We start from the raw sequence: 72,089 nt of genomic DNA on the forward strand, positions 1-72,089 counted from the left end.
ACAATTTCTGTGTTGACGTTCCTGATCCACGTGCGTGAGACACGGCAAATTGCCACCAGTGAAAGCAACTCCCAGCACGTGTTCCTAAAATTTTATCTGAGAAACCACTTAATAAAACTCTTTGACGATCCCAACAGAAGATCGTTGTACAAGATACAAAGAGTTGATACAAACGGATCCGGATTATGTATTTACGTTTTACGTATCATCTCCATATATTCAAACATCTGTGTTGTGGTTTTCTCTGGTTAACTGTACTGAATGCTATGTTATATATTTCCTACTTGTTTATGCGTGAATACAACAGCCTATTAATTATACTACAAATTTATTTTCTCTTTTCCTTCGTCTTCTTTTCCTTCTTCTATTCTCTATATTATAAATTGAACTTCTCTACATACTTCTGTCTAATCTCTGTAACTACAGTATGGATTTTCATCAGCTTTTGACTAATAGATACATTGACGTACGTGTGTATACTTTACAAATATTCCGTGGAAGCAGACTGAACTACCATCAATTACCTTGAAGAAAATAGGGACCAACAGACTTAATTTTATTTAATAACTTTATTTAGCTACCAGATTCCATGCCTCAGTCATCCCGTCATTTGTGTTATTATAGGGACCACTAAATCCAACTGGTTTCCGTGGACTTCTCAAAAGTTCTGTTTCGTTAGATTGGATTTAAATTGGAAGATATACAGGGTAATTATAATTGAAGTTAAACTTTCAAAACTTTCAAAACACTCTAGAAATAACATCACTGGTCAGAATGTCGCCAAATTGCAACGGAATATTATCGGAGAATGAGGAAAACGTAAGGCAGAAGAAAAAAATTTATCAACGGGTGGCATTGTATGTATCAGAATATGTAAATGAAATCACCTGTCATGCGCACGACCAATTTAAGTTGGTATAAAGACGCCGGGTACACGGCTTTTCCTCGTTTCGCGTCCGCAACGTTCCCGGTGACTGTCTCAATGCAGGATCGTTCTCTGCTTGTAAAGCTGTATTACAAGAATGATGGCAGTGTACACATCTCTCTGCAGAATTTCGGAGCACTAAAGGATTTGAAAAACGGCTTTGGTCCCATTATAGTAGTAGGCCTGGAGAAAATGATTCGGGAATTCGAAAAGACGGTTTCTTTTGGGTGTAACCTCATAGACAGAGGAAACGAATTTGTTCGACGTTAGTGGAAGTAGTTGCCACAGCAGTGCAGGAGGAGACGAGTGGTGGTGTGCAAACGTGTAGTGCACGGAGAATTGCCCTAAGATTGGACACACCCGTGTGCACGGTGCGTAAAATCTTACGAAACACCCTTCTTTGCTATCCATTCAGAATAAACAATTTGCACGAGTCGCTTCCAGTTGACCTGCCAGTGAGAGAAACCTTTGATTTAGAATTTCTTTCTCGCATGAAAGTGGACAATAAATGGCCGTGGAAGCCCACTTCCTTCTGACAGGACGGGTCATTACAAAGAATTGTCGAATATGGCCAACGGGATATCCACATGCAAACCAGTTCCACTTCATTCTGAAAAGGTCACTGTGTGGTGAGCGTTTACGACATTGTTTAACATAGGGTCACATTTTTTCGAAGAGACAGGTACTTCCTATCCTGTTATCTGTACCGTCACTGGTAAGTGAATAAGTGATATGAGTGTCGTTTCTGCAGTCAAGACATTCCAGTTCTCCAACAGCGTAGATGTATGGATGGGATAATCTTTATGCGTATTGCAAATCCAGTTAAGAAAATGCTGAAGCGCCATTTCGGAAATGTTAGCTAGCATTATCAGCCGCCATTTCCTTACAGCCTGGCCGTCAAGATCACTTGATCTTAATCCGTGTGATTTCTGTGGGGCTATCTCAAAGATGTTAAATTCAGTGTTCCGACTGCTAACGTAGCTGCACTGTAGGCAAGCATTGACCCCGAAAACACTTCGATCAGATGTGGAACGTGCTGTCTCTCAAACTGAATTCAACTTTTGGCAGAAAACGGTGGACAGCATATTGAACATGTTTTGCGGAAGTCACACGGAAACTAATAATTTGATTTCATTTTGATTGATGCATTTCGTACGGTTTTTGGCCTCAGTACAATTAAAAACCGATGTCATTGCTGCTTTTTATGCGGTTACTGACCCCATGACTATCAAAAACAGATTTTTCCTAGCCGATGTAATACGAACTCGCCGAGGTGGGTGGGCTTACGTAACAAACAGTATCACACCTTGTAATGGTACTTGAATTACGTAACCATTACGGCAGCTCAACTCAACCTCTTGATACCAGAAATATTCTACTGTGTTTCTGTAAAGTAGTTGACATATTTCTGAAACAACAGTCAGATTTGATTTCATTAATGTAGAGGTACTTTGATACAGCGATGTGTTTATATTGCAATGATATTATTCGTATGTGTACTCTTTCTTTTGTTACTATGATCTTTGACGGACTTGTAACTCTGATTTTTGGGTGCGTAAGCAGTTAGTTAGAGAGTCGGTACTTGAGAAAGTCAAGTCTTGGAGGACATGTTGGAAAGAAGCATATTGTAGTCAGCTTATAAAATGTGAACTTTAACAGTGATGAAGATGTTTTCAAATATGTTTTGTATTGTGAAGTGATATTTTGTGGGTTACGTGATATTGCAACAAAAGCAATAAAAAGGAAGTGTATCTTAAATTCGGAGTGCTGGTTATTTTTTTTTTTTACATCTCCATTGTGATAACTTTGAAAGGTTTAATCTTCAAGAATGGTTTGTGAAACACATCTACAAAACTTCTGAATCTAGCAGAATAAAACCTAGATCTCTTTGCATCCGCGCTTGGAATCATCACCACCTAGAGTTTCGACGATTGAGCCATGAGTTTACAACGAGACCAGCGTCGGTAACACGAAAAGATGAGTGCCTAGTTTATGCATTATTACATGAAATGACTTTATTATCTGTGTTCTAATGACACCTGCCACATAATAACTATGTTGTTTCCCGAAAATGCAGTATTTAGCAGCGTGAGCAACACCACAATCATTACTAAATTTTGAGCTTTGTTGTGTTAGGGTTGTTAGAACGTTAAGTTACACTTCTTTTTTATTACCTTAGCTGCAATATCACGTAACACACAAAACATCACTACACAATACTAAACATACTTGAAAACTTCTTCCTCACTGTTAAAGTTCACATTTTATAAGCTGACTACAATGTGCGTCTTTCGAACATGACGTCCAAGACTTGACTTTCTCAAGGTCCGTCTCTCTAACTAACTGCTTACGCACCTAAAAATCAGTGTTATAAGACCGTCAAAGATCATAGTGACAAAAGAAAGAATACACATACGAATAATATCGTTGCAATATAAACACATCGATGTATCAAAGTACTTCCACATTAATGAAATCAAATCTGACAGTTGTTTCAGAAATATGTCAACTACTTTACAGAAACACAGTCGAATATTTCTGGTATCGAGAGATTGAGTTGAGCTGCTGTAATGGTTACGTAATTCAAGTACCATTACAACCTGTACAACCATGCACACTGAGTAGTACAGTTTGTTTAACGTCAAACGTACAACTTCGGCATTGTTGTATGAATCATTTGTCATTTGTAGTCGACCATTATTATATTATGATGCTTATAGCGCCATATATTGCTGCATTTTGTAACTATTTAATTGTCTTTTGCCATACGTTTTCCCCTTCTCCAGCCTTGCGGGGTAGCTGCGCGCTGTAGGGCCTTGTCACGGTCCGTGCAGCTTCCGTCGTCGGAGGTTCGAGTTCTCCCTCGGACATGGGTGTGTATGTTGTCCATAGCGAAAGTTAGATTAAGTAGTGTGTAGGTTTAGTGACCGATGACCTCTGCAGTATGCTCCCATAAGACCTTACCCCAAAAGTTTCCAAATTTTTCCGTCTCCGATAATGTTTAATTGGAATTTGATGTCATTATGGCCAGTAGTGTTATTTCTACAGCTGTTTGAAAGTTTAACTTTAATTATAATCACCCGGAGCAGGATTCGAACCTGTGACCGTAGCGGTCGGGCGGTTCCAGACTGAAGCGCCTAGAACCGCTCGGCCACTTCGGCAGGCTCTATTTATTTTATTCCTAAGAGATTTCTATCTCTGTATTCCTGAATTTCTTTGAATATTTTTGTACTTTCTTCTCTCGCCAATCAGATAAGGTATTTCTTATGTTAGCCATCGTTTCCTCGCAGTTGCCTTCCTTGTACCTACGTTCTTCTTTTTAATTTCTGTGAATCCTGTTTTTTTTTTCAATATTTCCACTTCTCTTGAACTGAACTGCGTACTGAGCCATTCATTGCTGCAGTGTTTACAGCCTCAGAAAACTTCAGGCGTATCTCTTCATACCTTAGCGTTTCCGTATTCCACGTCTTTGGACACTGGTTTCTCCTCGCTAGCCTCTTTAGTGTACTTATCATTGCTAACTGTGATCTGAATCTATATCTGCTGGTGGGTATGATTTACAAGCCTTTATCTGATTTCCAAGTATACCTTCTCCTCTTGTAATTCTTAAACAAAATATTCGCTATTATGGTAGAAATTTGTTGCAAAACTCAGTCTTTCTCCTTTCTCATTCCTACTATCAAGCCTATGTTCTCCCGCAACTCTTTCTTCTACTCCTCCTAAAACCACTTCCCAACCCCCATGATTATTAGGTTTTCTCTTTACAAACTGAATGACCTGTTCAATATCGCCTTACACTTTCTCTATTTCTTCATCTTCTGCTTGCACCGTTGACTTGTATATATGAAATATTGTTGTCGGTGTTAGTTTGATATCGACTCAGATGATAACAACCCAGTTACTGAACTGTTCACAGTAATTCACTATCTGCCTTACCTTTCTATTCAGAACGATTCCTACTCCCATTATACCATTTTCTGCTGCTGTTAATATTACGCTTACTCATCTGACTGGGAATCCTTGCCTTCTTTCACTTTCACTTCACTGACTTTTGCTATATGTAGATTGAGCCTCTGCATTTCGGGTTTTAGATTTTCTGGCTGTTCTACAACTTTCAAACTTTATTATTTCACTCTCCGAATCGTTGAATGTTACACTTCCGTTGGTTATTCAATCTTTTCCTCGTCGTCACCTCCCCTATGGCAGTCCGCTCCCGGCGATCCGACTGGGAGACTAGTCCGGCCTCTTTTTGCCAATGGAGAGATTGTCAGGACTCATGTCTTATGGATAGACTATACTCCTCTTGAGTGTTTTGCTTTGCCCACTGTATACTCATGCTGTTGATTATTGCTGATTCCTCCTCCTTTTAGGGCTAATTCCCCTCCCCAAGGGCCAGAGGGTGCCATCATCTTCAGTGTGTTGCTCCACCCCCTTTGACAAGGCCCTTGGCAGAATGAGGGTAACTTCTATACCGCCTTTACTGATAATTTTTATTCAACACCCTGGATCAAGGACGTTTTTATTACTAGTCAAAGACGTCACTCCTAGACCACAGGTGTAACTTTGATTATATTGGCACCCTCTAAAACGTTTCCACATAAGTAATACAGGTTTTAGATGCAACGTGTTAGTTCCTTTTTTGCAAGAAATGTATTGTTTCCATACAGATCCGCATTCTTGTTACGATAATCGGGTACTGCTGCCCACAAATTTAAGAATATTGAGTAAGGTAGGGTACGTCACGGTCCTATTAATCAATTAATTATGCTCAGAGCTCGTTGGGATGAAATAAGAAATCTGATGCACTACGTAAATATTATTAGAATGTTCTTCTAAACGATAAAAATATTTCACGTAACCTCTTAAACTATACCTAATTACGATACACTCAGTACTTCACACTGATGTTAAATTCAAGACAAAGAGACTTGTCGTACAACACTGAACCCTTAATGCGTTTCTTCTGTCCTCTGTCCATTGCCATATAACTGATATTCCGTAGTTGTGAGTACGGAACATGACAAATGGCACGCTGCCAGAAAGAATGCTGACCAGTGACAGTTCGACAAGAGGAGTTTCAAACCGAGTGCCCGATCGTTTTTAGTTGGAATATCAGTTACGCTGACTGAGAGTTCAAAAAGTGTCAGAAATCGATTTCCGGGACAGTGAACAACACAAAAGGGAACGTCGAGTACGCACTTTCACTCCAACGTGGACAAGATTCTGAGCTTTCTTTCGGGCTTCTTAGGCGTGCAATTTAAGCTGGTCCAAAAAAGACATATGCCACAAGTGTTCTGTGCATTCGCTAACCTTACTCTGTCGCCATTTAGTTGAAGATAAAAAGCTGCTAGGGAAAGTTATTGTGCGCTGATCCACTGACATACAAAACAGCGCAGCGAAGTGTCTTTACTGTTTTGAAACTTTTGCTGTTTCATTGGAAGAACTGCATAACTTGAAAGGTACTTTGATTTGCCCGAGAGTGCAGCCATAGCTTAAAGTAATGCTGATCTACCACACAGAAGGATGTTTTATAAAAGTTTGGTATCTACGTTCTGGAAAGGTCCCAAATAATGGCTTTTGTAATACCTTATGACGAACGTTATGCCCCATCAACATATTAATTTTTGCGTTTAATGTTAAATTATTTATTTCCTGGATTCTGAAATATTTTTAAACCAAAATCTACTGATTGAAGAGACTACTGAGTAAACGATATAACACTTTTAAAAGTTTCTACTATATCAGATCAGTAATCATTTACGAGTACAGCGATAGTATTTTTGATTTGTTTTTATAAGTGCGATCAAAAAGTTTCCATTGGAAGACCGTACAGTACACAATCGGTATGCCAACCAGGCAAAATCAACTTGACTACCCGGACGGGGTGGCCGAGCGGTTCTAGGCTCTACAGTTTGGAACCGTGCGACCGCTACGGTCGCAGATTCGAACCCTGCCTCGGGCATGAATGTGTGTGATGTCCTTAGGTTAGTTAGGTTTAAGTATTTCTAATTTCTAGGGGACTGATGACCTCAGAATTTAATTCCCATAGTGTTCAGAGCCATTTGAACCACCTTGAGCACCGAGGCTATCATCCCACCGACGCCCCAGGTAGGACATACCCGTTTAGTAAAACACCGAGACTGCTGCTTGAAGAAGTCCATAACTGCATGCTGCATATCCTCGATCACAGGAACCGTTCATCCTTCAAGGCCTTTTTAAGGAAGTGAAGGCGTGATAATCGCATAGGGACAGATCAGGACTATAGACGAGTGCTAGAGTGTCTGCCACTTGCGTTGGCTTAACTTCTGTATTACATTTACGATATCGAGACCTACCTTATCATGACGCAGTAGGACCCTCAGCGATCTATTCGGCAATGATGGTTTTCGACATACATACTGTCGCCTACACATTCGTCCTCTGCGATGGATGTCAATGCAGTTTGTCCTTCGGCAACCAAGAAAAGAATAACAGTGCGTTGGTACGATTTGGACGCATTTGATAATAACCATATTTCACAATTCTACATTTACCACACGCACATAAGAAATACAGAACGCCACACTAATCCTTTGCTTCCTGTCGGTACATATACATTGGTATCGGAGTCGCGCTGTGATGCATTTAGGCCCCACCTGCGCCCTCAATCTGAAATTATTTGATCGCCCCTTATAATAAGTAAGTGCTTCTAAAACTGCTACTTAAGCTCTGTAAATTCTAAAGATTTCGAAAGTTTGACGTGTTTTCATGTTACATATAAGGAAAATTAGTTAGGGGTGATGAACTGTATGTTTGCGTGTGACGTTTTACTTTGTCTTGTTATGATACTGATGCATATTAAAAGCTAGAATTCTCTATTTCATTTATATTGGTAATTATTATGGACAATAAAAGTCTTACGACATTTTATTGCTCAGATGCCAAGAATGCGCAAAAAATATAGATCGATCTATACTGCTAGGTCAGTGACAAGAACGTTCGCCCCCGATAGCTGAATGGGAGCAGTTCGGCGCTAGCGGCCGTGCGGAGCGGAGGTCCGATACTTCCGCCTGTGCGGCGTGTGCGAGTGTTCGTTTACTTGTGGACTTAGTCTGCGCGCGGGCTAATAACAACGATCATGGCGAACAAGTACAGAAAAACTACATTACGATTCAATTTCTGCAAAGACTACGAAAGACCAAAGGCTTTAGCAGTGGAACGATTCATACGTGAGGACGTCAAGATACCGCCAAACGATATTGTCGGAATTCACCTGTCCATCGTTAGTCCCACGGTGTATGTTAAGATGGTAAATGACTCGGCGTGTGAGAGAATTCTACAGGCGACAAAAGCAGGTCTCCGATTTTGCCATAGTGACGGGAATGTCGGCACGGTAACTGTAGAACATGCTGGTCTGGGTGTACGGACAATACGTGTTTTTGAGCTGCCATTTGAGCTCCCGGCTGACGAAGTTATTGAGGCTTTTAAGCCATACGGCACGGTACATAGTCACACAGCAGAACGCTGGACACAATTCGCCACGTACCCCGTGCTTAACGGAGTGAGACAGATCACTATTGATCTTCAGAAGCATGTACCGTCCTATCTGACAATTGGTGGTTGTAGGGCGGTGGTGATCTACGATGGGCAACCACGTACATGTTCTGGCTGTGGCCAGGAGGGACACCTCAGGTCGAACTGTATGCAACGGCGGATTACGCAACTGCCTTCAGATGTGCGGGAGCCGTCGCCAGAGATGACAGTACTACCGATCACCTATGCCAAAGCCCTCACTGCATCCGCTGATGACCGAAAGGACACAGCCCCGGTGGAAGTTCCCGATGGCACTCTCCGAAACCTTGTAGCAGACGTCGGGATGACAGAGGATGCTGCTCCATCGAGCATACAATCTACGGCGACAACATCAGTTGACACCGAACTCCTACCAAGCACACCGATAGTACACGAAGCAGTTCCAGCCACTACGAATGCTGTTCCGTCTGGAACGCACTCTGTGACGACAACATCAGTTTCGACCGAACTCCCGCCAACTACAACGATGGGACTCGAAACACTTCCAGTTCCTACGGATGCTTTTCTGTCGGGCACCCGTGATACCCTAAAATCTGAGGACACGGAAGGAAGATCACGCAAACAACGTTCCCCGAAAAGGAGGAAACGGCGTCGTCGCACGACATCTCCTAGGGATGACTCCCCTTGCCCCGACGACGATGCGCCTGTGGAGCAAGACGACACAACAGCCTCTACGAAGCAGGATGAGGCAATGGAAACTGTTCGATCAGACCCGCAGCCGTCTGTCACATTGACGGTAGCGGGACGTGGTGATGCTGAAGAGGAACCACAACCAGTTGGCTCTCCAGACGCAGATGCTGTGGCTATGGACACGAATATATCACTGCCTGCAAAGATGTGGTATGACGATATTGAGGAGGCGCCGGACGTCATACAGAGGCAGCCAGCACTCACAAAGACGGCCTAGTAATTGCTGAAGGTGAAGAGAGAGGGGCGAGAGAACGTCTTCTAACTCAGCCCCCAGCGCCGATGCAGGGAGATATTGTTGCGCCTCGACAGAGTGGGATTCAACGCCATGCGAACCGTATTACGACATTAAATATAAACGACGTGCGTTCACCAACCAAAATACACCTACTGAAGGAAACGATTTGGGCATCCGATGCGGATATTGCTTTGCTGCAGGAAGTCCACATAGCTGCACTCCCACACATCGCAGGCTACCAATCCTATTCGTCACATGGAGATCACAATGGGAGTGGGGTGGCAGTTTACGTGCGAGATGGCTTCCCCGTGGAAAACGTGTGTTACCTTCCGTCGGCCAGGGGAATGGCTTTCACGACGTTTGGGACACGCATCATCAATCTTTATGCACCGTCGGGAAACAATCGGCGGCGGGAAAGGGCGCGATTTTATGCAGAAGATATTGCACCACTTTTCCATGGACGTAATGAATGTGTAATAATTGGTGGAGATTTCAACTGTGTTCTCAGCCAGAAAGACCAATGGCCGCAAGCAAACATCAGCCAGGAGTTGCGAATCGTTGTCAGCGACCTTGTACTTAGTGACACGTGGGAATTACGACATGGAGATGCACCGGGATACACCTATGTGACAAGTCATTCGGCGAGCAGATTAGATCGCATTTATATCTCACGGGCTCATACAAATGATGTCCAGGACGCGGAACGCTGGCCATTGGTATTTTCCGATCACAGCGCTTACATCTGTACGGTGCTTCTTCCCCGTAGAGAGGCGTGGAACAGCAAGGCCCCGTGGAAATTAAACATTCAACATCTACATGATCCCGAATGTAGTCAACGGATCCTTGAGACATGGACGATGTGCGAGCGAAAGGTTGGAAGGTATGCGACGAAGCTTGATTGGTGGCTGACTTGTGCTAAACCGGCGCTTCGCCGTACGTTCATCTCATATAGCAGGGAGATGGCCGAATGGCGCCGCCGTACGACCGACTTTTATTTTGCAGCGCTGCGCGACCTGGACGATGGTCCCCCGGGACCGGACGTCTGGATCGAACGCAAAAGGATAAAAGCTAAACTAGTGGCTTTAGCTCGGAAACATCTTCAGGGAACCATGGTGCGCGCCAGATGTCACGATACGATAAGACACGAGATTCCTTCCATGCACCACGTCGTGAATGAACGAAAGCACCGACGACGCGTTTTGGTACGGGAGTTAATTACCCGCGAAGACCGAAGAGTGACGCGTCAAGCGGACATTGTCTCTGCATTCGTCGACCATTACCAACACATCTATCGGGAGGAAGCAGCCCGTGTTGACGACCTCGCACGTATAGCCACATACGTCTCCCGTACACTAACGGTGGAAGACGCTGGAACCTTACTGGAAGCTATTAGCTCTGAGGAAGTACATGATGCGATCGCAAAGGGTGCTTTGAATCGCTCCCCAGGCATTGATGGACTTCCTGCTGAATTTTATCGAGAATTTCGTAACTAAATGGCACCGCGATGGACGGAAATGTACAACGAGTTGTTAAATTCCGATGCGCCTATTCCACCGGCTTTTATGGAAGGCCTCTTGGTGCCAGTGCATAAACCGAAGCCAGGAATTACGGTCACACATTATCGCCCCATCACCCTGCTTAATGCAGACTATAAGATCTTTGCACGGATGCTAGCGTCCCGATGTCGTATGTTAATTCGTAGCGTTCTCTCCCCAGAACAGACGACACCGGGTGGATCGGTGAATGTGCAAACAGCTACTGGCGAATGCCGTGATGTAATAGCGCTGGCGGAGGAGTGCCGGCTTAAAGCGGCGATGGTGGCGGTTGATTTTGACAGTGCTTTTGATAAGGTGCGCCACAACTATCTGTACGCTGTACTGGAACAAATGGGATTTCCAGACTGTTTTACTGGTCTCATTAGAAGGATTTATGGGAGCGCACAATCCTTGGTACACGTTAATGGGCGTATAGCAGGGCCCATTCAGATTCGACGTTCCATTCGCCAGGGCTGCCCTCTTTCGATGCTGCTGTTCGCGATAGCGTTGGAACCATTAATTGGGAGGCTAACAAATTCTCTTTCTGGGGTGGAACTGCGGGGCTACACCTTCAAATGTCGTGCTTATGCGGACGACCTCCTGCTGCTCGTTCGTTCTGAGGAAGAGGTGAAGACGGTTCTTGAACTGTTGTTGGACCACAGTGTGACGGCGGGTAGTGCAGTGAACATGAACAAATCGGCAGCAATGCCGGTTGGAAGGGGCCTTACGCCGGAAGAAATCAGTCCGTTTCCTTATGTGCAACGATTCCGCTATCTCGGCATAGACTTTACCTCATCTGTGAAACATACTGCGGCGTATTTTACAGACAACACGTACCATGGTCCGCCAACATCTCCTACGACGCCTTGATCCTTTGCAGCGAGTCGAATATCTGAACACTTATGTGGTTTCTCGAATGGTGCATATTTCGCAGATCCTGCCCCTACCACTCACGCTCGGGCATCGACTTCAATCAGCACTAGGCTATTTTGTGATGATTGGGTCGCCCCTCAAGGTGCGATACGCAACGCTCACGCTCCCTACGGACAAGGGGGGGACTCGGACTTACGAATGTTCGCTGCCGAGCGACGGCGCTCCTTCTAGCCACGATGTACAAGCAATGGCGTAGCGGGCGTGATTCCCTTACATCCCGCCTACTGGATCTCCTAGTCCCAGCGTCCCTCACACCTCCGGTGGCGGTGGGCAACATTACGCCACATTTTGCGCATGTATCAACATTTATCGTGGAACTTAGTTATATCAGAGACGAGCTTCCGCGCACGAGACCACCATGCGCGAAGGATTTTTATGTTTGGCTGCTACGACGGATAAGTCGTAATGTCATTGAACTGAAACACCCCACGTTGCATTGGCCGAAGATTTGGAGACATATGCACCAAAAATTCTTTCCTACCTTCGTTCGGGCACTGTGGTTCTCTGTCACCTGTGGCAAGTTCAACACCAACCAACGACTCCATGCAATTGGACTAGTGGACACTCCACTGTGCCCGAAATGTCGCCAAGTGGATGACGACCATCACCGCTTAACTTGTATCGCGGTGGAGGACGTATGGCTCCTAGGACGACAGATAGTGGCTTGCTACCTCCGTGTGACCCCGCAACATATTACACCTGCTTCCTTCTTACATCCGGAGAGTGACTACTTTCCGGCGACTAAATCACAGTCGATCATCTGGGTCAAAGGTTGGACGATCGCGTACCTCTATGGGGATGCTGCCAAGTCGCGACTCGACTTTTGGTATTTCTTACAGCAAGCCCACTATGAGGTTCATAGATGGTCACACTATCGGAAAACCTTTGCCAACTATCTTCAGGCAGTCTTCCTCGACCCCCCCCGCAGTTGGGATGTGCCGGGTGCAGTCGGTGTGCACATTTGACAGCTGATAATGAACCTCACGCTTCTCTCAACGCTCCATATGTAATGCACATACTATACCATGAAATGATCTACATGATCTACATGTTCCTTTTAACAGGGTGATTGTGGAAAATAAATAAATATAATAAATAAAAACAACATCCCTTTATCCCTGTTCCTTTACATTTTGTGATTTGTTGTAAAAAAAAATGGAAAAAAATGGTCAGCGCGACAGAATGTTAATTCTAAAGGCTGGGGTTTGATTCCCGGAGGGGCCAGAGATTTTCTCCGCTCAGGGACTGAGTGCTGTGTTGTCCTAATCAGCATCATTTCATCCGCATTGACGCGCAAGTCGCCGAAGTGACGTCAAATCGAAAGACTTTCACCCGGCGAACGGTCTACCCGACGGGACGCAATAGTCACACATTTACATTTGTTTTAGTGAAAAGAACTAGTTATTAACTGCCAGTTAGGTACTGTGTGAAATATATGCCTCTGATTCAATGTTTGGTGGTAATTTTTTTGTGGTCATGTCTTCTGAATGGTTTGATGCAGCGTGCCACGAATTCGTCTCCTGTGCTGACCTCTTCATCTCAGCGTAGCACTAGCAACCTATGTCCTCAATTATTTGCTGGATGTATTCCAATCTCTGTCTTCCACTACAGTTTTTGCCCTCTACAGCTCCTTCTAGTACCATGGAAGTCATTCCCTCATGTCTTAACATATCTCCTATCATCGTGTCCCTTATCCTTATCAGTAATTTTTCCATATAATCTTTTCCTCTCCAATTGTGAGCAGAATCTTCTCATTCCTTTCCTTATAGGCGCACCTAATTTTCAACATTCGTCTGTAGCACCACATCTCAAATGCTTCGATTCTCTTCTGTTCCGGTTTTCCCACAGTCCATGTTTCACTAGCGTACATTGCTGTATTGAAGACGTACATTTTCAGAAATTTCTTTCTCAAATTAAGGCCGATATTTGACCTCAGTATACTTCTCTTGGCCAGGAATGCCCTTTTTGGCATTGCTAATCTGATTTTGATGTCCTTCTTGCTCCGTCCGTCATTGTTTATTTTACTGCCGAGGTTGTAGAATTGCTGAACTTCATCTACTTCGGAACAATCAAACCTGATATTAAGTTTCTCACTGTACTCGCTTTTACTACTTCCCATGACCTTTGTCTTTCTTCTATTGATTCTCAATCATTACTCTGTACTCATTAGACTGTTCATTCCTTTCAGAAGATCATGTGATTCTTCCTCACTTTCACTCAGGATAGCAAAAGTCATCAGGGAATCATATCATTGATAGCCTTTAACTCCTGAAACTTACATTTATTTCCATCATTGCTCCCTCGACGTACGGATTGAACAGTAGGGGCGAAAGGCTACATTCTTGTCTTACACCCTTTTTAATTGGATCATTTCGTTCTCTGTCGTCAGCTCTTATCATTTCCTCTTCACTGTTGTATATATTGTATATGACCCGTCTCTCCAGCCGGCCGAAGTGGCTGAGCGGTTCTAGGCGCTTCACTCTGGAACCGAGCGACCACTACGCTCGCAGGTTCGAATCCTGCTTCGGGGATGGATGTGTGTGATGTCCTTAGGGTAGTTAGGTTTCAGTAGTTTTAAGTTCTAGGGGGCTAATGACCTCAGATGTTAAGTCCCATAGTGCTCAGAGCCATTTGAACCATTTTTGAACCCGTCTCTCTCTATAGCTTAACCCTACATTTCCAGAATTGCGAACATCTTGCGCCACTTTATATTGTCGAACGGTTTTTCCAGGTCGACAAGTTCTATAAACGTATCTTGATTTTTATTTAGTCTTCTTTCCATTATTAAACGCAACGTCAGAATTGCACTCTCGTGCCTTGACCTTTCCTAAAGCCAAACTGCTCTTCATCTAGCGCTATTTCATTGCCATAGTTCTGTATATTATTCTTGTAAGCAAGTTCGATGCGTGATCTGTTAAGCTGATTGTGCGGTAATTCTCTCACTGGTCAGCTCTAGCCATTTTCGGAATTGTGTGGACGATGCTTTTCCGAAAGTCAGAAGGTATGTGCCAGACTCATATATTCTACACACCAACGTGAATAGTCGTTTTGTTGCCACCTCCCCTAATGATTTTAGAAATTCTGATGGAATGTTATCTATCCCTTCTGCGTTATTTGACCGTAAGTCCTCCAAAGCTCTTTTAAATTCTGAATCTAATACTGGATCCTCTACCTCTTCCTAATCTACTCCTGTTTCTTCTTCTGTCACATCAGACAAATCTTCCCCTCATAGAAGCTTTCAATCTATTCTTTCCACCTACCTGCTCTATCCTCTACATTTCAGAGTGGGATTCCCGTTGCACTCTTTAACGTTATCACACTTGCTTTCAGTATCACCGAAGGTTGTTTCGACCTTCCTGTATGCTGAATCTGTACTTCCGCCAATCATTTCCCTTCGATGACTTCACATTTTTCTTGCAGCCATTTCGTCTTAGCATCCCTGCACTTCATATTTATTTCATTGCTCATAGACTTGTATTTCTCTATGCCTGAGTTTCCCAGAACATTTTTGTACTTCCTCCTTTCATCGTTCAATTGAAGTATTTCATCTGTTAGTCATGGCTTCTTCGCTGTTACCTTCTTTGTTCTTACGTATTCTTTACCTACTTCTATGACGGCCATTTTTAGAGACGTCCATTCTCCCTCAACTGTGCTGCCTACTGAGCTATTCCTTATTGCTGTACCTGTAGCCTTAGAGAACTTCAACCGTATCTCGTCATTCCTTAGTTTATCCGTATCGAACTTCTTTGCATGTTGATTCTTCCTAAACTTCAGCCTACTCTTCACCACTACTATATTGTGACCTGAGTCAATGTCTGCTCCTGGGTATGCCTTACAATCCCGTATGTGATTCGGAATGTCTGCCTGACCATGATGTAATCTAACTGAATTCTTCCGCTATCACCCTGCTTTCTCCAAGTATACCTGCTCCTCTTGTGTTTCTGGAATAAAGTGTTCGCTATTACTAGCTGAAACTTCTTGAAGAACTCAGTTTCTCTTCCTCCTCTCTCATTCCTTGTCCTAATCCCAAATTGTCCGTATCTCGTGGTCGTGCGGTAGCGTTCTCACTCCCCACGCCCTGGTTCCCGGGTTAGATTCCCGGCGGGGACAGGGATTTTCTCTGCCTCGTGATGGCTGGGTGTTGTGTGATGTCCTTAGGTTAGTTAGGTTTAAGTAGTTCTAAGTTCTAGGGGACTGATGACCATCGATGTTAAAAGTTCCATAGTGCTCAGAGCCATTTGAATCCCATATTCTCCTGTAACATTTTCTTCTGCTCATTCATCTACAGATGCATTACAGTCCCCCATGACTAGATGAAGATCTTCATCTCCCTTTACGTACCTTATTACCCTTTCAATATCTTCACATCTCTGTCCCTTTATCTTCAGCTTGTGACTTCGGTATGTATACCTGAGCTATCGTTGTCGGTGTTATTTGCTGCCGATTCTAATAAGAACAACGTTATCACTGAACTGTTCACAGTAACAAATTCTCTGCCCTACCTTCCTATTCAAAACGAATCTTACTCCTGTTATACCATTCTCCGCTGCTGTTGATATTACCCTATATTCATCTGACCAGAAATACTTGTCTTCTTTCCAGTGTACTTCACTGACCCCTACTATATTTAAACTGAGCAGTTGCAAATTCGAGTTTCAGATTTTCTAGTTTCCCCACCACTTCCAAACTCCTGACATTCCACGCCCTGCCTTTTAGAACGTTATACTTCCGTTGATTATTCAATCTTTTTCCACAGTAACCTCCCACTTGGCAGTCCCCTCCCAGAGATCCGAAATGGGGGACTATACCGGAATCTTTTGCCAATGGAGAGATCATCATGACCCTTCTTCAATCACAGGCCACATCTGCTATTGGTACACGTTACATGTCTTTAACGCAGTGGTTTTCATTGCCTTCTGCATCCTCATTCCGTTGATCATTGCTGATTCTTCCGCCTTTAGGGGCAGTTTCCCACCCCTAGGACAAGAGTGTGTCCTGCAAGTCTGTCCTCTCATCCACCCTCCTTGACAAGGCCGTTGGCAGAATGAAAGGTGACTTCTTATGCCGAAAGTCTTCGCCGCCAGTGCTGATTATTAGTCCTGTGGTCTTAGCGACGGGCATGTAATCAGCATGCGTCATGTATCTGACGATAATCACTGCCGTATCTGGAGCGGTTACACCACTGTCAAATGTTCGTGTGATTTTGTAGCTAAAAAATAAAAAAATAGGTAATATTAATAGAATGGTATTGTGTTTGTCGTACAGAAGTAGGAGTGCTAGTTAAATCTGAAAGATTACATTTCAGTTAATACTGATGTAAGGAACCATAAAGCTAGATGGAAGCTATATTCGCTGAGGCTTTACAATTTACATGTCTCAGCACACTGTGTACTGTACTGAGTTGATTGTGAATTTTTCCGTGTGTCAGAAAGTTCCCTCGACAGATAACAGTTTTTAAATATTGACATGACATATATCTACGAGGCAAGAGTAATAATTATAATAGCTTTTCGAATGTGTAGCTAAACGTTGCGGCTGTCACTAGGAAACCAACCTATTCAATGGTTTTTATTGTGCATTAAGATAACTGGGACTAGAGAACTTCTTTTTTTAAATATGGGAATAATGAATCTGAATTTTACTTAAAAGTAACAAATTCGAGTCTGTTGATTCTGTCTAGATTTGTACGAGTTCGATTATGATATGTCGCGCTGTATTATTCAGTGGAACACTGCTGTATGTATGCCACATTGGGGTTCCTTTCTATCAGAATTTGCACTGATTCAGATAATTTCACGTCTGCAAGTAGGTCGTTTGTGGAAAAGATGTGCATTCTACAATACAGACATTAATCAGTTTTAGTACAACGTTAAGTACTTTAAAACCAGTACGTATCACTGAAAATAACTAAAAACCATCTGATTAGAAGAAATATCAACACGAAGAGAAATGGGAAACGTTATTTTATTACTGTGACAATCAGTGTCACTTTCTGCGGAATACCGCTGCCTACCTCACGTAGCTAAGGTTTAATTATCTATTGTCTTGCAGTCCAAAATGAAGTGAATGCGTTGCATAACACAACAGTTTTATGTATAAATAATCTAAGAACTTCACAAACAGTACATAACACTGAAAATAAAAAAAAATCACCTGATAGCTAGAAATTTCAACATCAAGGAAAATGGAAAAAGCTTTTTTGTGGCAGATGACAAATAACAAAATGTGACAATTTTGACGCAGTACTGCAACTTGTTTCACACAGTCTCTGTGTTGATAAGTTTTGTTCTCTTTTTTTCGCAAATTAGAAAACTAGGCCTGATTGAATCTACCAACTATGAAAACAGTCGTATAAAACTGAGTAGCTATGCTTCCGGACGTAATTTTCATTCACATTTTGTAAATAACTGTCCTTCCGAGTGCAGTTTTGCTATAATTAAATTAGGTATGGAATTTTGGTTCAGGTTGTGTCAGTAGCGAACTGGTGTTTGCATTGGATAATCACATAAATCGTTCATTAATTTATAAATCACATAAAAACATTCGTAGCAGTTGCTACAGCTGACGAGATGATACGTATGATATCTGCACCAGCGAATTAAAGAGTAAATTTTTCAATTATGAGATCGCTTCGTTTTGCTACTGAATTGCCTCTCATGCCTTACCATGGTTTTTGGTCTTTTCAGTGGTAGTGAATATATATATTTGTCTTAGTAAACGGTAAAAATATTTTACAGAAGATTGTGTACAAATCTTAACTTATTTAATATAAGAAGGATTTCAAGAAGAGACCATTTCCTTATTTGTCTATTGAGTATCCTAATTCGTTTATTGGTTATGCATTTAGTGCCTATAATAATTATCCTACATCAGTTATACGTAATCGATGTTTTTAGAACTGATGTTCGAATTACAGTGACTAAATGACAAAAAATTAAGAAGAAGCTCAGCACTGTTTCAGAGTCCCACTTACAGATACGACGCAAAGCTACGAAATGACATGTAAATCAGGAAATGCTCCACTTGCTGACCCACTATTCCGGTTCCATCTGAAATATGCTGCTTCTTATTCAGTGGCAGTTACAGCTGTTCACACAGTAATGTCCTCAAAGCAAGTCAGTTACTAGGACGCCGTCACACGCAATGTCCTGCTTTACTTACAACGTATAGTGCAGTAGGCGGTACAGCTTGTGCGTCTATGACTCCGTGACTCAGTGGTAATTACTAGACTACCAACTCCAGGTCATGGTTCTGTTCCCTGTCTGTCACCTCTCATTTCTTCCATCTATGGTAATCTTTCTTTTCTTTCTTTTGCTTGTGACTTTTTGCCGCAATGCCGCAGGGTAGGCATGATTAATCGGATCATGCAAGGTAAATTTAAGGGGTGGCCAATTAGACTTCCTGCTGCTACCCCATACCCCCCGGGACGGAATTACTTTACCCCAACTGTCTTTGTCTAGTGTAACCCATGGAATAGTGTGAATGTGTTCAAATATCTGCGGGCCATGTAACTGAGGCGGGACGTGGGGACCAGCCCAGTATTCACCTAGTGGGATGTGGGAAACCGCCTGAAAACCACATCCAGGCTGGCAGGCACACGGCCTCCGTCGTTAGGCCGCCAGCCTGATTCGATCCGGGGCCGGCGCGCCTATCCGAGTTCAGAAAGCAGCGAACCTGGCGGGTTTCTTTCATCTATGGCAATATTTTTTGTTAATGTGGAAACTGTCAAGCTACACTGTGATTAAATTGTGATACGTAAGTAAGTCAGTTCTAAGGTAGCATTAAGGCAACGGCGTACCTTATTCAATAGGACTAAGCATAGTAAATAACTTTGGTCTTCGAATGAGACTTCGGGGTGATGATAATTCTACCTGTAGTTTTATTATTACTAATTTTTTTAGTGTATTATTTCCAGAGTTCTCTCACATGTTCCATAGCTGGCGAAGGTGGTATCAATCAAAGGTCGGACCATGTCGAGTGCACCGTAGTAAAATGGCTTTCGTCATAGATTCTTGGCTAAAATATCTTAGCTCATATCATATAGTGCGCATCTCGGCTTATATCATGGATCGCTAGCGACTGTAGTTGTATTACATAACGTAAGTGACTTTACGTAATTTGGCTTATTGAAATTTGGTTGCTTCTGAAAACCAAACTAATAACCAATTGAAAGCATTTTTATTTTATTTCTTGCGTTGGTTCTTAATCAGGATGCATGAACCACAGCGAGTCACATCAGGATCGAGTGCTCAAGCTAGAAGTAGTACAGTTCTCTGCCCAGGAAGTTAAACCTCTCCGTATTTCGTTACCTGATCATATATGCCTGATGGAGAAAAGCTGCATAAAACGACTTAAACTGCAAGGAACCTGCGTTAACTATAGGGTATATCACAGGATGAATTTGTGTAATCAAAAGTATCATCCAAACACCGGTGAATGATCTGAGATTACACATCGTAAGAAGTTTATTTTTGTGCTCGTGGCTATATAAACTAATTTTGGAGTGAAATAAAGAAAGCTACTAATTGCCACGAGCACGGCTCCCACGGTAGCGTCGATTTCCCCGATCCGAGGGCTGTTGCTTAATATCTCGGCTGCCTGATCCGTAAACGAGATGTAGCAACATCAACCGCGGAAAGAGCCGAGCATGTCAGAGTCACCGTGACAAGACACTTTCAGCAGGCGGTAAACGTGACCAGCCGTCCAGGTGAACCGACCAACCGCGTCAGTTGATTTCTCTGCACAGTTCCAAGTGGAGAACATCCAAAACTCCTTGCTCTTAGCGGCCCTCGGTGGAGAGCTAAGCACTGTACTGTATATGCTACGAAGCTACCAACTAATGCGAAGACAATGGTAGAAAAGGACCTATCCATTGTTGCGGGTGATTACGCTACTATATCAGCATAACAGTACAAGGTAACTGAGATATTGGCTTCTTCTATTATACCCATCCATCTGCAGACGTTCCTTAGTAAGCATTCTGAATACGATTATCTACTTGATTTTCGTTACTGTCATTTGGGAGCGTCTTCTGAACTTCATAGAACGCATACCACCGCGATAAACCACAGTATTATGGAGTTGGCTGCCTGGGCAGAAAGCTAGACGCTTATTAAACACTTCATAGAGTTCCTGACAAACACTCAGTAACGTCCCTAATTAGATAGGATCCATTAGTTTGTGGAATTTAAACAGTAAAAATGAAGTACTGAAAGATTATTTTCAGTAGAACAGTAGAGAACCTGTAGCATTTTGTAACTTCACTGAACATTATGAAAGTACAATTTCAAAACTTCATCGCTATAAAGAGCATCGTCTTGAATTATGGGTAGTTAGCTAATTTCTGCACATTGTTCGAGAGTGAGAGTGCAGTTCCTTCAATATATGTTCTTACCATTTCGATTTATTAGTTTTGCTTACTTTTTGCTACAATGGAATAGAGAAATTCGCTGTAATTTCAAACACCAAGTAAAAATATTATTTGGAGTGGGATGTAGGTATAAGGCCTTGTGTGTGGTAGACATGTTGTGCAACAACGGAAGTTCTCGTTATACCGAGTATGACTATGTGATCTTGTTATTGAACCAAAAGGTTTCTTTCTATGCACCACTGCCAAATTTATAACCCTTCTTTCACTAAAAATAGAAGAATTGTTAGAGTTGATGGATTTTAATCAGTCTAAATGTTACACACGATCGCTGGGAATCTGTCAGTCGTCTTGTCTTTGTTGTGTCTTTCAAGCCGAAATTATACATTATATTGTAGGTATAAAAATTATACAGCGTAAGAAAAAGGTTTTGGCTTAGTACCTTGCATAAGATACCTTTGTCGAAGGATTTCAATGTAAATGAGTTCACACTTGGATGGAAGAATAAATTCTACAACGAAACCCGCCATAATACCTATTTAAGTGAAGGAAAAGTGTAAACATTTCTTTTATGTCTAGTGAGTAGCGAAGCATAGTAGACTTTCCTACTAAGCTACTATATTGAGGTGAAGGATTCGTAATAAAGTAAAAGACAAAACTGTTTTAGTATAATGTGTTTTATATTCCAGTCTATTGACAAGAAATACAAACAATATTTTTATGCAATAAACGGAAAACGAAAACAAAACGAGTCAACAAAAAATAAATAACAAATCACTGCGAGATCATCTTCCCGTTAGTTGACGTCAGCACGTTTGGAAGTATGGAAGGTAGATGATATGTGACGCTGTTGCTGATCAACACAAGGCAGACGTATGTTGCTACACAGGAAACAACTGCTGACAAGCACTCACACACTGATGTGACAGCTGCTGTGTGCAGGGAGTTAGTGGTGTCCGTGACCACCGCCGCCGCCGCCGCCGCCGTGTCCGCCGTGACCGCCTCCGCCGCCTCCGCCGCCCCCGCTGCCGCTGCTGAAGCCGTAGTGCTTGCCATCAGAGTGACCGCCCTTCTTTCCGTAGTCTTCGTGGTGGGCGTGATGAGACTCGTGGCCGTGGTGGCCCTTGTGGCCGTGGTGGTCGTCGTGATAGTGGCCCTTGTCGTGGTGGCCCTTCTTGCCGTAGTGGTCGTCATGGTAACCGGAGTGGTGGTGTCCGCCCTTCTTGTGACCGCCGTGCTTCTTGTCGTGGTGTTCGTGGAAGTCACCGTACTTGCTGTGGTGTCCGCCCTTGTGGTGGTCGTCGTAGAACTTGTGTTCCTTGTGGTACTCGTCCTTGTGCGCCTTGTGGTGGTAGCCGTGGGTCTTGTGGCCCTTCTTGTGGCCACCCTTCTCCCCGAAATGGGCGCCCTTGTGGCCCTTCTCGCCCTTGTGGTGCTCGCCGTAGTGGCCGGCCTCGTCGTGGTGGCTCTTCTTGTGGCCGCCGTGCTCGGCGTAATGGCCACCGTGGTGCTCCTTACCGTAGTCGCCGTGGTCGCCGTGGTCGTGGTGGTGGTGGCTCTTGTAGCCCTTGTCGCCCTTGCCGCCGTGCTCGGAGTGGTGCTCCGAGTGGTGCTTGTGGCCGCCGCCCTTCTCGTGGTGGTGGCCGTGGTGGCTGGCGGCAGCCTCCAGGTCGGAGGCGGCCACAGCCTGGTCCTCGTCCTTACCGTCGCCGGCGGCGCGCAAGTCGCGGGCCTGGCACACTACGAGCACGGCGCCCAGCAGCGCCAGTGCTGCCAACAGCCGCCATGACGTCATGGCGATCGGACTGTGTCTCTTCCCTTTCGCGCTCACTAACTCGCGGTCGCTGTCGCTGCTCCTCCTCCTTGCTCCACAACCTCTCGAGAGTGAGATCGGAAGTGAACTGACTTGCCACTGGTCCGGCTGGCGGTATTTATATGCGCCGGTTGCTCTGGAGGGTGGGCGAGGCGATTCGAAGGGAGCCCGTCGAGGAAGAGGGCTCTTTTTTTCCCGCGTGTCGAAGCCGGCCGCGCGCCGACAGACTGGGAGAGCCGGAGGCGGCGCCGCTGGGCCGGAAAGATCCGGCGGCTCGGCGGCTGGCGGCGGCCCGCACTAAGCCGCTGCGTCACGCCGGCCGGGCTGCGGCCGCACGGGACACCACAGGCAGCGGCGTGGCGTCTCTGCTGTAATCACGGATCCGAATCTGTCTAGGTATCACCCTTACGACGTTACATCGTCTGTCGACGTACATCGATTAATCCTTACGTGGTAGAGGGGCTACTTATCTCCCAGTAAACTAACACGCAGTCTTCAGAGTTGGGATGTCAACAGGGCGTTTCACATTTCATGCTGCACAATTCTGGAGGTTGCAGAGGGGACGTAGTAGATAAGTTTAGATCAAGTTTTACACAGGAATCCACGTCATCCAACGTCGCTACAGAGCGTCAAAATTACAGGTGCCAGTTGCTGTAAATGTACGTGTATGCATTGTGACGTAACAAACTTTCTAGGATGATAGAAAAGGATCGATGTATCAATTAGAGGTAAAGGTGCTTGTACTGGAATCGCCCGAGTCTGCAGTTGGATACGTGTACTGTTGCTGTTATTGCTAACATTGTAGGGTAGGCAACTTTCAGCGGTGGTAATATGGACTAAAGCAAAAAAAAAAAATAACTCTCTCTAGTAATCATGAACCGTATAATACATACCTTAACAGCCACGACTACTTGGTCAATAGAGGAGATATGGTTCACACTGGCGAAGATGAATAATTGCTCTTGGATCCTCAGGTATGTATTTTAGAGCCCAAGTTTAACGGACATTTTTTTCCGGTCTTGGTCCCTACTACCACTTATGAAAGTTGCGTACCTAAGTTCTTACGGACACTACCGATACTTGAATTCCAATATCAGAGATAACAGAATGATTTTCTCTTGTAGATCGTTCGTTTCCACTACATGGATTCTTACCTAAATCCCACGGAATCTGTCTGTATATGCATTTACAGGGCCGGCGCCTATAACTTGGACGCTGTGTAGCGTCGTAGGATGACGTCTCCGCTCATGGGCTCCTATGCAAAGTTTGATTTACGAACTTCCCTCTACAAACGCTACAAGTGTGTGACATGAATTGTGAAACACCCTGTATGTCCCACTAAACTAAAACACAGTTTTCAGCGCTGTACTTCTGTATAACAAATATACTGCTAGAAGGTAGTGAGGCGGCTTCTAAACTCGGAGAAAAGTACTCCTACTGCAGACACGGGGTGGACATATAAAAGGCAGTGAGAGAACAAATTTGGCGGCATGCCACAGTGCGTCTGTTTCACGAAATTCAGACCAAGTCACCATCTTCTACATACTGGGTGTCTCCGTAAGAGCATGCGAAAGTGTAACATGGCATAGAGATTGCTCCACTGAACAGATTGAGGTAGGGAACCTGGGATTGAAGAAGCCGTCTTAAGGAGATATGGAAGAAAATTTGTCTACTGCATTGTCTTGCACACTGTTTTCCAGTTTATTTACAACTAACACGCTTCTAAGTTTACAAGTACAGTGCTTTTTATTTACATGTACATTATTTATTTCCTGCAAGGAACAAGGAGAACGAGCCTGATTACTTGGAAGTCATGATGCAGGTTTTGTTTACTAGGGGTTCGTGGAAAGGGTTCCAGCTGAGTTGTTGGAGAACGTTCTATTGGCTGTTCGTGAGAGGATGTTGATACTACATAACGGTGCTACGCCTCACTTCAGTGTGATGACCGAAACTGTCTGAATTATGTATTTTGTGCTCGCTGAATGGCAAGGGGAGGCCTGTGAGGTCACCTCAATCCCCTTGATTATTTTCTATGGGGATATCTAAAGCCACTTGCGAATGAGACCCCAGGGGATGCGGAGATGGACTTAATTGCCAGAACCATAGCTGACGATGATGTAATTCGAAGCACACAGGGTATATTTGTCAGGGTGCGTCACAATCTTGTTCGCCGATCTCATGCTTGCAATGTGATTGATGGTCATCATTTACACACATTTTGTAAGATGGAATACAAATATTACGTTTATTTTGTTGTTGACGCCATTTGAAGTTGCCTAATGTAAATATGAAACCAATGTAATTTTATTTTATTCCTATTATCACCTCAGATTCCATATCTCAGACTGTTCAGTGTAGCAACCTCCATGCCCTGTTAAATTATTGCACACTCTTGCGGCAACACCCTGTATACATATACATGATTACTCTGCATAGGCAAAGGCTTCATCGAACCACCTTTAACCTACTTCTCTACCGTTCCACTCTCCAAAAGCGCGCGGGAACCACCTTCACAATAATTCTCTGATGTTCCACTCTCGAACAGCTAGGGAACAAAACGAACATCTAAATCTTTCCGTGCGACCTCAGATTTCTGTTATATTATTATTATGGCCATTACTTCCTACTAGGTGGGCGTCAGCAAAATACCTTCATACTCTGAGGAGAAAGTTGTTGATTGATATTTCATGAGAAGGTCTTGTGGGAGCCAAAGGCTCCTTAGTTTTCATGACCGTCATCCCAATTCGTGTATAATATCCGAGGCAGTCTCATTCCTATTTCGCAATAACGCAAGACGAGCTGCCCTTTTATTCGATGTCCTCCGTCAGTCCTATCTAATGTGGATCCGACAACTCACAGCAGCACTCCAGGAGTTGTTTCATTACCTAAGTGTTCTGCCACTAAATCAGTCTTTGGATTGCTTTTCCCACAACATTATCAATGTGATCTTTCCAGGTTTAGATTTGTGTGATTTATCGTGAAGCTGAAACTTTGAGAATTCTTTTTAGTGCTCATGTGGATGACTTCACACTTCTCGTGATTTAGTCAATTGCCACTTTTCGCTGTATTTCGATATCTTGTCTAAGTCATTGTGCAGTTGATTTTGATCATTTCATGACTACATGACAGTAAATAGGAGATTCTCTGCAAACAATCTAAAAGGACTGTTGAGATTGTCTGCTAAATCGTTTATGTAGATCAAGAGCAACAGAGGACCTATAACACTTTCTTGGGGAACGCCAGAATTTACTACTGTTTTACTCCATGACTTTCCTTCAGTAATTACGCATCTGTGACCTTTGCGACAGAAAAGTGCTAAATACATGCTGGACTCCATTTCAAAATAGGGACCTATTCACAGAAATCAACATCAACAAAAACAATTGTTTTAGGAAACCCATTTTATAGAATTACTTGAAAAGTGCACATTTATGATGTCTTACAAAATTATGTTTCACAAAAAAATACTTGACACATAAGACAACCGAGGAACACATTTTTCCTAGCTTTCATATGAAAATAAAAAAATGTAATAAAATAAAAAAAGATAGTCACGTCGATTTTCCAAAATCGAACATCTACAGGTTAGTTATTTTCTACCAGTTTTTCTGACGTTTTTACAAACTCGTACATTTAAAAATTAGTTATTTTCTGGCAGTAACGTTCTAGTTTACTTTAACCTATTGAACCCATAATAATTTAATAAACTAGTTCATAGAGTTGCTGTACATCATTACTTTTATTGTATATTCTTTGCAACATTCTAGGACCTTTCCATAGAACTCTGGCGCTTCTTCTAATTTATATCATAAAAATAGCTTTAGTTTCCGTACATCGTTGCTTTTATGATACATAGTTTAAAGGTTTTATTACAGCTAACTTATAAATAAACTTGGAACTATCTATGTTAGATTTCTAAATAAGAACTCTAGCTTCAGGCATTTTAAATTGCAGCTTTTCCTGTTAGCAGTGATCTTGAAATCAAACACAAGGCAGTTCTAGTCCAAAACAAAAGGGTGTTCGGAAATTCCCATCACAGACGTCTAGGACATTAAGAGGAGGATGAGTACATAATGTTTTGAATACGAACCCTTGTCCGCATACATCCCATTTCCGTTCTACAACGGCTTCACTTTAGGTGTCTAAATTATCAACTTCCGCCTGAGCAGTTGAATGAAGCATGGCGCAGTAAAATTGTTACGCAACAGTTCGAAAGGAGACATAACTAAACACTCTTTATCACTTAAGCTCGTTACATGTTTAAATTGCTCCAAACAAACAAAAAATCCCCAACATACTGTGCGTTCCGAACAGTACTGATGCATTACAACAGAGGCTTGATTTGGCAACTACCAACGTTGTTACAGAAATTGTTACTACGAAGCATATTCTGGTTCACACTCTCCAACCTCTCTGGTGTCTCTTCAGTTTCCAGTATAGCGGCCAGAACTCATGCCAGCAGATCTTTCTCCGTCTCTAGAAGAGTCTCGTAAATTAAACTTTGTATACGGTAGCACAGTAAGTGGTCCATAGGAGTTAAATCCGGCGATTGCTGCGACGACGTGTTTGGACCACCTTGGCTTATCCATCTTTCACCATATCGTCTGTTGACACGATTCCAAACCGCAAGTGAGAACTGACATGGTGCCCCATCATGCTAAATCCACATTTCCTGACGCACATTCAGCGCCACAGCTGCCAGTAACGGGTCCAGAATGCTTTTCATGAAGATGAAATTTGCAGGGCCAGTTAATTTAATTGGAAGGACTTATGGCCATGTCACATGATCTCCCAGAACACCTGTCCTGTAGCATATTTCAGTACAGAATACCAAACAAGTGCCGAAATCTCTGATAATGCACGGAACGAAGGTTTTTGTCTACCAATACAAGACAATTTCGTGAACTGAGAGCACATTCCGTAGTGAATTTACGTTCATCTGTGTACAGAACTTGACATGATAACAGGGGTGTGTCGATGCAGCGGTGCAGGAACGACGTGCATCTGGCAACGTGCTGTGGATAATCTGATGGACTCATGGTGTCTACCCTTTGTAAATGGTACGGATGTAACTGTTACCCACGCAGAACGTCCCAGACGATACTGTGACTCTCACCCCTTGCATACGCAACTGTACAAGTATTCACTGACAGGTTCTCTTCAACGCGGTGCAGAACATCTTCTTTAAATTCGGCCGTGTGGGGTTGCCGTGGAACCGCACGGCGTTGCCTCCTAGCTTTGAAGGTACCTGTTTCTCGGAGTAGCTGTGTAACTTGGGCACAACGTTTACGCGATGAGATGCTATGTTGCAGAAAACGTTCGTCATTCAGCCGACTAGCGGGTTCCGTCACTTCGAGATTCGCCATACAGAAGGAGGATGTCTGCGTATTCCGAAAATGTGTACCGAACCATGTTTACTGCATCGGAGACGCACAGGCATTGAATAGGTCTCGCAGTAAGGAAGACGTTATGTGACATCTGGTAACCGTTTGACGACGAACACATCATCCTCTCCATCCCTATTGCAAACTAGGACAAGCAACTCTGAGACTTTAGTGTTTCAGACGTTAACGCGGTACACAACGGAATTGAAAACATAGTATAAGGGAAACGGTACGTTTCCGGACATAGATTGCTATTCTAGATACTATGTAGTCACTCCCCTTTACAAGTCCTGGAACTTTGTAAAGGTATTTTCCGAATATCCTGTATAAAGGTATCACGGCGGCTCAGAACATCACGACTGTGTGATGCTAAGGTTACGGTTCCGAGTTTTATACTTTTTAATGGTATTAATTACCTATCTGTGTCCTCTAATTGAAAAGTAGTCAGCTCATTTGCCGAAAACTAAGAATAAATGTCTACCACAAGCAGCAGATGTTCACATTTGGAAAAGTTTGTTTTCTATAGATGTCAAGTTTAGGAAAATTTCACAGATTTGTGTGCAAGATGAAACAGGCAATTAATAAAATGCATGTACTCCATTGTATTCGTCTCATTTAGATGCACGCGAATTCATATATAATTCATTTTTGTAAATTCTGTAGTTTTTGACTTTTGTCCTCAAATGTTCTGTTAACTGTAAGATACAGGCAGAAGTACTGTCCCTGTTTACTTCGAGCTCTGTGTATAAGTGGTGCCACAGGCACATGGTTCGATGTAAGTGTCTCTAAAACAAAAATAATGTTGGATAGAGTGTAAGTGTCTCAACGTCATCATAATAGGGCATTGTCACTTGTCCATTACCACAAAGCTCGGTTCTCGATAGTTTTTTTATCTTTGTTAATGACTTACTTAGTTATACAGAATATTGTCAACCCCTGCCGTACTTTGGCAGGTCTAAGAAGTGGTAATAAATCCGTACCAAATGCAAACACAGTTTGTCACTCTTAGGGGATGCCATACTTCGGCGGGTCCCAACCGTGGTAATGAAAGTCGGCCCAAGTATTTTTCGATGACGGATATGGCTCTATTCAGTGCGTACAATGCCCAAAAAAGCGATACATAATCAGAGAAAGGAAACATATTGATTACCGAATAAATGTAACAGAGGTAATTCTAAGAAATGTCCAACTGCCAGACTGCGAAAAGTGCGAAAATCTATCACACCTCTTCGACTCAAGGTTTAATATTGGGTCCATTTCCCAAACCAAGTCGATGCGACACCTAAAAGAAAACCACCTACGATGTGAAAGTCTGCATAAAGCACAAAGTACGAAGTAAAACGAAGTGGGAATATACGGAAGTGGCGTTACATCTACGACAATGGTTTCGAAAGTACCGTGCCATGCATGAATACTAATTTTTAGAGTTTTACCTTTTTTCATCTTACCAATACGTTCAAGTGAAGCATTTCTTCTTGTAATTGCTTGTTTTATTCACTTCTACTTTTAGATGTTATATTATTACATCCCTTCTGAAAATATCGCACAAGAAGATAGTAATTTCTATTCAAATATTGTTTACATGTAAAAATTTATATTCATATTTTGAAATATTGTTTGAAATACTATATCTATAGGGTGATTCAGCTGAGCCTACCGATTTTACGCAACCCATAATCTAATATCCGGCCTCCAAAAACCACGCTGGAGCTTTTCACATTCTCGCTCTCATTACGCGCCAACTATTAGTCCTTTAGACAAAAGTGAACACGACCCTCCTGCAGGAAGACTAGATGCCGTAATTCTCTAGTTATTCAAGAAAAACGTATGAAAGTGACTTTCAAACGCACCCCCACTCCCACACTCAACCCCTGCTGGTCAGGCTTTCTACTGCATTATTCGTGACATTCTTTCTGCCGTTGTACTAAAATTGATTAATGGATGGATTATTTTCAGCATTTAACCATTTTTGGCATTTATTGACTGTCCTTATTAGGCCATCGCCTTATCAGAGCACTTAAAAATTGTAAAATTGACGTTTGTACGTAAAATTTAACTAACAATTTTACGACATTTAACAGCATAAAATAATTATAACGTTGTATTTGTAATTCCAAGGTAAAGTTTACGAAAGTCGTTTTTATTTTATTTCCATCACGGACGCATTTAAATTAATAATGTAAACGAAATAGCCGACTACGATGATGACGTCATAGTCCACTCAATGGGGACACAACAAAGTCGAATATAGGCAATAGTTCGAGTAATCGATAATGTTTGTACAGTGGTAGGAAGGGTTTGCCACGAACTACATACTAGAAATCGTGATTCGTCAGGGATGAATGCCGGTCCTGTTCATATTTTGCTGTAGGACTAGTAGTTTGCGTGTAACGAGCGAGATAATACGAAACTTTCTCACTTAGTTTTTGAGTTCCAGGTAGGACATTACGGTTTGCATTAAACAACATCGTTAGCGGCAACTGAATCATCCTATATAAGGAACAAGAATGAACTTAGTATTAACGTCCACAAGAGCAGTACCACTTGAAATATATAACGAGAAGTTACGTAAAAAGTATCTGCATGTCAACTTGTATTGTTATTGCCTCGTGCATGCTCGTTTATTATACGACGTCTCCAATCGCTTCGGCACGGATTTCGAACTAAATGGTACAGCGAGTTGATAATGTACCACCTTCGCTGATCGTACTTACTAATCATTCAGGGGCAAACTTGTGTCAGTACGTAACGTTTTTGAGAAGATCTGATTTTATACACTTTCGAACAGTTATTAAGGCTGTGGAAGACGTAAGATTAAACTAGGTTACCAGCATATTGCTAAATAACCCACGACGGACAAAGCAAGGAAAACATAAGTGTCCTGGCCGAGCGGTTCTAGGCGCTTCAGTCTGGAACCGTGCGACCACTACGGTCGCAGGTTCGTGTCCTGCCTCGAGCATGGATGTTTGTGATGTTCTTAGGTTAGTAACGTTTAAGTAGTTCTACGTTCTAGGGGACTGATGACCTCAGATGTTAAGTCCCATAGTGCTCAGAGCCATTTGAACCATTTGAACCATAAGCGGTCTAGAAAGGCCAAAGACGACATTCCTGCCCAAGAGAAATGTACTGGTGGCAAAAAAGGCCTTACTTCAAAGAAAATATTCCTAGTAACGTACTTCTGGATCACAGACCGCATTGTATTGCAGTGATGCTAGGACAGTGGAAAAATCGGAACAGAAGAAAATCGAAGTGTTTCACGTGTGATGCTACAGAAGAATTTTTAAAATAGGTGGGCTGATAAGATAAGGAATGAGGACGTTCTCCACAGAATCGGTGGAAAGAGGAACTGACACGAAGTAGGGACAGCATGATCGGCCAGGAATTGAGACATCATGGAATAACCTCCACGTTAATAGAATGGGCTAAATTCTGTGGAGGGAGACAGAGATTGAAATACACTCCTAAAGTAATTGAGGAGGTACAGTTCGAGTTCCACGCTGAGATGAAGAGATTGGCGCAGGGGAGTAATTCGTGCCGGGTTGCATCAAACAAGTCAGAAGACAGAAGAAAAGAGAGAGAGAGTCTGAGAACACTGGAGACTAAACATAACTGGACAAACGGACAGCGACAGGACTGGTCACGCCACGAGTCTAGATCTGCGTAAATGATTGTGTGATGTAACATTTTGCTTTACACATTATTATCCATGAATAAATGAGTATATTACTGTTATTTTCATGTTGTTATTGCATATGGAATTATCCTATTGGGAATGAGTCACTGTCTGTGAAAGTGCTGTATGTACAGGAACGGATAATACGACTCATGGAGCTCACTCAAATCTACGTGCATATAATCCTTTTGTGACATTTGAATCCTTACATTTACTGCAAAACACAAAATATCAATTTTGGCTTTTACTAAGTAATAAGGTTTTCTCTTGATACGCAATACTGTACGTCACAGTGGTGACAATAGAGGAAGGCAGGACACACGCTTTGAACTCACAATTGTATTCCGAACTTAAAATGACGATTTTGTGTCTTTGTTACGTCATTAACGTTTTGCATCGTTCAGTGACCCATGAAATTCACGATTACTTTACTGAAGTGTCCAAAACAATGACACCAGAGATTCCTTAAATTTTAGCTAGCATTTAATATCAAACTGTAGGAAATATTTTTTTCAGTGACTACCACAGAAAGAAACTTCTTAAACGCAGATAGCAGTTTTTCACTTCTGCTGTAGTTATTGTTTCACAATTAATTTTCGCCTCTTACAGAATTCTCAAGTCATTTTCTGCAGTAGAAACTGTGCCATGTTCATTACAATGACATTTTTAAATACACGCGTTCTATTCATTTTGATTTGCACATGGAAGAAATTCGCTCCACCTGAAAATGCCACAAAAGACAGAGAACAGGCGTGTATCAATGAAATAAATGCAGCAGAAATGGAAAATAGCCACTTCACTTCATAACCAAAAACCTAGAAGAAAACACAGCTGCGATGTATAAACCTTCCGGTCTGCGTAGTATATTTCATTACTGAAATACTCGTAGACTATAGAAAGTTCCATGGTCTTCTTCTGTCGCTAACAACAAATCTCAGCTTTTATGAACGTTGCAGCCCGGTTTTGTTTTCTTGTGGTTCTACAACTGCGATGCCGGAAGTGTATTTTTTTTATTACTTTCTTTCGTTTAAGGACTAAACTACAACTTCTTCGACACAATGATTTTATAAGCAACACAAAGCCAAGACCTTTGGTATTTATATATTGATTGATGAATATATATTGGCTAAAAATAGAGAAAATGAAAGTTTAAAAAGAATAATAAGTCTATATACGAGGTGCATTCAAGTTCTAAGGCCTACAATTTTTTTTTCTCCGGACTGGAAAGAGATAGAAACATGAGCATTATTTTAAAATGAGGCCGCGTTCATTGTTAATACGTCCCAGAGATGGCAGCACCGTACGGCAGATGAAATTTTACCGCCAGCGGCGAGAATAACTGTTTTAAATACTTCAAATGGCGACGTCTTCCTTACTTGAACAGCGTTCAATCATTCGTTCTCTGAATTTGCTTGGTGTGAAACCAAATGAAATTCATCGACAGTTGAAGGAGACATTTGGTGATGGAGTTATGGATGTGTCGAAAGTGCGTTCGTGGGTGCGACAGTTTAATGAACGCAGAGCATCGTGTAATAACAAACGGAAACAACCCCGGGCTCGCACAAGCCGGTCTGACGACATGATCGAGAAAGTGGAGAGAATTGTTTTGGGGGATCGATGAATGACTGTTGAACAGATCGCCTCCAGAGTTGGCATTTCTGTGGGTTCTGTGCACACAATCCTGCATGACGACCTGAAAATGCGAAAAGTGTCATCCAGATGGGTGCCACGAATGCTGACGGACAACCACATGGTTGCCCGTGTGGCATGTTGCCAAGCAATGTTGAAACGCAACGACAGCATGAATGGGACTTTCTTTTCGTCTGTTGTGACAATGGATGAGACGTGGATGCCATTTTTCAAGCCAGGAACAAAGCGCCAGTCGGCTCAATGAAAGCACACAGATTCAACGCCACCAAAAAATTTCAGGTAACCGCCAGTGCTGAAAAAAATGATGGTGTTCATGTTCTGGGACAGCGAAGGCGTAATCCTTACCCATTGCGTCGCAAAGGGCACTACGGTAACAGGTGCATCCTACGAAAATGTTTTGAAGAACAAATTCCTTCCAGCACTGCAAAAAAAAAAAAAAAAAAAAAAAAACGTCCGGGAAGGGCTGCACGTGTGCTGCTTCACCAAGACAACGCACGCGCACATCGAGCTAATGTTACGCAACAGTTTCTTCGTGATAACAACTTTGAAGTGATTCCTCACGCTCCCTACTCACCTGACCTGGCTCCTAGTGACTTTTGGCTTTTTCCAACAATGAAAGACACTATTCGTGGCCGCACATTCACCAGGCGTGCTGCTATAGCCTCAGTGATTTTCCAGTGGTGAAAACAGACTCCTAAAGACTCCTAAAGACACGTAACGTGTATCCACAGGACGTGTGGCCTGTAGTTGAAGAAGTGTCATGATGATATCTCCATTGGTAAAAGATTCCGGAATAGTCCCCCATTCGGATCTCCGGGAGGGGACTGTCAAGGGGGTGGTTACCATGAGAAAAAGATTGGATAATCAACGAAAAGATAATGTTGTACGAGTAGGGGCGTGGAATGTTAGAAGCTTGAACGTGGTAGGGAAACTAGAAAATCTGAAAAGGGAAATGCAAAGGCTCCATCTAGATATAGTAGGGGTCAGTCAAGTGAAGTGGAAGGAAGACAAGGATTTCTGGTCAGATGAGTATCGGGTAATATCAACACCAGCAGAAAATGTTATAACAGGTGTAGAATTCTTTATAAATAAGGAGGTAGGGCAGAGGGTGTGTTACTGTGAACAGTTCAGTGACAAGGTTGTTCTAATCAGAATAGACAGCAGACCAACACCGACAACGATAGTTCAGGTATACATGCCGACGTCGCAAGCTGAAGATAAACAGATAGAGAAAGTGTATGAGGATATTGAAAGGGTAATGCAGTATGTAAGGGGGACGAAAATCTAATAGTCATGGGCGACTGGAATGCAGTTGTAGGGGAAGAAGTAGAAGAAAAGGTTACAGGAGAATATGGGCTTGGGACGAGGAATGAAAGAGGAGAAAGACTAATTGAGTTCTGTAACAAGTTTCGGCTACTAATGGCGAATACCCTGTTCAAGAACCACAAGAGGAGGAGGTGTACTGGGAAAAGGCTGGGAGATACGGGAAGATTTCAGTTAGATTACATCATGGTCAGACAGAGATTCCGAAATCAGATATTGGATTGTAAGGCGTACCCAGGAGCAGATAAAGACTCAGATCACAATATAGTAGTGGCGAAGAGTAGGCTGAAGTTCAAGACATTAGTCAGAAAGAATCAATACGCTAAGAAGTGCTATGAAGTGGCATACGGAGGTTCTAAGGAATGACGAGATACGTTTGAAGTTCTCTAACGCTATAGATACAGCAATAAGGAATAGCGCAGTAGGCAACACAGTTGAAGAGGAATGGACGTCTCTAAAAAGGGTCATCACAGAGGTTGGGAAGGAAAACATAGGTACAAAGAAGGTAGCTGCGAAGAAACCATGGGTAACAGAGGAAATACTTCAGTTGATTGATGAAAGGAGGAAGTACAAACAGAAATACAACTCGCTGAGGAATGAAATAAATAGGAAGTGCACGGAAGCTAAGACGAAATGGCTGCAGGGAAAATGTGAAGACGTCACAAAAGATATGATTGTCGAAAGGACAGACTCAGCATACAGGAAAGTCAAAACAACCTTTGGTAACATTCAAAGCAACGGTGGTAACATCAAGAGTGCAACGGGAATTCCACAGTTAAATGCACAGGAGAGAGCAGATAGGTGGAAAAAATACATTGAAAGCCTCTATGAGGGAGAAGATTTACCTGATGTGATAGAAGAAGAAAGAGGAGTCGATTTAGAAGAGATAGGGGATCCAGTATTAGGATCGGAATTTAAAAGAGCTTCGGAGGACTTACGGTCAAATAAGGCAGAAGGGATAGATAACATTCCATCAGAATTTCTAAAATCATTAGGGGAAGTGGCAACAAAACGACTATTCACGTTGGTGTGTAGAGTATGTGAGTCTGGCGACATACAATCTGACTTTCGGAAAAGCATCATCCACCCAATTCCTAAGACGGCAAGAGCTGGCAAGTGCGGGAATTATCGCACAATCAGCTTAACAGCTCATGCATCGAAGCTGCTTACAAGAATAATATACAGAAGAATGGAAAAGAAAATTGAGAATGCGCTAGGTGACGATCAGTTTGGCTTTAGGAAAAGTAAAGGCACGAGAGAGGCAATTCTGACGTTACGGCTAATAATGGAAGCAAGGCTAAAGAAAAATCAAGACACGTTCATAGGATTTGTCGACCTGGAAAAAGAGTTCGACAACATAAAATGGTGCAAGCTCTTCAAGATTCTGAAAAAAAGTGGTGGTAAGCTATAGGGAGAGATGTGTCATATACAATATGTACAACAACCAAGAGGGAATAATAAAAGTGGACGATCAAGAACGAAGTGCTCGTATTAAGAAAGGAGTAAGACAAGGCTGTAGCCTTTCGCCCTTACTCTTCAATCTGTACATCGAGGAAGCAATGATGGAAATAAAAGAAAGGTTCAGGAGTGGAATTAAAATACAAGATGAAAGGGTATCAATGATACGATTCGCTGATGACATTGCTATCCTGAGTGAAAGTGAAGAAGAATTAAATGATCTGCTGAACGGAATGAACAGTCTAATGAGTACACAGTATGGTTTGAGAGTAAATCTGAGAAAGACGAAGGTAATGAGAAGTAGTAGAAATGAGAACAGCGAGAAATTTAACATCAGGATTGATGGTCACGAAGTCAATGAAGTTAAGGAATTCTGCTACGTAGGCAGTAAAATAACCAATGACGGACGGAGCAAGGAGGACATCAAAAGTAGCCTCGCTATGGCAAAAAAGGCATTTCTGGCCAAGAGAAGTCTACTAATATCAAATACCGGCCTTAATTTGAGGAAGAAATTTCTGAGGATGTACGTCTGGAGTACTGCATTGTATGGTAGTGAAACATGGACTGTGGGAAAACCGGAACAGAAGAGAATCGAAGCATTTGAGATGTGGTGCTACAGACGAATGTTGAAAATTAGGTGGGCTGATAAGGTAAGGAATGAGGAGGTTCTAAGCAGAATCGGAGAGGAAAGGAATATGCGGAAAACACTGATAAGGAGAAGGGACAGGATGATAGGACATCTGCTAAGACATGAGGGAATGACTTACATGATACTAGAGGGAGCTGTAGAGGGCAAAAACTGTAGAGGAAGACAGAGATTGGAATACGTCAAGCAAATAATTGAGAACGTAGGTTGCAAGTGCTACTCTGAGATGAAGAGGTTAGCAAAGGAAAGGAATTCGTGGCGGGCTGCATCAAACCAGTCAGTAGACTGATGACACAAAAAAAAAAGAAAAAAAAAGCTTTCGCCGCTGCCATGGAATCATGGTGTCAGGGTTAAGAAAAATGTGTACGTCTGCAGCAGACGCCAGTTTCATCGATTTCGGGTGAGTAGTTAATTAAAAAGAAAATCGAAGGCCTTATATCTTGAATGCATCTCGTATTCTCAGCAATTGTTTTCCGGCACGTTACCGTTCTACTTCTGCCACAACAACCATATTTTTGTGTTTGAAACCAGTCTCAGAAAAGCATCGCGGCTCTTTATGCCACTGTATTAGTATTCATGTATTATACATGTCCCTGCGTCGCGCTGCGCTATCGTTTTAGACGCACCTGCTGTAACATCTCACATTCAACAAAAGTAGAGACTCTCTCTCTAGCGCTTAGTTACTCTTATGCTTCTATGATGTGCGGAATGGGAAAGATTTTGTAATATCCGCACACTCGCAAATTTATCTGGCGAGAAAAGGTGTTAGCAAATTGTCTATTTTCCTCCATCATTCATAATTTCTCATGTGTTCGTACGGAAGTTGGTAGTCCCTTCTGGTTCTCCAAGCAAACAGTTAAAAATAATGTGTCCCGTGTAACATCACTGACAGATGATTTTTTTCTGTATAAGTAAACTAGATATGAACATTGTCCCATTAGAGTAATATATCAGGGTTTACATATCTAGGGTTTACATAGCCAAAGGCCTTTAATGTAACCAGCAGGGGACAACATGACATATTGCCGCGAGGTATACTACGTAGATTCCGGGAGTCATCAGTCATCGGCTGTCGTGCTACCAAAAGCCCCTGTGAAGTTGAGGAATGCAGCCCTCTGCTCACAGCGAAATCTGTACTTGTTCGGCTACGCTAAGGTATGTGCGTCCATACACTTGCCTGTAATGGACGTGAAAATGGCATTGTGATAGGTTCTCAGCGATTTGCATCGGTAACTCGTAGTCAGCTGTTTAGACACGAGCGTTCGCGGTTGTCTGAATATCTTGCGCGAAGTTACGCTTTTCGTCCAGTTCAACCCCAAGGAATCGGGTAAGTGTCTTATTATGGAGATGCTTAATTTCACTGTAAGGATTCTATTCAAAGGAAGTTCAACTTCTAGATTTATGTAGTTTCCTGTGGGGTCATGGTTAATTTGCTGTCGACGCACTATCGCTGCACCCCAGTCATCAATCTCTGACACTACAACCATGACCTCGTAGACTTGGACATCTTCCCCCCACCCGCACACAAGATGTTCAATTATCGATTCCCAAAATACTGGCCAGCAAATCGACCACTGTGGGTAGTAGGTAGAAGTTCTCTTTCCTATAGTTTGTTTAGCGGCTGACCATTCCACAAATCTATTCCAACTGTAACTGACGATGCTGCAGTGTAGACAGTGAAGTACCAGTAGTTCAAGCGCCATTGCAAAAATCGTGGACCAACATAAACCATCAACCGCTCCAGGAATGTCAATGAAAATGGCAGTGACATATTTTTTGTTACATGTGTTCATTCCTTCGGCCGTCTTGTTAAATGCATCTTCCAAATAGGCTAAAAAAAGGAAAGGACACACCACGAAGAAATTATCTGAATGCAAACGGAAAGAGTAGGATTTGATGTCTGGACAAACAAAGGGTTACAATTTCAGAAAAGTCGGATGATTGATTCAAAAGAAAGACACTGGTCACCTCTGGCTTTTATGCAAGCACTTATTCGGCTTGACATTGATTGACACAGTTGTTGGACGTCCTTTCGCTGTATACAGTGCCAAATTCTGTCCTATTGGTTCTGTAGATCACCAAAATCCAGATCTTATTGGAGGGTCCTGCCGTTAATACTCCAAATATTCTCAGTTTGGGAGATACCCTGCTTTCTTGCTGGCCTAGAAAGTGTTTGGTAACCTCGAAGATAAGTAGTCGAATCTCTTGCCAAGTGTGTACGGGAATTATCTTGCAGAAATGTAAGCCCAGGATGGCTTGCGATGAAGAGCACATAAAGGGGTGTAGAATATGTCGGCGTACCCCTGTGTTGAAATTGTGCCGCATATACCAACCAAAGAGACCCTGCTATCCCTTTGGCGGGCGACAGTCAGATAGTTTCCCCTTACCGACCAGGTCATCTTTAGGCACATCTCTGCTGGTTTTAGTTGCCCAGTTCGATGTGGGACTCGTAACTGACAGCAATTCTACTCCAGTCAGTAAGGCACATGGACGAAAATCCGTGCACAGTGTTGACACATCAAACTGACGCCCACCATACGGCTCGACAACCAGACTTGACGCTCTGAGATGCCACTTCCTTTCGTTGTAGGACCCCTATTGTTTTCATCCGCTGCACCCTTACAGACAGAGGTAACCCTTCTATATTCTACACCTCTCTTGATTGCCCTTCGTGGGAAGTCATCCAGGGCTTATGTTTCAGTATGATAATCCCCGCCTGCTTGCAGCAAGAGTTTTTACTGCTTCTCTTCGTGCTTGACAAACCATAGCTTGGCCAACATGTCCGTCAGGTCTCATCCCAGTTAAAAGCGTTTCGAGCATTGTAGGCACGGCACTCCTACCATCTTGGGATTCTGACGCTATATCTCGCCAATTGGACGGAATTTGACACGGTATCTCTCAGGAATAACCCAACAACTGGAATATATCCAACAACTCAGTCGGTGAATTCCATGCCGAACAACTGTTTGCTTAATGGACACAGACGCGTTATTGATTTGCTAACTTAGTGAAGCTCTTTCTCTTGTATAAATCATCCAGCCTTTTTGAAACTGTTATAATTGTTTTGCCTGCACACGTGCATCAGATCTAACTACCTGTTTCCGTTCCATTCGGAGATAACTATTTCGACGTTCATTTTTCTGTATTTCTTTATTTACTTATTTCTTTTGGCGGGGAGTGTTCTAACAGTGTATTTGTGAAACCGAATTGGCGCAGATTAAGCCCGTGAACTTTCCTGTGCGAATATAACCTGTCACAGATGAGTCTTTCCTGATCTTTGGAAGTGTTTTCGACAGTTGGTCTCCAGCTCATAGGGTTAGCTGTATCTCAAGCCACAACCACCACTTTCTCATTAACAAAGCTTCAGGTACTTTCCGGATGATGGGCAACGTTCTATTTGTTAAGGAGTCGTTCAATAATCTGGTTAGGAATAGAACAATTTGTATTTTTTTTTGAAAATTTTGGCTTGAATATTAGGTCCGGGAGCCTTATTTTCAGTTTCGTTATGGCAAGGGTTAATTCGTCTTCAGAGAACGGTGTGGTTATCAAAGTACTCTTGTAGTCACTGTCTAATGTATATATAAGTGGCCGATGAAGTTGGTTATCACCTTGTCGTCCGCGAGGATTCTGGAAACCACTATTGAGTGTCTCCATTCTCCGATCATCAATCCAAATTCAGTTTTGGACAGAACGAGTGAAATTTTGATATTTTCTCTTTGAATTTTTACGGTTTACCCCGCACATTATTCCTAATCTGATTTCTCTGGAAGCTCTCCCACTGCTTTACCGATGAAGCAGTTCTCTACATTGTGACTTAAATACCAGTGTTCTGCCAGTCGGTCTACTCTGGGGGCTTCCGTGGGGTACAAACCTTGCCTTGTACGCCTTCTAATTTCATGAATTCAGTTCAGGTGGCAACGGTGTCTTCTTTAATTATGTAACGGTAGTTTCGGGGATACATTGAAGTAGCAGCGCGTATGGTATCTTTTTTGCTTCTCTTTTTTACTGAGAAGTTAAAATTGTACTGCCTGTTGACACTGGCGTAGCTTGTTCCCGTTTTCTTCGTTAAGCCTTTCTGCAATAACTAGGTTTGTTTCCATCGATAAATGTAAATGTAATGATGTTGTTATCACTATTGGTCTACCCAGAGTTGAATGTCCAATCGGAAATTTTATTTACAACTCTTCAATCTGTTAGTGTGGTTTCTACGTTAGTAGCTGCGTCGGCTTTTTTTGTTATGTCTCGGGTTCAAAAACATTGGCCACAGAAACATAAAGTTCGTGAAATATACATAAAACTTTGTGGCACGTATCACTCTTGTTACTTCTAAGCCAAACTGAACTTTTCGAAATCAAATTGTCACATTTTCTCCACTAGGATTTAGCACTTTTCACAATACCAGTCCCAATGAATTTTTGAATCATATAATTGGCTCCAGCCACTTTTCATTCACGTACGTCACAGATCAACCGTCCCTAAAGCTATTTATCTCTGAGCATAGAGTCTACACATTCCGTCACCACATATTTGTAGGTCCAGTGTTGACAAGTAAATGACAATTTAGTAATACCCCCATAGATATTTGCACTGGGTAGGTAAAATTGGAAAATACGGTTTAGAAAAAAAACATTATTCACATAATGTAACGTCGACGATCAATCTTAATTTTTTAATATCGTTTGCCATAATTTGTTGCGAGCTGATAAAAATTATTCTCTCCGTTTCCACAAAAGTCATAAATATTTTCTCTGACAAATCCAAATAATAAACGTATCGACGACTGAGCTCAATTTGCCTAAGCCACACGTTATGTATAGCAGGACTGTTTGCGTTAGCTCGTATATGCGACACTTGCTTCGTATGAGTCCCATTGTCTTCAGAGAATTACTTGGTGTTTCAATTGAAAGCAATCAGCCCTCGGTCACCATTTTTAACGAATTAACCTGGTTTTACACTGCTAGGAATATCTTGCTCAGAATTTAAATCAAATAATGGTCTATAACATGGTCGCAGAATTATAACTAAAAACGTATGATACAGAATATAAGTACAGAATCATCGTGAAAGACTGGCATTACTTATATGTCATTTATAAAGTAATAAATATGCCAAAAGGGCATTAGTCACAAAGATATTGAAGATAAAAAATTGTGATGGCGAGCCACTAAGGACTGCTCGTTACATACACGGTTACAGGTTGCAAACGGACGCCTACAACTCAAAACAGCACACAAATACAGGATTATGGCCGCATGAGCTAGTATATTGTCATAAAATGGCATCACCATTCGACATATTCAAAACGAAAGGAAGAGAAGACTGCAGAGTTTGTTAATGAATTTTGCAGAGTGATTAAGGAAACCTGGAATAGAGTAATCTAGAATAGAGTACGGAGGGCAAATACATGGCCACTGAAGAAACAGGAAAAACCAAGGGTCCTTTAAACAAGAACGTCACAGTACAAAGTTCGTCATAAGGCGATTCTATCAAATTTGTATACGCCGAAGGAAAGGCAAAAATGTCTTATGCAAAGTATCAAGTTGTATACCAATTGATACGAGAACGACAATCGTGCATGTAGGGCTGTTGAAACATTTTCAATGGACTATAGGTCCATCTTTCTAGCGATGGTTGCGGGACTCGGCTGTTCGATAGAGGACGTCAAATTAAACGCCATTCAGCAGTCAGTTTTCAACTTTACTTTATTGACTTGAAACTGGTTGCCCAATAAAAAAAGGTTGAGAATTGACGGCTGAAAAGTGTTTTATTTGACATTTTCAAGGGAGTCCTGAAGTTATTCCAGGGATAGGAGATGTGGGCCGGAAAGGGAGAGTGAGGAAAAATGTATCGGAAGATAAACAAGAAGTTGAGAATGAAATGGTAATGAGGAACCCTTACTGATTAAGGCCTAGGTCAGACATAGATTTAGTGGAATTAATGTTAGCAGCTGCGGAGCAGCAATGAATTTAAAGAGGAGGAAAATAATCGGTTTCCTAGCCGCAGGTGAGAGCCAGAGAAGGCAAGTTAATAGCGAGACTACAGAACTCCGACGGGGTGGAAGCATTATGGAACAAGCCCCTGGAATGGGGAGTAACTTTCGCCAAGCAGGAAGATGTAGTGATCACTAGTCATCGTCTGGTAATACAGGTGGTATTCATCGCATGGGGGATGCGTAACCAGGTGAGATTATTGGAAAAGCATTCGGCAAATTCCATAAGGGGATGTGAAGGCACGGGATACTGAAAGGAACTGCAAGGTTATGTGAGAGAGTACGTGGAGCGTGCGAGAAGATACTGTTTGGGAAACACGAGGCAAACTAACAGAACTACAGAGGCTATGCAGTAGGCTGTAAGAGGTCAGGTAATGGAAACTTGTAGTCACCACTGTATTAAGAGGGTCTAAGAAAAGTACCGAAGGAACTACCGCCGGTGTTGGGGTTGTATATAGAGCCCGAGTACAAAAACTTACCTTTCTATATCAACGAAGACACATTAACGGTGGGAACTTATGGATCGAAAGTTTCCGTTTCCATTTCTATACCAAAAGCACGGAAACAAGTACATTATGAGTGCTACATAGTTCATGCGTATCCCGTTAAGTGGTGGATTTTGAAGAAATTTGTAAGAGGAAAATGCTGCGACTATTATTAACTGCAAAAGACAATGTAGAAAAGGAGGCAGCCAGATTATAAAATTGTCACCACGGGGAAATCGCAGTTTGTACGAATGTGATAGTAAGATAGGGGCACGATTCCTGCACAGTGAAATAGCTAATGGGATAAGAGGAGATAAGAGAATGCAATAAAGAATTGATCGAGACGGAAGTGTACTTTCAGCAGGTTGAGCCACATTGGTTTCATGCAGGAGAAGCTTATGTTCACATAGATGTTAGGTTTAAACTGGAGTGTTTTGTTTATTAAATGGAACAGTGTGCGGATGATGGAGCCTACTTTCCATTTTCTCACCGCGATTTCAAGAGTAACTCACATGAATATTTTCGCAGCCTCCTATGTACTGGTTGAAGGAACCCATGGAAGTGCTTCTGAACCAGCAGGATGGACAAGTCTCCCTGGAGACCTTATTGCAGCATGTAAATTTATGTCGTGAAAATCAGTGCTGGGAAGATACAACATTGATTTTTGTCATACCACTCACTACGGTGCTATTTGTTCTGCTGAACTTAGTCCTTGTTTTAGTATGTAGAAGACGACGCACAAGACTGACTTCGGACCCAGCCATCATTCAGATTCCAGTGGATCGGATGCCCCGAGCATATAACCAGCAAAACGAAGATGAACTTACAGGGGAGGTAGTATGACGGATAATTGATTCATTTTAGCTTGTAAGTTTCGAATAGAGAGTTAGAAGTTATTATGCAAGAAACCTAGTAATGAAATAAGTTACATGGTGTTTGAGATAAGGAGCTCAGCATGGGCCCCTGCAGAAAAGTGCAAGATTAAGTGATAGGGTTGAGAAAAGCAACTATTAGAATAAATCTTAGGAGGCAAAGAAGGGCCAGACGTGCCAGTCACCAGGATCTCTAGTACAAACGATAAACTAGTTTGGTCGACCTGAGGGGCTGGGTTTTGACAAAAATGAGTATGATGTAGCGTCCCGTCAAAAAGTACTCCAGAGTGGAAGTAAGTTGCAACAGAATAATTTGCAGGCAGGAGTGTTATGCATTGTGAAGCAAAATATGGCCAACAGTTATTGCGAAGCAGAGCCAGCTAGGCACGGAATAACAACAGCCATCACACCAACATGCTAGCAAAAGGGAGCAACCGCTTTCTCACTTCTCGCCACAGCACTGCTGGGAGGTCACAGCAGGCCCCACAGTATTGTCAGATACACAGCCACGTTGTCATCATAGCTGCAGCCGGAGATGTGGCGTTTATTCTTTGCATGAGAGGCGGCTGGACACCTCAACCAAGCTGATGTATGACGGCCAGGTGATGGAATAATTTTAAAATATCTACTGTTGTCCTGACACCTTATTTCACTCTCCATGGGTCATCTAACAAGTGTCATCCTCAAACAGCATTAACTGTCCCTGTACTGACAGACTAAATGCAGCAGGCATGGAACTCCGTTCCACAAACACAATACGATATATCGACGTTTGCTTGCTTGCATTCAAGATTGTGGCAGTGTCATCGAATATTAATGTGCCAGTGTTTCACATTTGAATTCTCTTGTCTAGCGGATACATTAACGTGTGGACTTCCAATGCTATGTTAAAAATGTTACCTAGAAAAATGCCTTCCCAAAATTTAACTACTCTACAGCAATTATTTTTTGGTGTTCAGACTTCTTTCCGTCAATGTATTTCTGTAACACACTAAAAATGTACAAATACCATTTTTTGATACATTATCACATTTATTTTTGATAAACAATATAACTTTATACTTATACTAAGATACTGTGTTTCTTTAAATCTCCACATAATCTGAAATTTATTCCTTTTAAATTCTTTTTACTATGAAGTATGAAGAATACCGCAATTTTGTGGCGGTAAGTAAACACAAGGAAAATGTTTTCCATCACGTCGGTTCCGAGAGTTCTGGAACCTGTACAAAAAATTGGAATAGAGATGAACATAAACATCATTTCCGCCCTTTTGACTGCTAGTGAAAACAACGCATTACATGTTGTACCACCATACAGAGAGACGTTCAGAGGTGGTGGTCCACATTGCTGTACACACCGGTACCTCTAATACCCACGTCCTCTTGCATTGATGCATGCCTGTATTCGTCGTTGCGTACTATCCACATGTTCATCAAGGCACTGTTGGTCTAGATTGACCTACTCCTCAACGGTGACTCGAAGAAGATTCCCCAGAAGTCCATAAACAGCCTTTTTCAGTCTCTCTCAGGCATGTTCGAAAGCGTTCACGTCTGCAGAACATGCCGGCCACTCCAGTCGAGCAATGTCATTATCCTGAAGATAGTCAAGATGTGCACGATGGGAGCACGAATTGTCGTCCATGAAGAATGCCTCGCCAATATGCTGCCAATAGGTCGGAGGATGGGACTCACGTTCTGTACAGCTGTTACGGCGCCTTCCATGACAGCCAACGGCGTACGTCGGCCCCACGCCCAAACGTCAGGGAACTTCCACCTTGCTGCACTCGCTGGACAGTGTGTATAAGGCGTTGAGCCTGACCGGGTTGCCTCCAAATAGGTCTACAACGATTGTCTGGTTTAAGGCATATGCGACACTCGTCGGTGAAGCGAAGCGATTCTAATCGTGAGCGGTCAATTCGGCATGTTGTTGCGCCCATCTGTACCGCGCTGCATGGTGTCGTGGTTGCAAAGATGGACTTCGCCATGGAAGTCAGGAGTGAAGTTGCGCATCACACAGTCTATTGCACACAGTTTGAGACGTAACACAAAAAGCATAATTCAACATGGTGGCATTGCTGTGAGGGTTCCTTCGAGCCATAATACGTAGGTAGCGGTCATCCACCCGTAGTTGTAGCCCTTGGGTGGCCTGAGCGACGCATGTCATCGACATTTCCTTTCTCTTTGTAACTCCATCATGTCCGAACAACACGAGCCGTGTACCTCCTTCCTGGTGGAATGACTGGAACTGATCGGCTGTCGAACCTCCTCCATCTAACAGGCGTTGCTCATGCATGGTTGTTTACATCGTTGGGCGGGTTTAGTGGCTTATCTGAATATGCGATGCTGAAGACGGTAGGATGTGTAAAACTGGAATTTATTTCATTCACCCATTTATAGGATTATTGTATTCCGCCACATCCATGTGAAGAAGAGCCTCCATGGTAACGGGAAATAAATGAAGTACTGGTATAACACTGTTGGACAGAAGACACCCCTGGGGCGTTGTTAGGCTGACTAGTGAAAGTTGTTTCTGTTTGTAGTGACCTGGCGAAACTGCTTTGTCTGGCCACAACTGTAGGTTCCTCAATCGCTCTGAGAGAAGCCTCATTAAACTACAACACATGAAATATTAATTAACTTTATGACCTAAATCAGTAAAATCCACTACTGGCCATTAAAATTGATACACCACGAAGATGACGTGCTATAGACTCGAAATTTCACCGACAGGAAGAAGATGCTGTGATATGCAAATGATTAGGTTTTCAGAAAATTCACACAACGTAGGCGCCGGTGGCGACACCTACAACATGCTTACATGAGGAAAGTTTCCAACCAATTTCTAATACACAAACAGCAGTTGACCGGCGTTGCCTGGCGAAACGTTGTTGTGATACTTCGCATAAGGAAGAGAAATGCGTACCATCACGTTTCCGACTTTGCTACAAGTCGGATTGTAACCGATAGCGGTAGATGTTTATCGTATCGCGACATTGCTGCTCGCGTTGGTCGAGATCCAATGACTGTTAGTAGAATATGTAATCGGTGGGTTCAGTAAGGTAATATGGAGCGCCGTGCTGGATCCCAGGGGTCTCGTATCACCAGCGTCTTATCCACATGGCTGTAACGAATCGTGCAGCCACGTTTCGATCCCTAAGTCAATAAATGGGGACGTTTGCAAGACAACAAACATCTGCACGAACAGTTCGACGACGTTTGCAGCACCACGGACTATCAGCTCGGAGACAGTGGCTGCGGTTATCCTTGCCGCTACATGACAGTAGGAGACCATCGTTAGCTGCTTATATAATGGCATAATAAGGGTCTATGAATACAAATATTGGAGGTAGACTGAAACTGCATTCATTAGTCCAATTAGCTATATTGTAGAAAAAGTGGCTAGTGGTTCAGTCACCTTGTGTTTAAGTATTTAGGAATTTTCCTTTTCATGCTTGATGTCCACTAATAATCTATTACAGGTCTCTGCACCAAGTGTAAGACTCTATTCTGGAGTCTAGACAAGGCCGTATAGTCTGATGGAATTTATATCTACCATTAATATTGTGATTGTCTGTTCATCGATTTCATGAGAGATTGTGACTCCATTCACAAGCAAAAACTGTGGAATGCAATGTGGACTTGGGATTTCCCATTAAATTCATATATCTTTGTAAAATGCGTATGGATGATAACAGAAACAGAGTTTTGAAAAATACCATCAAATCTGACATTTTTTAAAAATGAAATTGGAGTAAGACATGGAGATGCTCTGTCTTATCTCTTTAATGTAGTTTTGGAGAGAGTTATGAGGAAATTAAATCTAGAACCAGATGGGATTCAGAGTATGCATCCAATTCTGGAAATAAGAAAACAAAGTACTTCAAAATGGGCTTACAACCCGAATACTAAGTTGAGCAGAAAATATAAGAAAATTTGTAAAGCAAGGCCAAAAAGTAGTATTTGTTTTGTTGAAAAATTTTTTGTTAAAATATGGCAGTCATTAAGAAATGATGTATGAACAAATTCAGCGACAATTAGAGGGAAAAGTGAGACAGCTAAACGCTAACGGAGTGTGTTACTCTATACAAATGTTCTGGGGGCTACTCGACAGACAGGTAAAGCCGAAATGAATTTATATATCACCGTCATCAGACCAGGCCTCTAACCTACGGTGCAGAATCGCGGATTTTTAACTAAAATGGAAGAACACCAGTTACAAGTATTTAAAAGAAAGTTTATAAGACTGTCTTTGGTATTTACTATTACAAGAAATCACAAAACTGGAAGACACAACACAGAAATCCTCATGATATCGTTACCTGCAACGACAGCAAGCATAACGGATGCCAGGAAACTTCAGTGGGTAGGCCACCTGGTTACAATGGAAGAGGATCAGTATTACATTTACGAAGAAGTCAATTAGTAAGAGACCAAGGGGGCGACCCAGGAGTACACGAGTAAACGGAATCAAAACAGTAGGCAGTAGGATGGAAGTGAATAAGTAGCACGAATCAATACATGGTAGAATGATTTGGAGACGACACGTTAGATCGATATGGGAACTTTCAGTCCCTTAGAAGCCAAGAAGAAAGGGAAAATTAATATTGTGCTAGTAAATTGTGGAGTTCGTCAGAAACTCGCTCTTTTTACAAACGACAAGAACCAATATAGAATATAATTATGTACTGGTATGTAAGAGCATCGATTCATATGTCTGCAATATTTTCCTTTTCTTACTGCACGCTTCTGTAGAATAAACAGTTTATTCGTCTTAACAGATAGGGCCCAGAAGATTATACCGTAGGACAGAACTGGATGACAATAAGCCATGTGTTCTAGAAATTTTACCAGTGGATCAACACAAAGAGAAATATAAATGTGCATATCTGAGCTTTTCGCTTAAGATCCTGGTGTCACCTCAGTTTTAAGTATAGAGAAAAAGAAGACACGCACTTTTTCGCTTCCTCTTATAGCAACATATTTTGACCTAGTTCATTTGATATTATAGGAACACTTAGGTTTATGAATGTGATAATTTTCATTGCTGTAAGTTGATGCAGGGTATTTGCGAAGAGTGTCCTTATCAAATACAATACACGAGTATTCATACGAGATGAGCTTCGTTAATGTCTGCTAAGGAATGCTGGAGAGTCTTCGAAGTATTTATCACATCTCTCTCTCTCTCTCTCTCTCTCTCTCTCTCTCTCTCTCTCTCACACACACACACACACAGCCGTGAATTAATTCTGTAGTTGTATATTAATTTTAACGTGATACAACACTCTAGGCCTGCAGAACCACTACATGTTCTTAGAAAATTTGACTCCTGCGCTAATCTATGGCGAAAGCTGAAAAATTATTCTTTGCATTTTGGCAGTAAAAACGGTTAACGTTCTTGTATATTGTATCGACAAGAATGGATAATAATATTACTTAATCAACCAACATGTCCCATAGAACACCATACTGCTCTTATAAGCGTCGTCCAATTGAAATTGTGCCCTGTTGATCCCTTCCACGTTCCGTAGTGAGCAAGGCAGTCAGTTATGTAGGTAACTATTACATGCGATCTTCGTACTACGATGCCGTCTGGCAGATATCATATATGTGAGTCACTTTTGTAGGTTATGGAATCACGATATAAACAATCCTGGGAAAGACTGTAAGAGATGACAACTCCATAATTCTGACTCGTGACTTGAGCAGCGATTGGGTTGATAGGATCTAAATTACATTTTTCGTCTGTATTGGGACACAGCTTAGCCTAGATTCCCTACCAAATCCCACCGTCCATCTCACTTTCACAAAAGTAAATGTTTCTGGTGTGTGGTCCAGAAGTAATATCGAAGAAAGTATTCAGCTCTGTACGAGTTTTCCTGCAGCATCCGACATCGCCGCTGTATATCAGTATTTTCATTAACAGAAGTGTAATACTGGTTCTTATTTCCGGCTACGGCGTTCCCGCTGTACCAGATGTTTTCGTCACATGCTGGGTGGTCTACTGTTTACGTGATGGCGGTAACGACCATGCGGTTTTGCGCGCACTCCTTTTGTTGTTTGCGAACGACCCGAGTCTACTAATGCCCAGCGCGCGCCATTTCGCAGTGCAGCAGCCTCCGGCGATTACAAGAGCGCCCTCTGTGTTCATTCCAAAGTAATATATGCATCCAGCTTTGCGCCTGCATTCTCCGCATTCTCCTCATCTTGCAGTTCCCGAAATTTGCATTATCCAGCCGCGCTCGAGAACAAAGAACGAGCCGGAGGAAAAGAGATTTTTCTCACACACTTTCCTGATGTTAGCGCACCCGCCGCTCCCTAATTTTAACAACGATGCTTGCAGAATGCTGGAAGATAAAAATGCAGATTGTAAGTTACGAAGGAGCTTCCTTTTCATCAAAAATCCCCAGTGTCGCCATTAGTCAGAGAATCAATAATATTGCCTACAGCTCTGATCAAGAAAAAGATCTTGCCGTTTCAGGATCCCTATGAAAGTCATCATTTATTATTCGTTGCACAACTTAACACTTGCGTAGAGTGAATCGGAGGAAATGGTAATGCTGTGCATTGCCTGTTTGCTAGTGTTACTTCAGTGATCAAAAGGACGCAGCATCCAATGGTCTGAAGCTACATTGAGTACAAGTCTCGAGGGGTGAGCGGTAAATGCATTTGTAACGGATATTTTTCATCTTTTGCAGCCAAAAATTCTTGCTTCTATTAGAATTTACGCCGTACAGTAATCGCCTAAGTATTTATAACCAATAATATTGATATCTATATTACCAGTTTGACGGTGTGTTTACCTTGTACTCTGTGTCTTGAATTACGTGTGTGTTCAGTTACTTCCAGTACTGGAACACATATCTCAACTAGCAGCTCATCCTGATACCTAGGTAAGACAGCATATTTTGCTTTGGGTACGATGGGGGGACAGTCGTGCCGGCCGCGGTGGTCTCGCGGTTCTAGGCGCGCAGTCCGGAACCGTGGGACTGCTACGGTCGCAGGTTCGAATCCTGCTTCGGGCATGGATGTGTGTGATGTCCGTAGGTTAGTTAGGTTTAAGTAGTTCTAAGTTCTAGGGGACTAATGACCACAGCAGTTGAGTCCCATAGTGCTCAGAGCCATTTGAACCATTTTTGGGACAGTCGTATCACACTTTGGACATCATTTATTTACAGACGATGCCTAGAAATTACAGAGAAGCTTACTAACGGAACCAGCATTCCTGGTGGATCTGGTAACTCAAAACCCAAACCTCCCAAGGAATCTGTAAGACTGTGTCAAACGTAAGAGTTGCAGTTCAAGCAGGGACTCCTATCTTGTTTTGAAAGATTGCACACATACCAATTTTGGGAACACCAGTGAAAATGAGAAAGAAAACTGTATCGCCGCTGACAGACCAGGAAACTCTACGAAGTTTGGAAGCAGGGACGGACTGAGAACAAAAGGAAGTCATGCAACCAACGACCGAGGGAGAAAAGTAAAATCGCCTGCTGAAGACAAGGACTGTATTCTGTGTAAAAGAAACTGTTATGAAAAGAATTGGACCGTAAGATAACTGGAGTCAGTGAACTGACTGTAAGAAGTGCCTTCACAATAAACGCACGTATGAAATAGATATTTGTAATGGCTGTGCTATAAAACAATATCAACCGTAGAACGGTCGGTATTTGCAGTACTAATTTTCATTTTATATAACTTGACAGTAAAATATGTAATGGTATCAAATTTATTTTGTCGTTTTACCCTGCTCGTGGGGGTTACATGACTAATATTACAACCTAAAAACAAGTTACTAAGGGCCATCAAAAGGTGTGATTTTATTGCACACATAGGTTTTCAGTTCCAAGAAACTTCGCCAAACACGTGTTGTTAAGTTTGTTTCGAAAGCCTTAAGATTCTCGTCAAAATTTCATGTCGAAGGACGAAGTATGACTATCATCAACCAAAATGTGGCGTAGGACGCTACATAGCTCTACTAAGCGTTGTCCAGTTGACAACGTGTGCTGTTGCTTTCTTCCAGAGTTTTAAACTTGGCTAGGCAGCTAATGATAAGGGTGGTGAATAACATGTGGCCTTCGTACTACGATACTGCCATGTATGGTAAATGCCAGTCGTTGTAGGTTAAGAATGACGAAACAAATTAAACAATCTTAGGAACGACGCAGTGAATCCTAGACATTTGTGACTATGACCTAAGCCTTAGGGATGGCGAAACTATCCAGAGTCAAGAAAGAGTCAAAAGTCAGTGCATGGAAAGACAAGACGGGAAGGATCGAAGTAAAAGAAACAAAAGTGTGTACCTATTTTCTTCTTCTTTTGACCTCATTCCTCCCATTACTGCCTTTCCATGCCCTCTCGTTTATTTCTCCAGTCTAATTCCACCATTGGCATTTTGCACTACAGTAACAACAGAAGCCTTCTTCTTAGCAGCTAATGGAAATGAAATTAGTCAAGAAATTCAGGATACATTCTTTGTAATTCTAGTGAGGATTTCTCTTCACATGTTAGTGCGTTAGAACTGATTCAAAACCTACGACCAAATTTTGAGTTTATCACTTTAATAGCGAACGTTTTCTCATAGAGTCATGTAAAACCATTCGTTTTCACATTCAGGAAACATGACCAGCCTCGCTTTACTACTACCAAAGTTTTTTCACTGTACCGAGACATAAGCCACACAACCTTTCAAATAGAGTTTCCCAACGCACTTTTATTCTGAAAAGCAATCAATTACTCGGCACTTGCGACATCAAAAGTGAGATGTTACTTTTACGTTTTATTGTGCTGTTGACGATCTCTTACCAGGTAGATGTTGCGACAGAGGATTGCCGCTATTTCTCCATTAATTGAGCCTAACAGACTAACGATACTTCATCTCCAACGGGTTTTTCCGGAGGATTTTTTCTTTACAGCCACAAGCATCACAAATAAAGAAATTGAAAGAATATGTAGTGAGATGAAATTTTAGGTGCGGCATGGGATTGAGATTTGAATTCGGAGAATAGAAGCCGACTGGTAGAACTTAACACAGTGCAAAAATTTGATCATTACTAGGATTTGGTTCAGCATTCATGGCAGAAGGTTGTGTACAAGGAAGAATCCTGATGAAACCGGAAGGTTACAGACAGATTATACGAGTGTAGGTATACTTGTCAGACACATTTCTCGAAACTGCAAAACGTTATCAGGTTGTCTCTGTACATGTTTCTGGGGTTGTAAACTACAGGTGAAACTGGAGAAGATGCAGAAAGATTGGATAATGAGCATATGAGATCTACATGTTTGACTGAAACGAAGGAGAAGGTATGATGGGCGACGAAATGTTAGCTATGAGACGTAATATAGCGAGTGGAGCAGAAGATCAAGGTACACAAAAATATTATGCCGTGTCAGAACCACTTGGTAACACAGCAAACACTGAATTCAAATATGAAAGATGGAAAGGCTGTAAAGAAAGCAGGCAAAAATTAATACAGATATTAAATATATGCTTAACAAGAAGTGGAAAACAGTAAACGAAGAATTGTTAAACGAGGTATGCAATGTTATAGAAACATGTATGATATGAAAAATATAAATGTCATTTATAGGAAAGTTAGCCCTTTGGAGAAAAGAAAAGTGTCTTTATGAGTACTAAGAGTACAGTTGGATAGCCAGTACTACGCAAAGAAGGGAAAGTTGAACAGTGAACACATAGGAAGCTACTACGAGGAAAACGAAGGTAAAATGGAGAGCGAAGAAGGAGAGATCGGAGATACAACTCCACATGATGAACTTGACTGAACACCGAAAGAGCAAATTTGAAGGGAGTGACTTGGGGAAGAGGACTTTCGGTCAGAATTCTGGGACAAAACAGTTCCAGCTGATACGCAAGATATATAAGGGGCCATAGAAAGGTTACTTTTCGTAGGTGGTACGGCCCAGAATCGGTATGCCAACCAAACTAAATCGAAGTGAGCAGAGGCAAACATCCCACCGACGGACAAGTTTGAAGATGATACCCGTCTGGGCAATGCAACGTTTCCCGCTGCGTGAAAAATTCTTTAACAGCCTGCTGAACATCCTCGTCAGAAAGGAATCGCCAGCACTTCAAGACCATTTTTATCGGATCGAGCGCGTAATATTCGCATGGAGAGATATCGGTAGTATGTGACGGGTGCTCAGGTATCTCCCACTTGAGTTGGCCTAACTTCTGTGTTACCACATTTGCGATACCATGAAGCAGCACGGAACTTGACGGAACTTGGCACGCATTCCACAACGGTGGTGTTGGAAAGACATGCTGCCCCATATACATTCTCTGTTCTCCGATGGATGTCTACCGGTGTTTTTCCTACGGCAGCTGAGAAAAGAATAACACAACTTTGCCCCTGTTTCGACGTATTTGGTAGTAAAGTTGCCATGGTTCATGTTTCCGCGTTTACCACAAGTCGGTAAAAATGGAAATGAGCGTATGGAATCGTTGGCCAGGTGGCCTATAATCGGAGAAGTTCGGCAGCCAAGTGCAAGTCTTAAATCACTGGGCGCCACATTGGGTGACTTGCGCGCCGGTGATGAGGATGAAATGATGAGGAGGACAACGCAACATCCAATCCCTGAGCGGAAAAACCTCCAACCTAGCCGGGACTCGAAAGCGGGCCCGCTTGCAGGGGAGGCAAGCACGTTACCACCCAGCTAAGCAGGCGGGTACACGGAGTCGGTACTTTGGAAAGACATGAATGCCGCACTAATTCCCTGCAAGACAGGCGAAATAGCTAAAGACTTCAAGGTAAATCTAATAATTACACTCCTGGAAATGGAAAAAAGAACACATTGACACCGGTGTGTTAGACCCACCATACTTGCTCCGGACACTGCGAGAGGACTGTACAAGCAATGATCACACGCACGGCACATCGGACACACCAGGAACCGCGGTGTTGGTCGTCGAATGGCGCTAGCTGCGCAACATTTGTGCACCGCCGCCGTCAGTGTCAGCCAGTTTGCCGTGGCATACGGAGCTCCATCGCAGACTTTAACACTGGTAGCATGCCGCGACAGCGTGGACGTGAACCGTATGTGCAGTTGAAGGACTTTGAGCGAGGGCGTATAGTGGGCATGCGGGAGGCCGGGTGGACGTATCGCCGAATTTCTCAACACGTGGGGCGTGAGGTCTCCACAGTACATCGATGTTGTCGCCAGTGGTCGGCGGAAGGTGCACGTGCCCGTCGACCTGGGACCGGACCGCAGCGACGCACGGATGCACGCCAATACCGTAGGATCCTACGCAGTGCCGTAGGGGACCGCACCACCACTTCCCAGCAAATTAGGGACACTGTTGCTCCTGGGGTATCGGCCAGGACCATTCGCAACCGTCTCCATGAAGCTGGGCTACGGTCCCGCACACCGTTAGGCCGTCTTCCGCTCTCGCCCCAACATCGTGCAGCCCGCCTCCAGTGGTGTCGCGACAGGCGTGAATGGAGGGACGAATGGAGACGTGTCGTCTTCAGCGATGAGAGTCGCTTCTGCCTTGGTACCAATGATGGTCGTATGCGTGTTTGGCGCCGTGCAGGTGAGCGCCACAATCAGGACTGCTTACGACCGAGGCACACAGGGCCAACTCCCGGCATCATGGTGTGGGGAGCGATCTCTTACACTGGCCGTTCACCTCAGGTGATCGTCGAGGGGACACTGAATAGTGCACGGTACATCCAAACCGTCATCGAACCCATCGTTCTACCATTCCTAGACCGGCCAGGGAACTTGCTGTTCCAACAGGACAATGCACGTCCGCATGTATCCCGTGCCACCCAACGTGCTCTAGAAGGTGTAAGTCAACTACCCTGGCCAGCAAGATCTCCGGATCTGTCCCCCATTGAGCATGTTTGGGACTGTATGAAGCGTCGTCTCACGCGGTCTGCACGTCCAGCACGAACGCTGGTCCAACTGAGGCGCCAGGTGGAAATGGCATGGCAAGCCGTTCCACAGGACTACATCCAGCATCTCTACGATCGTCTCCATGGGAGAATAGCAGCCTGCATTGCTGCGAAAGGTGGATATACACTGTACTAGTGCCGACATTGTACATGCTCTGTTGCCTGTGTCTATGTGCCTGTGGTTCTGTCAGTGTGATCATGTGATGTATCTGACCCCAGGTATGTGTCAATAAAGTTTCCCCTTCCTGGGAAAATGAAATCACGTCGTTCTTATTTCAATTTCCAGGAGTGTATGATCCTACGAAAATAGGTGTTGACAGCGAATCGTTACTTTAATAAGCCGCGCTGGCAAAATGTAGACTAAATTTATTATGAGAGTATCGACAGGATATGAAAGATTCCTCAGTTTCGAAATTTCGTTCACAGGGAACGGCAACCTTATTTAAACTCCTTAAAGCATTTATTAACGGTTCCGTCAATAGCTGCTGTATTTATTAGGTGACTACTTTCGAACCTTACAGGTTCATTATCAAGCATGGCTTACTGCGTCTGCACTGACAGTGCCCAATCTTAATAATAAGTGGCAACTGAGTTTGATTTCGAAAACCGGTACAGCTAACAGTAGGAGCAGGACTCACTTCTTCGAAAGGATACGTCCTTCCGTTAAACGATGCCGTCAACTCGCACCTCACAGTCAGCTTTGCAGAATGAAGAAGTACCAGTTTATGTACGTGCAGATTTCCTTGTCCGTATTCTGCTACACTGCGTATTCATATGTCTTTGGAAATGGGTTTCGTCTATCCACAGAATGTTCCAAGGCCATACCTTGTCCACCTTCATGCGAGCAAGAAATTCCACAATTAACGATTGTATTGCTGGTAGGTCAGCAGGAAGTAACTCCTGAGCATGGATGACTTTGTATGGATAGCAGTGCAGGATGTTTCGTAAGATTTTATGCACCGTGCTCACAGGCGTATACAACGTTAGGGGAATTCCACGAGCACTGCGTGTTTGTACACCACCGCTAGGCACTTTTGCAGTGCTATGGGCACATCTTCCACAAACATCAGATCATCTGCTGTCCTCACTTGAAACAACCTTCAAAACAACCTGTTTTTTTCCTAAGTTTGTAGTCATATTCTCAAACCGGTAGTGATATCGGACGAATGGCTTTTTTTTTATACCCTTGACTGTACGGAACTTCTGCAGGTCTAGTAGTGTACAGTTACCGTCCTTGTACAAGAGCTTCACCAAGAGTGCAGGATCCTTCGTGGAGAGAAAAACGTTTTTAGAGTGTCTCTGACGCAGACTGAGGAACAGCCATGTGCCGCGCATGTGTTGGTTTGCAAGTTCTGGCCTTACAGCACCTATGGGTAATATTTTTGTTCCATGACGTCTCCCCCGGCATCAGTAACATGCCCTCCAAATTTGACTGTAGTCTGAGTAGCAGTTCTCGTTCTCTTGAGTTCTAAAACTAGTCCTTTAACTATGGATATCCTATATACTTACGCAAATAAAAGTGTAAATGTTCATTTGGCTAAAACTGTAGTTCTCAGAAATTTCTTCAGAACGGATTGCAAATCAGGGTCTCGTTCGTTACCCAATAAAAAAGATTGTAATACAATTTTTGTGAAGAATACACTTTTTCCAAATCGACCAATGCCTATTGACGTTATAGAACTTCAAGTTGGGTAAATCACACTATTATTGATATTGGTTTCAGAATTCTACTGCGAATCGTTTACAAGATACCGTATTCTGAAAAGTTTTCATACCAACATTTGTCTGTGACACTCAACCTAGCTATCTGCTAGGTACGATATTGTTATGTTTGCTTACAGTTTTCGTGTGTGTTCCTTGAGTGCGTTGTGCCTTGCTAGTTAGTTTGTGTGTGACAGTACAAGCAGCAGGTGGCAGCCTGGACGGCTGTCTCCGCTGAAATGCTAGCATCTGTGCAGCAGTCGTTCCATACCAGACTGAAAGCATATATTGCCGCTGCTGGTGATCATTTAGAAAACAGCCTTTAAGGGTCAGTTCTCTCGTTACTTGTCAGAATCATAACTAGTGTATGCACTTGTATAGTTTTGTAATGTGTGGCAGCAAACCCTATTTCGCAAGTGTTGGTGTGGGAACTTTTCAAAATACGGTGACTCGTAAACGACTCGCACTAGAATCCTACGACTGAAACCACTGTCATTCTCATTCAGGCTACTTTTAGTTTGCTAATGTCAATAGGCATTGTTCCATTGATAAAGTGCATTCTTGCACCAAAAACAAACCTAAGTATTATCATGAGCTGTTGATTATTTAACACTATATGCCCTTGACTACTAATCCATTCCCTGAAAACTGCATAGCACCTTCCATTCCCGCAATATCTTCGGTGCAAGTTTTATGTGGGGATACGTTGTTAGCATAAATCTCATGTTCGATTGCTCGAAGTCTTAAATACGTAAAATTTCTCCACCAGGATCTTTCAAATTTTTACACAGCGTTGTATTCGGAAATTCCCTTGCTTTCATATATCTACTGGAGCGCCATACAGCACATAAATATGTATCTTATATAAATAAAATACAAAAATGTTATACTCATAATACATATACTCATCTACCTCTTGGTGATCCACTATTACATAAAACAAGCATACTTGAATGCAACGTTGTATCAAAATTTCATAGAAATCGGTGAAAAGGTTTCGGAGATTAAAGCTTTTGAACAACGAACATGAAATTTAGCAAAGTATACATATGCATAATCGAATGCAACGTTGTGTCAAAATTCCAAATTGTTCCATGAATAACTTTCGGAAATTTTCGGTTTTGTGCAGACGAATATTTACACTTTTTATAAATAAAAATATAGTTATCGCTTTTCGGCTTATGACTGCTACGCCCGCTAAAGCAGCTAAGTAAAATAGGTGATTAGGATTGTGGAAACGGCCAAATAAGGTTGGGGTCAGGTTCATTCAAAATTCTAATTTAACAACACATTTACAACCAAAGTGGCACATAACCGAACCTTTACTAAATGCAGCTCTTTTACAACTGAAAGCCTCCAAACAAGAAATCTTAAAAATCAACAAGATAAAAACACAATTAAAGTAGAAAATAAAATAAAAAACATATGTCACTGCTAGGTGGAAATCCTCAAGGCAAAGTAGACATAACTAACATACACAAAGTGCAATAGAAATCGCTGAAGGCCACAATTAAATTTCAGGATTAAAAAAAAATATATTGTCTTAGCCTTTTTAAAGGCAGAAGGACGCAATGTTTAAGCTTGAAAGATAATTTTCAAAATAGTATTGCAAAGCTGAAAGCCCACAATTAGTTTTGCAAAATTTTTAACGAAAAAGAAAAAAATAACCATAAGCCTTAAGTTTTACGTAGCTGAAAACACATAATTAAACACCGGTGGGAAAGACAGTAAAGACAAAGGCACTCAGAAGCCCACAGGGATGTCGGTCGACTCTTGACCTCAGTGCTCAGAGCCATTTGAACCATTTGGCGTCGGTCTGCCGTCGTTCACTTGGGTGAGACAGGTTATGAGCCAAACTACACTTGATCCGCCGGAACCCACCCAGGAGACAGTCACGGACCGACCGCCACAGCGGCTTCCATCCAATCAGTCAGTACATAAAACTCAAAGACCAAACTCTTACGGACGTAATTATCCAGAAAGAAATATGTACTAAGCTGTCAAAACTACACACCATGTTGTACAGCGACAAAAGGCGAGGAAAAGACGCTGCCGTAAATTAATTTAGTGGCCAGGACGAGTAACGGAACACTAAAGGCCACAAGGCAGAAAATTCAGCTGGTACACTTAATTTGTACTGAACCATTACAGTTAATTCCAACTCACGGCAGATCGATTTCACCACTACGAACAGTCAGTGTCGCTCACATCAAAACCTCGTCAACAGCTAACCACCGAAACGAACACCACAATATGAAGGGAGGTGGCTTGAGTACTTGAAACCACTAATCAACATTGACGTCCTGGATCGGTGAACCACGAAGCTCGTAGCGATCGGAGAGCTGCACACACGCTCCGACACTGCGCAGGGACCGGCAGTCGACCCAGCAGACTGCATCGCACGGAGGTCCACCCTGATCCGCACCACACTCCCACTGGCTAAGCGACATCCCTGCACCAGGAAAGGACCGACCCAAGTTCCACAAGATGGTAATTGAAGTGGCCCAGAAGCTCCCGCAGAACCAGAGGCGACCGACCTGTCAGAGGCAGTACGCCGACAACATTTAAAATAGCTTGTCGAAGGAAATAACGCCAACTCTACACACAACCTGACAAAAACTTGCACATAGCCCGGAACGACACCCAACAATAACTAAGCACGCACGATGCCCGCACACACACACACACACACACACACACACACACACACACACACACACAGCCTACTCATATCGATCAGCGAGCCATATTGAGTCGTCCGGTAAGACGACCGACCGACGATCCACCAAGACCGTGGCTCAGCTCAAGTGATGCATGGCGACAATTGTCGGAGAACCATATCGACGCAAATGTCACTACTGTTCGAACCCGACTGCACTAGTGCCACATTGCAACTCTCCGACTGGAAGGTCTGGACTGCGTTCCAGACGCGTTCCCACTGACTGGCAGGCCCAAACTCGTAATCCGACCTCCTTACGACGGACAACGAGCGGGAAGTAATAGTAGTCGAGCAAAGATACTACGAGAGGGGGTATATCGATAGGCGCTGCTAGCGCCGGTCTTGGTCAGGCAAAGCAGCAACTTAGTGACTAACAGTTTAAATTCACGTAGTCAGGTGGAAGTACGTTAAGAACTGGATGTAAAATACATAATGGCGGGAACACGAGCCACGCACGGCTCAATGATTTAGATGGTACTATAGTATCTGAATATGCGAAACAATACAAATAAACAAATTCATGGTCAGAGTGAGGGTGGAGGGAGATCAGATAGATAGAGGCGGGGAAGGAAATAGAAAAAGCAGACAGGAGGAGATGGAGAGAGAGGTCGAGAAAAAAATGGACATAGAAAGCGAGAGGAGTTGATGGATATAGAGAAAAGGAGAGGTAAGGGGCAGGAGAAGATGGAGAGAGAGGTGGGAGAGGAGAGGTTGGATAGAAAGACGGGGAAGGAAGTGGTGGACAGAGAGAAGTGGAATGTACAGGGAAAAGAGATTGCAAGGAAGAGCTCCAGGCATTGGAGCAAAGGAGTTACGGACGTAGATACAATTTCCATACATATTACAAACATGAGATATCTCTTTTTTTCGTTTTACCAGCCTGAACCATAGGAATGTGTGGCCGCGAATAGCTGGTCTTGTTTTAAACACAATGGCAGTATCTTCATGTGCTTCGCCATGGTCAACTCACTGTAGCCGCAGTTTCCAGGCATACTTCTTGTGCTTGATATACATACGATTGGCCAGCAACGTTCGATGGAATGGGTAGAACGCAGCATGCAGAGATCTTCTACGTTCCATTCATATGATCAGTATCCATGGTGCGATTCAAGTTAGCTAAATTATCTTCTCTTCACGTTATCTGTTGTATAGGGACTTGACATGTAGATTCCAGGACCTTTGTTCTCGTATTCAGTTGCTTCAGAACACCTGGTGATTGCAGTTCGTCTCTGTGCTAAGCATCCGTCAATTCAAGTGCCGTTAGGAGTGTGTGTATTGTAACATGATTTTTATTTTTTGCTTTCAAGGAATGCGATGTAACCGTTTCCGTGCCCATCGTTTTTGTACCATGCTATTGGTGTTGTGCTAAACTTCGTTCAAAAAATGTTGCAAAATTTTTGGATTTTGGGTGTAGGTAGATGTAAAATATTATTTACTAAAAGTTCCTGAGCTACGTAACTTTCGATTCTGTGACCGTTCACGGGAATGAATTTGACCTAGTTTAGGGCTCCTGTGGAAGTTTCTTCGCCACCTGAAAATCATAGTAGATTTGATGCAAGGAAATGGTGTTACGTATTAGGTTATTAGGCAATTTTTTTAAAGAAACGTCGAATTTCTTTTTATTTTTGACTAGAGGGAGTTACAAAATTTTTGTGGGAAAAGTCCCTCAGGTATGCTACTTTAGATTCTGTGGTTTTTCACGGGAATGAACCTGACTTATTGAGATTGCTGTGAACTTTTCTTCGGCATTAGAAAGTCAAAGTCGAACTGCCGGAAAAGAAAATTTGTCGTAACTAGTAGTTTACGATACCTACATTTGTGACAGTCCAGACCTAGTCATAAGAAAGATAGGCTCGTTTCCGTGGCTTCGCTAAGTATATTAAAAATTGAGGACCGACGAGTAGTGTTAATGGATCATTTAGGCTGAGTTGCGACATCATACTGAGTCGCGTTATTTAAATGCCGGAACTTCAGCGTGACTGTGTATATTTTTCTGTCATCGTAATAATCTGTGTAAACTGTATTCACTAATTATTCCAGTAACAAAGCAGTTGTACAATGTAAGATTTACGACACTGCATACTCATTATCTCTTTCTAATACGAATTTCATGAGATTATATACTGTATTTCATGATGACGAAGAAAGTATTAGATGTACAAATAGATAAATCCCATTCATTAGCTCTAGCATTCATATCCGAGGAAATGTGTTGTACTGGACTACTATTTCCTCTGTTTACATAATTGGAGTATGAACTGAGGGTTCATTATCTTCTACAAAACTTTACCATTTAATTCTCTCAGTTGTAAAAGATATGACGCATCAGTAATTGCCTTTTGTTGGGAATAAAACTCTTGCCTTCCTATATTTGGAACTACTTAACCCATACTAACTTGCATAAACGCACATATCCCAGTAAATGTGGAACACGAAATTTCAAATCGCAAAATTAGGCCAGTGTGGGAGCTTACTTCGATTGTGAGCAGACCCACGAGTAGTTGTAATGAGCCATGTTGAAGCACAAATCGAAGATTAATCAAAATACTATAAATTTCCTATACTTTACGTCTACGGTCACAAACTTTTTGTCAACCGATTACCGGTTTTGGTCTGAAATGACAACCTTCAGATCTGTTTTATAAAAACAATATCCTAATGTACTGCAGCCATAGTGGCATCGTCAAACGCTGAAGGCCACATTAGAACATTGGTTTTATAAAACAGATGTGAAGATGGTCATTATAGACCGAAACTGGTAATCTGTTGACAAAAAGTTTGTGACCATAGACGTAAAGTAAATGAAATTTATTTTGTATTCGGGTCACTGTTTTACTCGCAAGAATATCGCAGGAATGAAATAAATACGAAGTGCACCGTAACTAAGGCGAAATGGCTGCATGGAAAGGCGAAGAAATCGAAAAAGTTATTATTGCCGGAAGGACTGACTCAGCATACAGGAAAATGTAAACAACTTCCGTTGAAATTAAAGCCAGGGTGGTAACATTAAGAGTGCAACGGGAATTCGAATAGAGCCATGTGGCATCTAAGAGTAAACACTCCAAAGATGTGAAATAACCATTAATTTTTAAGTAACTAAAGTTATAGGTTGGAATCTACAGTAACGACGAGCTCTATCTATAACGGACAGTCTTTTGGACCTACTGTTCTCCGTACAGGGTGTCCGGAAATTCCTATTGCAATTTTCTGGGACTTGCGGAGAGGAGTGAAGAGATGATATTTTGATATAGAACCCATGTCTGTGAAAGGTACAACTATTTCAAACCATGTTAGTAAAACGACCAGTTTTACAAGTTATTGACTATGCGTGACCCAGTGCGTCACTAGTTTCACAGTTCCACTCATTAACTGCCAAAGCAGGTATCATGTAATACAAAATAGTTAAGACCGAGTGGCTGCCTTTGTCAAGCTTCACACGCCATTCACCGGCAATGGCGGGTGAAGCTTTGACAATGCCAGCCACTCGGGTTGGCGAAGCGTCAGTCAAAGTGTCAAATAAACGTCGGCCGAAGAACCCAAGACAGAAGCCAATAGGCATTTTGCCAATTATCGTGTACTCGTTGACGGGTTCTCTTCAACACGATGCAGTATGGATTCTTCCAAATGGGGAGCACGGCGTCTCCTTGGAGCACCACAGTCACGCCTGCTGACCGTGAAGGTACCGTTCCACGAAGCAACTGGGTAATTGTGGAGAAAAGGGTATTCGATGGAGTCAGACGTGGTGGAGAACGGTCTTGATAAGGACAATGAGCAACTCTTCCAATACCATGAGCTTCGCCATTCAAAAAAGTCATATTGGAGTATTATGCAAATGTCTACTCAACCATTTGGCTCTAACATTCACAGACACGTGAATGGTGCTCGACCCTGATCAGAGTGGTAGAAAAAACCTCAAACAAAGTCAGCTCATCCGACTTAACCGCCCCGCTCCCCGCCCACAATGAATATGCTGTTGCGTACCTAGCCATCTGGGGTGGCCGAGCGGTTCTAGGCGCCACAGTCTGGAACCGCGTGAGCACTACGGTCGCAGGTTCGAATCCTGCCTCTGGCATGAATGTGTGTGATGTCCTTAGGTTAGTTAGGTTTCAGTACTTCTATGTTCTAGGGCACTGATGACCTCAGAACTTAAGTCCCATAGTGCTCAGAGCCATTTGAACTACACTCCTGGAAATGGAAAAAAGAACACACTGACACCGGTGTGTCAGACCCACCATACTTGCTCCGGACACTGCGAGAGGGCTGTACAAGCAATGATCACACGCACGGCACATCGGACACACCAGGAACCGCGCTGTTGGCCGTGGAATGGCGCTAGCTGCGAAGCATTTGTGCACCGCCGCCGTCAGTGTCAGCCAGTTTGCCGTGGCATACGGAGCTCCATCGCAGACTTTAACACTGGTAGCATGCCGCGACAGCGTGGACGTGAACCGTATGAGCAGTTGACGGACTTTGAGCGAGGGCGTATAGTGGCATGCGGGAGGCCGGGTGGACGTACCGCCGAATTGCTCAACACGTGGGGCGTGAGGTCTCCACAGTACATCGATGTTGTCGCCAGTGGTCGGCGGAAGGTGCACGTGCCCGTCGACCTGGGACCGGCCGCAGCGACGCACGGATGCACGCCAAGACCGTAGGATCCTACGCAGTGCCGTAGGGGACCGCACCGCCACTTCCCAGCAAATTAGGGACACTGTTGCTCCTGGGGTATCGGCGAGGACCATTCGCAACCGTCTCCATGAAGCTGGGATACGGTCCCGCACACCGTTAGGCCGTCTTCCGCTCACGCCCCAACATCGTGCAGCCCGCCTCCAGTGGTGTCGCGACAGTCGTGAATGGAGGGACGAATGGAGACGTGTCGTCTTCAGCGATGAGAGTCGCTTCTGCCTTGGTGCCAATGATGGTCGTATGCGTGTTTGGCGCCGTGCAGGTGAGCGCCACAATCAGGACTGCATACGACCGAGGCACACAGGGCCAACACCCGGCATCATGGTGTGGGGAGCGATCTCCTACACTGGCCGTACACCTCTGGTGATCGTCGAGGGGACACTGAATAGTGCACGGTACATCAAAACCGTCATCGAACCCATCGTTCTACCATTCCTAGACCGGCAAGGAACTTGCTGTTCCAACAGGACAATGCACGTCCGCATGTATCCCGTGCCACCCAACGTGCTCTAGAAGGTGTAAGTCAACTACCCTGGCCAGCAAGATCTCCGGATCTGTCCCCCATTGAGCATGTTTGGGACTGTATGAAGCGTCGTCTCACGCGGTCTGCACGTCCAGCACGAACGCTGGTCCAACTGAGGCGCCAGGTGGAAATGGCATGGCAAGCCGTTCCACAGGACTACATCCAGCATCTCTACGATCGTCTCCATGGGAGAATAGCAGCCTGCATTGCTGCGAAAGGTGGATATACACTGTACTAGTGCCGACATTGTACATGCTCTGTTGCCTGTGTCTATGTGCCTGTGGTTCTGTCAGTGTGATCATGTGATGTATCTGACCCCAGGTATGTGTCAATAAAGTTTCCCCTTCCTGGGAAAATGAAATCACGTCGTTCTTATTTCAATTTCCAGGAGTGTATGATCCTACGAAAATAGGTGTTGACAGCGAATCGTTACTTTAATAAGCCGCGCTGGCAAAATGTAGACTAAATTTATTATGAGAGTATCGACAGGATATGAAAGATTCCTCAGTTTCGAAATTTCGTTCACAGGGAACGGCAACCTTATTTAAACTCCTTAAAGCATTTATTAACGGTTCCGTCAATAGCTGCTGTATTTATTAGGTGACTACTTTCGAACCTTACAGGTTCATTATCAAGCATGGCTTACTGCGTCTGCACTGACAGTGCCCAATCTTAATAATAAGTGGCAACTGAGTTTGATTTCGAAAACCGGTACAGCTAACAGTAGGAGCAGGACTCACTTCTTCGAAAGGATACGTCCTTCCGTTAAACGATGCCGTCAACTCGCACCTCACAGTCAGCTTTGCAGAATGAAGAAGTACCAGTTTATGTACGTGCAGATTTCCTTGTCCGTATTCTGCTACACTGCGTATTCATATGTCTTTGGAAATGGGTTTCGTCTATCCACAGAATGTTCCAAGGCCATACCTTGTCCACCTTCATGCGAGCAAGAAATTCCACAATTAACGATTGTATTGCTGGTAGGTCAGCAGGAAGTAACTCCTGAGCATGGATGACTTTGTATGGATAGCAGTGCAGGATGTTTCGTAAGATTTTATGCACCGTGCTCACAGGCGTATACAACGTTAGGGGAATTCCACGAGCACTGCGTGTTTGTACACCACCGCTAGGCACTTTTGCAGTGCTATGGGCACATCTTCCACAAACATCAGATCATCTGCTGTCCTCACTTGAAACAACCTTCAAAACAACCTGTTTTTTTCCTAAGTTTGTAGTCATATTCTCAAACCGGTAGTGATATCGGACGAATGGCTTTTTTTTTATACCCTTGACTGTACGGAACTTCTGCAGGTCTAGTAGTGTACAGTTACCGTCCTTGTACAAGAGCTTCACCAAGAGTGCAGGATCCTTCGTGGAGAGAAAAACGTTTTTAGAGTGTCTCTGACGCAGACTGAGGAACAGCCATGTGCCGCGCATGTGTTGGTTTGCAAGTTCTGGCCTTACAGCACCTATGGGTAATATTTTTGTTCCATGACGTCTCCCCCGGCATCAGTAACATGCCCTCCAAATTTGACTGTAGTCTGAGTAGCAGTTCTCGTTCTCTTGAGTTCTAAAACTAGTCCTTTAACTATGGATATCCTATATACTTACGCAAATAAAAGTGTAAATGTTCATTTGGCTAAAACTGTAGTTCTCAGAAATTTCTTCAGAACGGATTGCAAATCAGGGTCTCGTTCGTTACCCAATAAAAAAGATTGTAATACAATTTTTGTGAAGAATACACTTTTTCCAAATCGACCAATGCCTATTGACGTTATAGAACTTCAAGTTGGGTAAATCACACTATTATTGATATTGGTTTCAGAATTCTACTGCGAATCGTTTACAAGATACCGTATTCTGAAAAGTTTTCATACCAACATTTGTCTGTGACACTCAACCTAGCTATCTGCTAGGTACGATATTGTTATGTTTGCTTACAGTTTTCGTGTGTGTTCCTTGAGTGCGTTGTGCCTTGCTAGTTAGTTTGTGTGTGACAGTACAAGCAGCAGGTGGCAGCCTGGACGGCTGTCTCCGCTGAAATGCTAGCATCTGTGCAGCAGTCGTTCCATACCAGACTGAAAGCATATATTGCCGCTGCTGGTGCTCATTTAGAAAACAGCCTTTAAGGGTCAGTTCTCTCGTTACTTGTCAGAATCATAACTAGTGTATGCACTTGTATTGTTTTGTAATGTGTGGCAGCAAACCCTATTTCGCAAGTGTTGGTGTGGGAACTTTTCAAAATACGGTGACTCGTAAACGACTCGCACTAGAATCCTACGACTGAAACCACTGTCATTCTCATTCAGGCTACTTTTAGTTTGCTAATGTCAATAGGCATTGTTCCATTGATAAAGTGCATTCTTGCACCAAAAACAAACCTAAGTATTATCATGAGCTGTTGATTATTTAACACTATATGCCCTTGACTACTAATCCATTCCCTGAAAACTGCATAGCACCTTCCATTCCCGCAATATCTTCGGTGCAAGTTTTATGTGGGGATACGTTGTTAGCATAAATCTCATGTTCGATTGCTCGAAGTCTTAAATACGTAAAATTTCTCCACCAGGATCTTTCAAATTTTTACACAGCGTTGTATTCGGAAATTCCCTTGCTTTCATATATCTACTGGAGCGCCATACAGCACATAAATATGTATCTTATATAAATAAAGTACAAAAATGTTATACCCATAATACATATACTCATGTACCTCTTGGTGATCCACTATTACATAAAACAAGCATACTTGAATGCAACGTTGTATCAAAATTTCATAGAAATCGGTGAAAAGGTTTCGGAGATTAAAGCTTTTGAACAACGAACATGAAATTTAGCAAAGTATACATATGCATAATCGAATGCAACGTTGTGTCAAAATTCCAAATTGTTCCATGAATAACTTTCGGAAATTTTCGGTTTTGTGCAGACGAATATTTACACTTTTTATAAATAAAAATATAGTTATCGCTTTTCGGCTTATGACTGCTACGCCCGCTAAAGCAGCTAAGTAAAATAGGTGATTAGGATTGTGGAAACGGCCAAATAAGGTTGGGGTCAGGTTCATTCAAAATTCTAATTTAACAACACATTTACAACCAAAGTGGCACATAACCGAACCTTTACTAAATGCAGCTCTTTTACAACTGAAAGCCTCCAAACAAGAAATCTTAAAAATCAACAAGATAAAAACACAATTAAAGTAGAAAATAAAATAAAAAACATATGTCACTGCTAGGTGGAAATCCTCAAGGCAAAGTAGACATAACTAACATACACAAAGTGCAATAGAAATCGCTGAAGGCCACAATTAAATTTCAGGATTAAAAAAAAATATATTGTCTTAGCCTTTTTAAAGGCAGAAGGACGCAATGTTTAAGCTTGAAAGATAATTTTCAAAATAGTATTGCAAAGCTGAAAGCCCACAATTAGTTTTGCAAAATTTTTAACGAAAAAGAAAAAAATAACCATAAGCCTTAAGTTTTACGTAGCTGAAAACACATAATTAAACACCGGTGGGAAAGACAGTAAAGACAAAGGCACTCAGAAGCCCACAGGGATGTCGGTCGACTCTTGACCTCAGTGCTCAGAGCCATTTGAACCATTTGGCGTCGGTCTGCCGTCGTTCACTTGGGTGAGACAGGTTATGAGCCAAACTACACTTGATCCGCCGGAACCCAACCAGGAGACAGCCACGGACCGACCGACACAGCGGCTTCCATCCAATCAGTCAGTACATAAAACTCAAAGACCAAACTCTTACGGACGTAATTATCCCGAAAGAAATATGTACTAAGCTGTCAAAACTACACACCATGTTGTACAGCGACAAAAGGCGAGGAAAAGACGCTGCCGTAAATTAATTTAGTGGCCAGGACGAGTAACGGAACACTAAAGGCCACAAGGCAGAAAATTCAGCTGGTACACTTAATTTGTACTGAACCATTATAGTTAATTCCAACTCACGGCGGATCGATTTCACCACTACGAACAGTCAGTGTCGCTCACATCAAAACCTCGTCAACAGCTAACCACCGAAACGAACACCACAATATGAAGGGAGGTGGCTTGAGTACTTGAAACCACTAATCAACATTGACGTCCTGGATCGGTGAACCACGAAGCTCGTAGCGATCGGAGAGCTGCACACACGCTCCGACACTGCGCAGGGACCGGCAGTCGACCCAGCAGACTGCATCGCACGGAGGTCCACCCTGGTCCGCACCACACTCCCACTGGCTAAGCGACATCCCTGCACCAGGAAAGGACCGACCCAAGTTCCACAAGATGGTAATTGAAGTGGCCCAGAAGCTCCCGCAGAACCAGAGGCGACCGACCTGTCAGAGGCAGTACGCCGACAACATTTAAAATAGCTTGTCGAAGGAAATAACGCCAACTCTACACACAACCTGACAAAAACTTGCACGAAGCCCGGAACGACACCCAACAATAACTAAGCACGCACGATGCCCGCACACACACACACACACACACACACACACACACACACACAGCCTACTCATATCGATCAGCGAGCCATATTGAGTCGTCCGGTAAGACGACCGACCGACGATCCACCAAGACCGTGGCTCAGCTCAAGTGATGCATGGCGACAATTGTCGGAGAACCATATCGACGCAAATGTCACTACTGTTCGAACCCGACTGCACTAGTGCCACATTGCAACTCTCCGACTGGAAGGTCTGGACTGCGTTCCAGACGCGTTCCCACTGACTGGCAGGCCCAAACTCGTAATCCGACCTCCTTACGACGGACAACGAGCGGGAAGTAATAGTAGTCGAGCAAAGATACTACGAGAGGGGGTATATCGATAGGCGCTGCTAGCGCCGGTCTTGGTCAGGCAAAGCAGCAACTTAGTGACTAACAGTTTAAATTCACGTAGTCAGGTGGAAGTACGTTAAGAACTGGATGTAAAATACATAATGGCGGGAACACGAGCCACGCACGGCTCAATGATTTAGATGGTACTATAGTATCTGAATATGCGAAACAATACAAATAAACAAATTCATGGTCAGAGTGAGGGGGGAGGGAGATCAGATAGATAGAGGCGGGGAAGGAAATAGAAAAAGCAGACAGGAGGAGATGGAGAGAGAGGTCGAGAAAAAAATGGACATAGAAAGCGAGAGGAGTTGATGGATATAGAGAAAAGGAGAGGTAAGGGGCAGGAAAAGATGGAGAGAGAGGTGGGAGAGGAGAGGTTGGATAGAAAGACGGGGAAGGAAGTGGTGGACAGAGAGAAGTGGAATGTACAGGGAAAAGAGATTGCAAGGAAGAGCTCCAGGCATTGGAGCAAAGGAGTTACGGACGTAGATACAATTTCCATACATATTACAAACATGAGATATCTCTTTTTTTCGTTTTACCAGCCTGAACCATAGGAATGTGTGGCCGCGAATAGCTGGTCTTGTTTTAAACACAATGGCAGTATCTTCATGTGCTTCGCCATGGTCAAGTCACTGTAGCCGCAGTTTCCAGGCATACTTCTTGTGCTTGATATACATACGATTGGCCAGCAACGTTCGATGGAATGGGTAGAACGCAGCATGCAGAGATCTTCTACGTTCCATTCATATGATCAGTATCCATGGTGTGATTCAAGTTAGCTAAATTATCTTCTCTTCACGTTATCTGTTGTATAGGGACTTGACATGTAGATTCCAGGACCTTTGTTCTCGTATTCAGTTGCTTCAGAACACCTGGTGATTGCAGTCCGTCTCTGTGCTAAGCATCCGTCAATTCAAGTGCCGTTAGGAGTGTGTGTATTGTAACATGATTTTTATTTTTTGCTTTCAAGGAATGCGATGTAACCGTTTCCGTGCCCATCGTTTTTGTACCATGCTATTGGTGTTGTGCTAAACTTCGTTCAAAAAATGTTGCAAAATTTTTGTATTTTGGGTGTAGGTAGATGTAAAATATTATTTACTAAAAGTTCCTGAGCTACGTAACTTTCGATTCTGTGACCGTTCACG

At 43.0% G+C, this 72,089-nt stretch overlaps 1 protein-coding gene across 1 annotated transcript; it reads right to left on the bottom strand.

Moving 5' to 3' along the window:
• Positions 1-21,916: 21,916 nt before the first annotated feature.
• Positions 21,917-23,165, bottom strand: LOC126282053 (histidine-rich glycoprotein-like). Its single transcript, XM_049981489.1, has one exon. The coding sequence runs from the start codon at positions 23,050-23,052 to the stop codon at positions 22,204-22,206; it is 849 nt and encodes a 282-aa protein (XP_049837446.1). The 5' UTR covers positions 23,053-23,165; the 3' UTR covers positions 21,917-22,203.
• Positions 23,166-72,089: the final 48,924 nt, after the last annotated feature.

This window comes from Schistocerca gregaria, chromosome 7 (assembly GCF_023897955.1).
Source record: "Schistocerca gregaria isolate iqSchGreg1 chromosome 7, iqSchGreg1.2, whole genome shotgun sequence".
NCBI lineage: Eukaryota > Metazoa > Arthropoda > Insecta > Orthoptera > Acrididae > Schistocerca > Schistocerca gregaria.

What these genes read in the sequence shown, in the direction of transcription:
- LOC126282053 (XM_049981489.1), bottom strand. Translation starts at nt 23,052, where the DNA reads ATGACGTCATGGCGGCTGTTGGCAGCACTGGCGCTGCTGGGCGCCGTG.